Genomic DNA, 72,089 nt, shown 5'->3' on the forward strand with positions numbered 1-72,089 from the left:
TGGGATGCTTGCTAGGGCAATTGAGTGGGGACTGAAATTAGGAATAACAACTCAGAATGACATTTAAGGGTGGGGAAACCCATCACGTAAATTGTGGGGCCAGGAAATATTCCGGGTTGGTGATGGAGGGGATGAATGTGACAGGCCTGTGAACCGGACGGTCTGGTTTCTAGAGAGGCTGAGCCCAAACCTATGACTGATAGTCCTGGGGAATAAAGGTCCCTGGGACTTCCTTCGCTTGGTGACTGTAGCCTGTAAGCTCATGGTGGACAGGGAATGTGTCCGTTTATTGTTGCGTTGAACTGTCCCAAGTGCTCAGTACGGTGCTCTGCACACAGGAGGCGAGACTGTGAGCCTGTCATTGGGCGGGACTTGTCTCTATCTGTTGCCAAATTGTACATTCGAAGCGCCTAGTACAGTGCTCTGCACAGAGTAAGCGCTCAATAAATATGATTTAATGAATGACTAAATACGATCGAATGGACTGGGTTTCCCGGGTGGCCAATCTCAGCCTCAAAACCTTGCATTTTAGGAAATCCGTCTTCAGGCTGTTGCACAATGAGGATTGAGGACTTTCCAGATCCTAAAAGCCGGTCGGTCCAGTGTTCCAAACTAGGTGGAAACAGCCCAGGCTGGGGAGTCAGAGGTCATGGGTTCTAATCCTGGCTCCACCGCTTGTCTGCTCTGTGACCTTGGGCGAATCACTTCACCTCTCTGGGCCTCAGAGGCCTCACCTGTAAAACTGGGGATTAAAAAATGTGAGCCCCACGTGGGACAATCTGATTACCCTATATCTACCCGCAGCGCTTAGAACAGTGCTCTGCACATAGTAAGCGCTTAACAAATACCATCATTATTATTATTAGGGATTGTCTCTGTTGCTGAATTGGACATTCCAAGTGCTTAGTACAGTGCTCTGCACATAGTAAGCACTCAATAAATAGAGAAGCATCGTGGCTCAGTGGAAAGAGCCCGGGCTTGGGAGTCAGAGGTCATGGGTTCGAATCCCATCTCTGCCACTTCTCAGCTGTGTGACTGTGGGCAAGTCACTTGACTTCTCTGTGCCTCAGTTCCCTCATCTGTAAAATGGGGATGAAGACTGGGAGCCTCACGTGGGACAATTAGGTTACCCTGTATCTACCCCCAGTGCTTCGAACATAGTAAGCGCTTAACAAATACCAGCATTATTATTATTATTATTAGGGATTGTCTCTATCGGTGGCCGAAGTGGACATTCCAAACGCTTAGTACAGTGCTCTGCACAGAGTAAGTGCTTAACAAATACCATTATTATTATTATTATTATTAGGGATTGTCTCTGTTGCCGAAGTGGACATTCCAAACGTTCAGCCCAGTGCTCAGCACCTAGTAAGCGCTCAACAAATACCATCATCATTATTATTATTATTAGGAATTGCCTCTATCGGTTCCCGAAGTGGTCATTCCAAACGCTTAACCCGGTGCTCAGCACCCAGTAAGCGCTTAACAAATACCATCATCATCATTATTATTATTAGGGATTGTCTCTGTTGCTGAATTGGACATTCCAAACGCTTAGCCCAGTGCTCAGCACCTAGTAAGCGCTTAACAAATACCATCAATATTATTATTATTATTATTAGGGGTTGTCCCTGTTGCCCAAGTGGACATTCCAAACGCTTAGCCCGGTGCTCAGCACCTCGTAAGCGCTTAACAAATACCATCAATATTATTATCATTATTATTACTATTATTATTAGGGATTGTCCCTGTTGCCCAAGTGGACATTCCAAACGCTTAGCCCGGTGCTCAGCACCTCGTAAGCGCTTAACAAATACCATCAATATTATTATCATTATTATTACTATTATTATTAGGGATTGTCCCTGTTGCCCAAGTGGACATTCCAAACGCTTAGCCCGGTGCTCAGCACCTCGTAAGCGCTTAACAAATACCATCAATATCATTATTATCATTATTATTATTATTATTATTATTATTAGGGATTGTCTCTGTGTGCTGCCGAAGTGGACCGTCCACGCGCTTAGCCCAGCGCTCCGCACCGAGCAGGCGCTCCATCGGCAGGACTGAGCGAAGGAGCCCGGGGTCCCCCGACCCCCGCCGGGCGGCCCGTTGCCATGACGACCAGCGTCAGGCCGCGGAGCGGGGAACCCCCGCCCCTCCCCGCGCCCCAAACCCAACTGTTTCCCATCCCCTGTCCACATGGGCCGTCCGCCCTCCCATTGGCCGCCGCCCGACGCCGTTGCTGCCCGCCAGCCAATCGGCGTCCCGCGCACGTGCTCCCCCTCCCGTCCGCCCGCCGTCCCATTGGTCCATCCCCCGCGTCCACGCTCCGCGGAGGCCCCTCCCCCCGAGGGCGGGGCAGGAGGGAGGGCGGGAGCGGCCAATCGCGGCGCGGGCCGGCGGGCGCCGGCCAATCGGGAAGCGGCGGCGCGCCGGCCGCCGGCCAATGGGCGAGCGCCGAGGGCGGCTCCCGCCCGGCCGCGGGGGCCGGTTAAAGCGGCCGTCCCGGGCGGGGTGCGAGGCGCTGCGCGGTGCGGTGCGGTGCGGTGCGGTCCGTCCGTCCGCGGCCGAGGTCGGGGCGCGGGATGGCGGCCGAGGCGGTGAAAAGGCTGGGGCTGCTCTTCGAGGCCCAGCAGACGAGCGGCTACTCGGCCGGAGACCCGGTGGCCGGACGCGTCCTGCTGGAGGCCGCCCGGCCGCTGCTCTGCAAGGCGCTGCGCCTAGAGGCCGTCGGCGGGGCCCGGGCCCGGGCCGGGGAGCTCCGCTGTCTCGGCGTCCGCCGCAGCCTCGCGGAGCCCGCACCAGGTGAGCCCCGGCCCAGCCCGGAACCCTCCCTGGCCCTCTCCGTTGCTCAGTTGGACCGTCCAGGCGCTCAGCACAGTGCTCGGCGCAGAGTAGGCGCTCAGCCAGTAGGATTGAATGACTATTAAGCCAGACTGGGAGCCCCTCGTTGGGCAGGGATCGGCTCTGTTGCTGAACTGGACAGTCCAGGCGCTCAGCACAGTGCTCAGCGCAGAATAAGCGCTCAATAAATACTATTGAATGAATATTAAGCCACACTGGGAGCCCCTCGTTGGGCAGGGATCGGCTCTGTTGCTGAATTGGACCGTCCAGGCGCTCAGCACAGTGCTCAGCGCAGAATAAGCGCTCAATAAATACTATTGAATGAATATTAAGCCACACTGGGAGCCCCTCGTTGGGCAGGGATCGGCTCTGTTGCTGAATTGGACCGTCCAGGCGCTCAGCACAGTGCTCAGCGCAGAATAAGCGCTCAATAAATACTATTGAATGAATATTAAGCCAGACTGGGAGCCCCTCGTTGGGCAGGGATCGGCTCTGTTGCTGAACTGGACAGTCCAGGCGCTCAGCACAGTGCTCAGCGCAGAATAAGCGCTCAATAAATACTATTGAATGAATATTAAGCCACACTGGGAGCCCCTCGTTGGGCAGGGATCGGCTCTGTTGCTGAATTGGACCGTCCAGGCGCTCAGCACAGTGCTCAGCGCAGAATAAGCGCTCAATAAATACTATTGAATGAATATTAAGCCACACTGGGAGCCCCTCGTTGGGCAGGGATCGGCTCTGTTGCTGAATTGGACAGTCCAGGAGCTTAGCACAGTGTTCTGCGCAGAGTAAGCGCTCAATAAATAGTATGGAATGAGTGAATTGGGTAGGGTTCATCTCTATCCTTTGCCAAATTGGACTTTCCAAGCGCTTAGCACAGTGCTCTGCACAAAATAAGCGCTCAATAAATACGAAGGAATGACTATTAAGCCAGACCGTGAGCCCCTCGTTGGGCAGGGATCGGCTCTGTTGCTGAATTGGACATTCCAAGCGCTTAGCACAGTGCTCTGCGCAGAGTAAGCGCTCAGTAAGTACGATTGAATGAATATTAAGCCAGACTGTGAGCCCCTCGTTGGGCAGGGATCGGCTCTATCTGTTGACCGATTGGACATTCGAAGCGCTTAGCACAGTGCTCTGCACAGAGTAAGCGCTTAATAAATATTATTGAATGAATGAATATTAAGCAAGACTGTGAACCCGTCGTTGGGCAGGGATTGGCTCTGTTGCTGAATTGGACATTCCAAGCGCTTAGCACAGTGTTCTGCGCAGAGTAAGCGCTCAATAAATAGTATGGAATGAGTGAATTGGGTAGGGTTCATCTCTATCTGTTGCCGAATTGTACATTCCAAGCGCTTAGCACAGTGTTCTGCGCAGAGTAAGCGCTCAATCAATATTATTGAATGAATATTAAGCAAGACTGTAGGCCCATCGTTGGGCAGGGATTGGCTATATCTGTTGCCCGATTGGACATTCCAGGCGCTTACCACAGTTTTCTGCATAGAGTAAGCGCTCAATAAATACGATTGAATGAATGAATTGGGCAGGGCTCGTCTCTATTGGTTGCCGAATTGTACATTCCAAGTACTTAGTACAGTGCTCTGCGCATAGTAAGTGCTCAATAAATACTATTGAATTAATTGGGCAGGGCTCGACTTTATGGGTTGCCGAATTGCACATTCCAAAGCGCCTAGTACAGCGCTCTGCGCATAATAAGTGCTCAATAAATACTATGGAATGAATGACTGACTTGGGCAGGGCTCGACTCTATGGGTTGCCAAATTGCACATTCCAAGCGCTTAGCACAGTGCTCTTCTCATAGTAAGCAAGACTGTGAGCCCATCATTGGGCAGCGATTGGCTCTATCGGTTGCCGAATTGTACATTCCAAGCGCTTAGTACAGTGCTGTGCACAGAGTAACGCCTCAATAAATACTATTGAATGAATGAATATTAAGCAAGACTGTGAGCCCATCATTGGGCAGGGATTGTCGCTATCTGTTGCCAAATTGTACATTCCAAGTGCTTAGTACAGTGCTCTGCGCAGAGTAAGCGCTCAATAAATACTATTGAATGAATGGATCAAGAAGGAAAGAGCCTCAATATAGGTCGAGGGGTGCGGAGGCGGGGGAGTATGGGGCTGGGAGTAGGGGGAGGGGCCCGTTGGCTGCTGGTTCGCTTGGAGGTTATCATCCCAACTTGGACCATTTCCCTGGGGTAATGCGACAGGCAAAGAACCTGGACTGTAAACTCGTTGTAGGCAAGGAATGTTTCTGTTTACTCTTGTATTGAACTCTCCTAAGCGCTCAGTACAGTGCCCTGCAGATAGTAAATGCTCAATAAATACAATTGAATGAATGAGGGGGGTGAGTGTAATGTGGGGTTTTCTGGTTCTCTTCTGCCCTGAAAAGTGTTCTTCATCACAGAGTGGTTTGATCAAGGGTGTCTTGGGTTATGTACCAAGGCAGAGCGTGATGATTATTAATATCACTGTTGTCCTCCCCTCAAGACTGTAAGCTCATTGTGGGCAGGGAATGTATCTGTTCTTGTACTGAACTCTCCTAAGCGGTCAGTACAGTGCCCTGCACACAGTAAATGCTCGATAAATACAATTGAATGAATGAATGGGGTGGGTGTAATGCAGGGTTTTCTGGTTCTCTTCAGCCCTGAAAAGTGTTCTTCATCACAGAGTGGTTTGATCATGAGTCATTTGAGCAAGGGTGGCTTGGATTATGTACCAAGGCAGAGCATAATTATTCATATCCATGGCCATTGCCCCCTCTAGACTGTAAGTTCACTATGGGCAGGGAATGTCTGTTTATTCTTGTATTGAACTCTCCTAAGCGCTCAGTACAGTGCCCTGCACACAGTAAATGCTCAATAAATACAACTGAATGAATGAGGGGGGTGGGTGTAATGCAGGGTTTTCTGGTTCTCTTCTGCCCTGAAAAGTGTTCTTCATCACAGAGTGGTTTGATCAAGCGTGGCTTGGGTTAGGTACCAAGGCAGAACATGATTATTCATATCAATGTCCATCTCCCCCTCTAGACTGTAAGCTCGTGGTGGGCAGGGAATGTATCTGTTTATTCTTGTATTGAACTCTCCTAAGCGCTCAGTACAGTGCTCCGCCCAGAATAAATACAATTAAATGCTTGGATGGAGTGAATGTAATGCAGGATTTCTGGGTGTCTTCTGCCCTGAAAAGTGTTCTTCACCACGGAGCCTGCCTTGATTACGAGTGGTACATTCATTCGACAGCATTTACTGAGCGCTTAACTATGTGCAGAGCACTGTACTAAGCACTTGGAAAGTACAAATTTGGGGTTCTGTACCAAGACAGAGCATTATTTATTTCTTCAAATCAATGTCTCTCTCCCCCTCTAGACTGTAGGCTCTTTGTGGGCAGGGAATGTGTATGTTTATTGTTGTATTGTACTCTCCTGAGCACTTATTACAGTGCTCTGCACTCACTAAGCACTCAATAAATATAACTGAATGAATGGTTATAGGTGGTGTGAGATTTAATCCCAATTATGCTACTGGTTTGTGACCTTCCCTAAGTGACAACCTGCTCCCTCAGTTCCCTCACCTATAGATTGGAAAGGATAAATACTATGGTGCAGGACTATAGAAATCACAAGCTAGCTTTTACAATAAGTAGTTGTATGCTAAGTAAAAACAGTTTTAACTGAAGTAGCAGTTGTGATTTCCTGCAATTCTCTTTTGTTTTTCAGTCTCACTTACCAAATGGACCCAAGAGTAGTTCTTTTAGGGTAGAGGGTATAAGCTAAGCAGTAGTAATATTTTCTAATCTGGAGGTATTGTTAAAAAGTACAGGCAAATGTTTAAACTGGCCCTGGTAGTTCTGAGTGGTAATTTATGTAGTCAGTGAGCCAGTGTTAGAGAATAAGAGCATGTTGGATTTTACTGTGTTTGAGTTTTTCAACGATAAAACCCTTGAAGCATACAAATCACTGACATTCCAACCCTTAAATCAAAAGATAATTTGTTAGTAAAGATTGTAAGAGGACTGCTTTCTTATAGAGCCTCCTATCTGTAATTGCTTAATTATTTGAAATGAATTACTTGTTCCATATCATGGTGCTTTTGCACACTGGCCTAAAGTTTTTATGCAAAACTCTGTTTACTTTATAGTTCAGAGCAGCCTTTGTTTCCATCTTAAATGTAAACAAATTTCCAAAAGCAACGAGGATGTTTTGTGTTTATGTAATATGATCTTGATGTTTCTTTCAGAAGTAACAATAATAATTTTGGTATTTCAATGTTCACTATGCACCAGACTCTAGGCTGGATAAAATATAAACAGGTCAGACACAATACCTGTTCTATATGAGACTCACAGTCTAAGGGGGGAGTACATGTGTCTCACCCCCATTTTGCAGATCACAAAACTGAGGACAGAGAAGTTGAGTGATTTGCACAAAATCACAGAGCCAGGAATACAACCCAGGACTCCTAACTCTCGGGCCTGTGCTCTTTCCATTAGGCAACACCGCTTCTATAGTCCTAATACTTGAATCCACTAATGTATAGATAAAGTAATTTAGCCCTGTTTTTAAAAAAGTAAGCTTTTATTTCTACTCTTTGAATATGCAACTCATCATGATTCATGGACATACTTATCAATTTTAAAGTTTTTTATTTCATTAGATGTCTTTTGCAGCATGGTCTAATAGACCGTGGGACCATGAGACTGCTCTACCCCTCACCTACTGTCTGATCTTGGACAAGTCATTTTACTCCTCAGGGTGTCAGTTTTATCATCTTTAAAAGGGGGATGATAGATTTGTAGGGCAGGGACTGTCTGATCTCGTAAGTGGATCTACCCCAACAATTAAGCACTTAATAGCCTTTATGTATTTTATTATTACTATTATTATTTTGGGAAGGAGCTGTAATAGGGGATGAGTGGGTTAGAAAATATACCATTACTGTGTAGGCACTTGCTTCCAATTATAAATATAACTGGTATTTCATAACCATATTGATGAATTCTCCCAGCCCCTTAAGTTTGTGAGCTTTCCCTTTCCCTAGCTGGAGCCAAAATATCTTCCTAAGGAAATTACTACCAGTATATTTGTCCTATGGTAACCTATCATCGTTATCAAGTTTGTTTTTTCCTCAGTGAGTTCAAGCCCTTCTTTCCAACCACCCTTTTTGTTCTCTTGTGAAATGCCACCTGTGCACCCTAAGTATAATTTTTAAATAATGCTGAAGTTTATAAAATATGGCTCTCCAAGTTTATGTTCAAGACCACCTCCAAGTGAAGCTCACATTATGATTCTCGCAACAAGCCTGACCTTACGAACATGTGCACAACTGTTTTTTTCCAGAAATGCACTGGGTTTATCCAAATGTATGTCTGTTGTTGGAACAATGATCCAGGATATCACAGGACTCAGAATGAGTATTGAAAATGCCTGTTGTAAGAACTGACTCCATTGCATTTGGACCCTTGCTTGAGATTATTCATTGTTTCACCTTCGAATTTAATTTACCTCATTTTAATGCCACTTGTAGGGATGGAATAGCCATCTGAACATAGAGTGTGTATGTTAAAGTGCTGTGAGTTCAGTACTTATCATCCAGGCCTCCAACCAGTGCCAGGGTTGGAGGGTCATAGTTTGCAACATTAAAATCTCCCCTTCTATACTGTTCTCCCCCTGTTTTAGATTAAGTACTCCTTTTCCCAAATCCTCTCCCTTCTGAGTCATCTATGCATTTGGATCTATATTCTTTGGACATTTGGTGTTCACTCCACCCTCAGCCCCGTCATACTTATGTACATATCTGTGCCTCATTATATTCATGTCTGTCTTGCCCTCTATGTGTAAACTTTTTGTGGGCAGAGAACCAACTCTGTTTTGTACAGTGCTTTGTACAGTGTTCCACATACAGTAAGTGCTCAATAAATACCATTGATTGATAAACCGTTAACTCCTTGTTTTTATGGTATTTAAGTGCTTACTATGTTCCAGGCAACTTGAAGCAAAATGGCTTAGTGGAAAAAAGCATGGGCCTGGCAGTCAGAGGTCCTGGGAGTCAGAGCACCTGGGTTCTGATCCCGGCTCTGGCAGTTGCTCTGCCAATTGCTAGCTGTCTGACCCTGGGCAAGTCACTTAACTTCTCTGGGCCTCAGTTTCTTCAACTGTAAAATGAGGATTCAAAACCTATTTTCCTTCCCATGCAGGGCAGGGACTGTGTCCAACCTAAGTGACCTGTACCTGCCTCAGCATTTACAACAGTGTTTGACACATACTAAGTGCTTAACAAGTACCTTAAAACAAACAAAAGAAGGCACTGGAATAGATACAGGCTAATCAGGTTGGACACATCCGTGTCTCACATGGGGTTCACAGTCAGAGAACCCACCTACCAACTCCATTGCATTGTACTCTCCCAAGTGCTTAGTACAATGCTCTGCCTACAGCAAGAGCCCAGTAAATACCACCGATTGATTAATGAGACCCACCTGTTATCTTAAGTAAACATGTCCTGCTTTCCTATAACTAAAGGGTTTCATTCTCGGAAAGCCCGTGTTAAGGAAAATTTGCATTGTAGAATGCCACACTTAGACACAAACTGTTTCTTCCCCCATTGTATTACCCTACATCCGACAGGCTCACTATTTTGACTCTTTACAAAATATATTCTTTTCCCATGTTAACTTAAAGGTCATATTTTAAAAACTAATTCTAAACCTAATTGTTCTGAAAATGTTATTGAAACTTAATTGGCTAGCAAGCTGGTGCTTTTTTTTTCCTATTGTTCATAGAGCATTTAGACTAGAGGGAAAAGTGCTCAATTGAGCATTCAGGCTGAATACCAGGCGGGGCTGTGCCATTGATTTGTTTTATAGCTTTTAGGCAAATCACTAAACTTGTGGGCACATCTCTAAACTGGAGAGAAGACCCTCTGCTCTGCCCTAATGCCCCTTGATCTTTTTACCACTTTTGATAGTTACTTATAGTTATTTATTTATATTGATGCCTTTCTCTCCCTCTGGACAGTAAGCTGATTGTGGACAGGGAATGTGCCTGTTTATGTTGTACCTTCCCAAGCACTTAGTACAGGGCTCTGCACTCAGTAAATCCCATCGACTGACTGATCTGTCTTCTCCTTTGGAAGCACTCTTCAGCTTTGTTTATCTCTCTAAGTCCTGTACTCCCCAGGCTTTCATCTTGCATCTCCAACTGTCCAAGGCTGTAGTGAGGCTGTGAGCAATTGGGCATCTGCCCTAGACTCCAGCCCGCCTGTTGGGTGGTATTCCTCTCTACCCAAGTAGCATCAAAAGGGCAAGAGCTCTTGGGAGCAATATCACCAATCCTACAGCCCCAAATGGGGCAGTTTTCCCGAATCCCTGAAGAAGCAAGCCTCCTGGGGAGCAAGGCCCAGGACTCTTCCAATTCATAGTGAGCAACAGCAGAAAAGTGAGCACAGTGGGATAGCAGCAGAACAGGGTTGGTGCAAGAAGACGGTTGTCTGAAAAGCTCACCATCCCAATACTGAGTGAGTTGGCCAGAGTCCTGTACCATACCAGGGGCACTCCGTATTGACCAGTCCTCCTCAGTTTCCTTTACTGGCTTTTCTTCCTCTCACCATCCTTTCACAGTGGGTATCCCACAAGGTTCAGTTTGAGGTCCTTGATTCTTCTCATTTGTATTCTCAGGAGCTCATCTGTTCAGATCATTTCAGCCACCACCTCTTTATGAATGATTTCCAAAATCTACAGCTCTCCTGCTCTACCACCTCCTATTTTCTTCTGCTTTCAGGACAGCTCCATCTGGGTGATGTGCTGGCAAAGTAAATTTAATTTGCATAAAATTGAATTTCTTATCATTCCACATAACCTTGGTGCTTTCTGTGATTTCTCTCTCTCATTGTCTGTTTCTAATTATGACAGCTCTTCCCCTCCCACTCCATCCTCAAAACCACCATGAGGTAGATCTTCTCAATGCCCTCTGGCTGAACAACTATCATAGCTTCTCCTAACCTCTAGCTTTTGTCTTCAATCCATATCGCATACCTTTTCACCTGCCTTTTCACTGCCAAGATTGGAGTGCATTCCCCAATCCTCAACGATTACCCACGGCTCTGCATTGTTGTTCATACTAATGAAATTTCCCAATCGTTGGTTTTGAATTTCTTTGTTAATCAATTCACTCTTAGCCACCTGCTCTCTTCTCTCACTACACTCTACCTCATGCGGTCTTTTCTCTTCCTATGCAGCCTCTTAACTCTACCTCACTCTTAACTCACTTATCTCTGTTCTGTTATTCAAGACTGTGTCCCTGCTTTGACGGCCCTCCATACTCAGCTTTGCTAAACCTTGTCTCATTCTTCTTTCAAAGCTTTCCTAAGAAGTAATCTCCCAGAAGCATTCCCTGAATAATTAATCACATCTAACTTTCTCCTTTATGCCTTTAGCCAGCTCGGCACTCATTTGTCCGTGTTTATTATTTATTCACTTGTTTATGATTTATGTCCTTTCTCAATTACAGTATATTTGTCTGCTGTGTCTACTGTCTCCCCCATAGATGGTAGGTTTCTAGTCTGTAACTCCTTGAAGGTAGGGATCAAATGTTCTTTATTATGATCTCCCAAGTGTTTACTGCTGTGCCTGGGAAACAGTAAACACTCAAATATTATTGACTACTTGATTGGCAGGATTATGTTTTTACTACTTTTGTGTAGTTCCTGAAGTGTTTATCAATCAATTGTATTTACTGAGTGCCTACGTTGTGCAAAGCACTCTACAAAGCCCTTGGAGAAATACAATATAACAGTTGATAGACACGTTTCCTGCTCACAATGAGCTCGTAGTCTAGAGGGGTAGACAAACGTTATTATAAATAAATTACGGATATCTGTTGTGGGACTGAGGTGGGGTTTGGATAAAGGATATAAATCCAAGTGCTAGGATGACAGAAGGAAGTAGAAGAGGAAATGAGAGCTTGTCTGGGAAGACCTCTTGGAGAAGATGTGCTTTTAATGAGGCTTTGAAGTGGGGGAGAGTAACCATCTGACGGATATAAAGGGGCAGGCCATTCCAGGTTAGAGGCAGGACGTGAGTGAGAGGTCGGCAGTGAGACAGATGAGATTTGGTCTGGTTCTGATACTTGGTTCTGACACTGAAACCCCTGAATCCTTCAGAAACAAAGCATGGATCAAGTACCTGAAAAGGGTGCTTAGAAGCAGCATGGTCTAGTGGTTAAAGTATGTACCTGGGTTCTAATCCTGGCTCAGCCACATGTCTGCTCTGTGATCTTAGGCATATCACTTATACTTCTCTGTGCCTCAGTTATGTCATCTGTAAAATTGGAATTAAGACTGTGAGCCCTATGTGGGACAGGGACTGTGTCCACCCGACAATCCCTCTCGTGGCTCAGTGGAAAGAGCCCGGTCTTGGGAGTCAGAGGTTGTGGGTTCTAATCCTCGCTCCGCCTCTCCTCAGCTGTGTGACCACGGGCAAGTCACTTCACTTCTCTGGGCCTCAGTTACCTCATCCGTAAAATGGGGATTAAGAGTGTGAGCCCCACGTGGAACAACCCTGATTACCTTGTATCAACCCCAGCGCTTAGAACAGTGCTTGGCACATAGTAAGCAGTTAACAAATGCCATTATTATTATTAACGTGTATCTACCCCAGCACTTAGAAGAGTGCCTGGCACATAATAAATGCTTAACAAATACCATTAGGAAAAAAGGGGGGGGGAGTACAAGGTTATTGAATCAAAATCTCTGTTCTCACCCATCTTTTAGATGGTCAGTCCTGTGAGGACACACTGGAATAGAAACAATCGGACAAATTCACTCAAAAACAGTACTACAGTGACAACAAGAAAAGCAGCAGTATGTTTTTTCTGGGAGGGGCAATAATAGTCCTTGACTTCTCACTGTTCCAGTCAGGGATGTCCTTGGGTCTAAACAGCCCAACCCTCCCAATGTTCTATAGTTGGGAAGATTTGTTCCTGCTTTCACTTAGAGGGAAGAACAAGTCTTTTCTTCTCTTCTCACTGGATGGGGAAGTTGCATAGTCTTGGAGCCTTCCCATTCATTGACCTAGTAGGTCAGTAGTGTTTACTGAGCACCTGCTGTTTGCAGAGCGAGTGTTAAGAGCACAGTAGAGTTAGATATAATCCCCACATTCAAGGAGTTTACAGTCTAACAGGGGAGACAACTTACAGCTAGGGGGAAGAAGAAAAAGGGGAAATGTTTGAGAGTTCATATATAAGTAATCGTGTCTCCCAGGCCTCTTGGAAATTTGACCTTAGTAATGCTTTGAAGGATGGAAGAATGGTGGTCTGGCGTTTATGGAATGGGAAGGAGTTCCAGGCTAGGTGGGAGATGTGGGGGGGGGACGGTGACAATGTAGATGAGATCGAGAGCTCTACAGCCAATGGTAAGGAGTTTCTGTTTGATGTGAAGGTAGATGGGCAGCCATTGAAGGTTCTTGAAGAGTGGGGAGCTATGGACTGAATGTTTTTGTTGATAGATGATCCATGCAACAGCGTGAAGTATGGACTGGAGTGGGGAGAGACAGGAGATCAGCGAGGAGGCAGATGCCAATAGTCAAGGTGGGATGGTTTAAGTGTGGTGGCAGTTCAGATGAAGAGGAAAGGGTGGATTTTAGCAGTGTTGTGAAGGTAGAACCGATGGGATTTGGTGACAGATTGATTGTGGAATGAGAGAAATGTGTCCATGAGAACACCAAGGTTTCTGGCTTGTCAGGTAAGGAGAAAAGTGGTGTTGTCTACAGTGATGATAAAAACATGGGAGGACAGGGTATATGTGGGAAGATTAAGATAAAACATTCTTCTGCTGGACTAAAAATTAATTGCTTGAGGATGCAAAACTGTCTGTAAAAAGTCACGAGACAGATATACGTAGGATCTTCCCTGTCTTTAACCAACCGAAATCAATACTGGTGGAATTTATTTTAATAGCTCACTTACTGAAAGGGAGAATTGATGGGACTACTTAAAAAACTTGAAAAGTGCAAGTCTGAAGGATTATTAACATATGTGCATTGTGCACCTTGTGTTGCAATACCAAAAACAAAAACCACATTAAAAAAAAAACCCCACAGGCCTAAAATGGGGTTTAAAAGAAATCTTCTGACAAATATGCAGCCACAAATTCCTAGTGTTTACTTGGGTCTGCAATTTTCTAGGGAGACAAAACTTCTCTGTAGCTAAACTCTCTCCAATCCATACTCCGCTTTGCTGCACAGATCATTTATCAACTAAAAACTTATCGCTCCATGTCTTCCCTCTCTTGAAGAACTTCTAGTGGCTGCCTATCCACCTCCACATCAAAAAGAAGCCCCTTATCATGCTCCTTTTAAGAGCTCATTCAGCTTGCCCCATCCTATGTCACCTCACTGATCTCATTGTGAGAAGGGAATGGGTTTGTTCTACTTGTAGTCTCCCAAGTGCTTAGTACAGTGCTCTGCACCCAGTGCTCAATAAATACAATTGAGTGACTGAGCTCCTACTAAAATAAATATAATTGAGTGACAGAGCTCAGTCCACACATTCCTCTCCTCTGGTGCTAGTCTATTCACTGCGCCCCAATCCTGTGTATCTTGCCACCAACCCCTATCCCACATTGTCACCCTAGCTTGGAACTCCCTCCCCATCCATATACACCAGATTACCACCATTAAGGACACATCTTCTCCCAGTGGCCTTCCCTGATTAAGCCTTCTTTTCACCAGCTCCGTCCATGCCCTTGGATATGTGACCTTTGCACATTTGATATTTGCCCCACGCCCAACCCCACAGCACTTATGTACATATCTTTAAATTATGTATTATAAATTACTTATTCATATTAACATCTGTCTCCCTCTCTGGACTGTAAACTTGTTATGGGGCAGGGAATGAGTGTGCTAATTCTGTTGTATCGCATACTCTCCCAAGAGCTCTGCACACAGTAAGTGCTTAGTGAATACCATGGATTGATCTGAGGTGTAATGTTTAGGAAAAAAACATCTTCCGAGGGTCTGTGTCCTTAAAATTCAAACTGAAAATCCAATTAAAAGCCTGTATGTATTTGCGTTATGGTTTTGCCTCTTCACATAATTTTTCAAACATTAAAATAGGGATAGGAGAATGAAGTCTTGTATTGAGGGGGAAAAGATGTGGAAAGTTGGGGAGACAAGAGGACTGAGACAAATAAGAGGATACTTGAGACTCCCTCTTCTATTTCATCCTCCCCAGTGCTGCATACAACAGGCACTCATTGCATTTTCTCCCCCTCCCTTCCCTTCCTATTCTTCTATTTCTTCTCAAAAATTGGGCAGTTGTATTAAGGAGGTGATTATTTGGGCAGATACATTGTAGGTAAGAAAGGAGCACTGTTTTTCTCCTGTAGCTAGATTTACCTGTATTGCAAAACCAAAATGAATGAGGAAAATGGAAGTCTATATTTTTGGCTGTTTATTTTATTCGTCAGTGATTTCACAGTAGATCATGGCACCACTTAGATAACCCTATTTGTTACACAGCTCTGTGTCTTAATATTCAGAACACTTTTCCTCTTGTTCTCCTCTCCCCATCCATTTCTGCTGAAGAATTCAGTCTCATGAGAATAGCTCACAAAAACCCCTCCCAGTTTAATTGGTTATTCATAATCAAAGTAGCACCTCAAAACATTTTTATTCTCATTCATGTAATAAACTTTCTACAATCCCGGCTCCGCTGCTTGTCAGCTGTGTGACCTTGGGCAAGTCACTTAACTTCTCTGTGCCTCAGTTACCTCATCTGTAAAATGGGGATGAAAGACTGTGAGCCCTACGTGGAACAACCTGATTACCTTGTATCTACCCCAGTGCTTAGAACAGTGCTTGGCACATAGTAAGCACTTAACAAATACCAACATTTTTATTATTGTTACATACATCATAAATATGATTTAAACATATAAGCTTCTCCATTCTTTAAATTTTGGAGACTAGTATGAGTTAAAATATAACTTCCAATCTCTCTATTGTAGGTGAAGATGTCATTCTGTTGCAACCTGGAAAACATGAATTTCCGTTTAGTTTTCAACTTCCAGCTGAGTAAGTGAAACTATCTAATACGGGTATTTTAGTTTCTCCTCAAAATCTACTTATTCCACTAATTCTCATCTTGTGTCTAAGTATGCCTATCTTGAATATTTACTTTGGAAACTTGCATATCTACTGTCTTTTTGAACCCTAGATGTGCCTGTGTAATGTCAAATTTTCAATTGTGGTTGATTGTTTTCAAAATAAATGAATGTGTTGTCTTTTCAGGCCTTTAGTGACCTCATTCACGGGAAAGTACGGCAGTATTCAGTACTGGGTGAGAGCAATCTTGGAACGACCTTTGGCACCTGATCAGAGTGTAAAGCGAGAACTCCAGGTTGTCAACCATATCGATGTCAATACACCAGCATTAATAGTAAGTTCATGTGAAAACACTGAATAGGTGTTAAATCAGTTTAGATCCAGTTGTCAAGCAATGTGCAAGATGTCTGATTAATTGTCACTTGCTCCTTAAAAAGTATGATTGTCCAGTCTTTAAAGTTTCACTGATGGTCTCGGGCTAGGAATACGGAGAGCAGGGGGTGGGGGGCGGAGGGAGAGAAAATATGTCTGTGTTAATGCCATTGATTATATCCCTGCTGTTCAGGGTTTCTTTTGCCAAAAAGTTACGCAGGCTTAAAACGCATTAATAAGACTTAATAATAATAATGCACAAGCCTAAAGTACGTACTTTTAGCAGAACAACTACATTCATGGGGCTGCAATGTCCTAAACTCTTCAATAATAGCAGGTTGAGAAACAGTAATTATAGTAGAGTATTAATCATGCTCAGCCTGTTATTTAAGCTCAGGCCATTATGCTATGTATCCTTCCATTTTGCATGTCATTTTCTAACATTAAGTAAGTGCATGCAGCTGCTTCAGAGTCCTTTCAGTTATCATTTCCTTATGACAGATTTGGCCACATTAAAGCATTGAACTTCTAATAATCACTAGAAATACTGTAGAGTGGTAAGAAAGATCAGACTATAAGTAACAACAGAATAGGCAAGATGCGAGCTAATGAGCTAGATTCTTTTATCTAAACCCATATTATCAAAATAATGTAAAATTATACCTTGCACTTTCATGATAGCTACTAGGACCTAATGGTTCTACATTTAAATATAAATGAATGGTTTTTACTTCACAGAAAATGTCGAGATAATTTAAACTTTCCATCACAATACAATGTGTTTTAGATGTATTTTTCATACCAGAAGATTGTTTTTCCCACGAAGATTGTTTTTCCTGCTAGAAAAGTTGTAGGCTCCTGTATTCCAAAACTGAGCAATAGGATGCAAAATGACCTAAAATGTTTTTAAATCTAGTATCAGTACACACACCCATTATTTTATTAGCAATTCCTAAATAAATTGAATTTCTGAAGCATTTTTTGTTTCCAGATTGCTTTCACATCAATAATCTGATGAGAAGCAGTGGGGTATAATGGAAAGAGCACAGGCCTGGGAGTCAGAGGACCTAGATACTAATTCCACCTTTGCTACTTGCCTGCTGTGTGGCCATAGCAAGTCATTTAACTTCTCTGTGCCTTAGTTTCCTCTTTTGTAAAATGAGGATTAAATACCTGTTCTCCCTTGTTAGATTTCGAGCCCAAAGAGGTACAGTGATTGGGTCCAACCTGATTATTCTGTTTTCTATCCTGGGTCTTAATACGGTGCTTGGCACATTAATCAGTGATATTTATTTAGCACTTATGTGCAGAGCACTATACTAAGCTCCTGGGAGAGTATGATACAACAGATTTGGCAGACTCTTTCCCTACTCATAAGAAGTTTACAGTCTACACGGGGAAGAGTTTAACAAATGCCACTGTATCATTATTGAGATTGAGATAAGGAGATGAGAGCCTGTTGAGATAAGGAGACAATGTGATTATCCCAATTTACAGATAAGGAAATAGGTTCAGAAAGGTTAAGTAATTTGCATAAGATCACACAGCAAGTCAGTGGCAGAACCGGAACTAGAATCTAGGTCTGCCAACTGCTGGATTTATGGCCTTTCCTTTAAGATAGACTGCCTTGGGAATCAGTTAAGCCTCCCTGAACTAGGCCTGAACTTGTATTGTCAGTTTACCCTAGCCCTAGGGCAGGTACTTGGCTGATAATTCATTCCAGAACCTTATTGCAAAAATGAATAAATAGTTGAGGCCCACAGATATTTTAGGGAAGAAATTTTGCTCATACAGACCTAGATTTTGCATTTATTTTTGATTTGTATTTTTCACAGCATTCAGCACAGAATTCAGCACACAGGCAAATTTCAATTCTCCTTTTTAAAGATGGACTGCTCAGCTGTCATTTATGTCTTTCCCCATAAAGGAAAAATATATAAGAACTTTTGTTCTGGATTCAGTGACCCCTTAAAAATAGACAAAACAAAATCAGTTAGATGGTGGTAAGAGACATTTACCTTTTAAATGTCTTATCATATTAAGTGAATGGATATTCTTTATTATTCAGACCTATCTGAGAGTACTCCCTTATGTGATGTTCAAATTTGGGCACACATTGCTGTGTATAGCTCTTGTTTTATTTTCAATTCTAAGTCTTTTTGAAACCTAGATATGTTATTGCACAACTGATATCCCTAATTGAAAATGTCTTTTGATTTAGTTAATTGCAAGCCTGGCCCCAATATGAATGTGGACACTTAATTATGTTGTTTATGCCTGTTTTCATAGTCCCAGGTTAAGTCTGATGCTGCCAAAGAAACCATGTTTTGGACCTTGGTAGCTTATTTAAGTTTTAAGCCTTATCTCCTAGACTTGATATATCGACAAAGTCTAAGGTTTGGCTATTTTTGGTATTTTGAAATACTTCGTATGTGGGAATTATAAAGACAAGATTGTCAATTATATGCTTAGGACAATTCCCCCTATCGGGTGATCAATACAAGGCTAACTAGAACTCAGTATTTCAGTAAAGATGACTTGATGTTTCTTATGTAAGGCTATTTTGCAGGAGTTATATAGATTGAGACTTTATTGTGGTAGGCTAAAACAGTGTAATTTTTGTCATAAGCGACTTATTTCTTCTGTATTTTGAAATTGTCTAAGTTCAGTTTTGTAAAAATAGTATGGAATGAATATGATTTTTAAGCATGCAGGAGAACCCCATGATACAGTTGGGTTACGTTCCTTGAAAACATGGCTGTAACATGACAGACACTTATTCCAGCTTTACATGCAACTAGTTAGGTTCTGCAGAGCCCCACGGCTAAGTAAAGACCCCACTATAAAGCCTATCCCTTTCCCTTCCCTCATTTCCAGCCACCCCAAACCCAGGCCCGTCTCCTGTCTCCCCAATCCACCCACTACTCCCAGTGCTCCAGTGTTTGTTTTTTTGTCTGAATTTCAGTCCCTGCTACCAGTTATCGATTGCTGCAAATATGGTCACTGCCTCACCCTCCACCCCAACCCCCGTTTCCCTTCTTCTTCACTGGCTGAAGCCCTGAGGAAGGAAAAGGGGGAGTGGACACCCCTACCCCCATCCCCACCCCCAAACAAGTGATGTTGCCTCCTTTCGTGGCTGACTGAAGTAGTGAGGTGAGCCGGTTAGTGGGGGTAGCGCAATCTACAGGGCTTGAGTGTATTTCACTTTGGTTAGTTTTAATAAATAAAAGAAAAAATATATACAGGGACAGGGTTTGTGACAAGCCCTAACCAACTTACTGTGCATTTCAATTATTTTGTCCCAACATTGGGTGAGTTTCTTTTATATTCTGAAGTGTGTGAGTTTAAGTAAATGGAATTTGAAAAGCAGCTGTTAAGGTAGGTGGTAGTAATTCACATATTTTCATACCCAGGGTGATGGCCTCCCATAGTAAGTGCAACCCTATAGTATTTGGTGAGTTACCTCAAAGCTCGTGTGTTGCAAGAGGATTGAGAATTGACAGACATTAAGCACTATTCTCTCACTGCAAATACGGGGACCAAACAATGCACCATCCTCTACCAACTCTCCCATAATTTCCAATGGAATCAGACATGTCTGTGAGTTCTCAGAGATTAAATTCAGAGATGTCAGTCCTCTCTCTTAGGAACATATAAAGGAAGTGTTATTAAGAAAGGGGAACAGTAGTAAAATTTCTAGGAGCTTGTGGCCACCACCTTAACCCCTTATTAAGCATTCAGTGCAAGTGCCCATGGATTGGAACAGGCACTGTCCTTACAGGAACCTGTGGAGTTGGAGAGTCACCCTTCAGTTGTTCACAATAGACTAGGGTTCAATTTGTAAGATTAAGGTTCAACATACAAAATCATGTTTTAAAGTGTATAAATTTTACAGGAAAATAATGTAGAAATAATATTTCCTGAAGATTGCTTTATTATGCTATTCTTCTAGACCCCTATATCGAGGACTCAAGAGAAGATGGTGGGCTGTTGTTTTCTGGCTTCTGGACTAGTCTCTCTCAGTGCCAAAATTGATAGAAAGGGATATTGTAATGGTAAGCACATTTTTGTTTTATCTTGTAGAAATCTAAAAAAACATTTGACCAATCAATCTGAGGTATTTATTGGGTGCTGTGTGCAGAGCGCTTGGGAGAGTACAGTACAAGAGAAGTGGTAGACATGGTCCCTGCCCACAATGAACTTACAGTTTAGAGGCAGAAACAAACATTAATAACTAATTTAGATATGTATATAAGTGCTGTGGGTCTGAGGGTGGGGTGAATACCAAGTGCCCAAAGGGTAGAGATCCAAATGCATAGATGACACAGAAAGGAAGAGGAAGTTTGGGGAAAATAGGGTAAGGCTGCTTGGAAGAGATATGACCTTAAGGCTTTGAAGGTGGAGAGAGTGTTGGTATGGAACATATGGTGGGGGTGGTGATGGGCAGAGTGCAAGGACAGGGGAATAGGGTTAGTGGAGGGATAGACAAGATCAGGCTCGGGTTCATCAATGAGATGTAGGCTTGAGATTTTTGCAGAAGCCACTTGATACACTCTTAAAGATTGGTTTACTTTTATTTATGAATGTGTTCTTTATAAAAAGTAGATGGTTAGTAAATGTTAGCCTTTTGAAATTTCGTTGAAATATAGAATGGGATTTACTTTTATTTGAGTTTATTTGTTCAGTTCAAAATTTTTAGAGGTTCAAAGTGTCACTTTCCTTCCCTAGTAGCATAGAAAATGTATTGGTTGATCTGTAGAAAATCCAGTTCATAAGTCAAGACTTTCATCCTGAGCAACATCCATCTTGCCCTGTTCTATCCAAATTACTTCTCTTCCTGGAAGTTCAGTGGGCCCTCTCCTGCCTTTCATCATACTCCTTAGTACTTCCAAGCTCTTAGTACAGTGCTTTGCACACAGTAAGGGCTCAATAAATATAAATTGAATGAAGGAATCTGATAGGCCTTTAAATCACCCTAGACATAAAGGGTCATATGGAGGAACATTATAATAGAATGTCCCAAGCAGAATGTATAACACGGCATCATTATTAATATTGAAGTGCCTACAGTACATACCTGTAATGCTGCATGTGGCTTTTGAGAATGTAAATACATACAGGATTGAATAAAAGAGAGATCCTGTCCCTATGCAGCTCACAACCTGAGAGAGAGTGTAACATATTAAATATACAAGTGATTTAATATGATTTAAATAAGTTCTGCTCAGAGTTGTTTAGTGAGCTTCTTTTACCCAGCTCCCTCCCCCATTATGAGTCCAGAAAATAGAATGTTTCCAACATCTAAAATTTTTAATAAATTTGTGATTTCCATTTCTTCAGGGGCAGAGTGGTGGTAGCATGGTCATCAGCAGTTCCTTAGTATTTAAGGTGCCCTCTGCTCCAATTCTGTAGTAAAGAAAGCTAAAGACATGTGAAATGAAATTACTGTCTTATTAAATTGCCTTTCTAAACAAAAACTGTCATCTCTGTAGTCTACTCAGCTTCCTAAAATCTTCATCTGCTTCCTCTCATGCATTAGAACAGATTTATGTGTTTTGTCACACTATTTTTTGGACTTAAATAGTAATGCTGAAGACAAGACAGCTTGATTCTAGTTCTGTCTGTGTGGTCGTTTGAATCTGCACTTATCAAGTGAAGTGGAGTATTGAGAAATATCCAGTTCCTCTTTTGCATGTAGACAGCCTAATTAAGTCCACTTTGGGGACTCTGGATTATCTATTTCCCTTGGGCTGCATAGAGCCAAGTCTTGTCTTTGTAACCTTGGCCAAATAATTTATTCTTTCAATCCATAAAGTACATCATTTACAAAACGGGCCTCTTCCTGCATCTCAGGAATAGTCTGAGACAAGATGTATAACAAACTATTTCTCAGGGTCAGGGAAGCCACCATAAAATATTGCTCTTATTTGTACTACCTGTTATGTACTGCCTTAAATTACTAACTAAACAATCCAGAATTTTTTAAAAATGCTGCTACCCAGTAGCCTGGAAGTGGAAACAAAAAACTTCAGATCCATTTTTCTCCAGTGTGACACCCAACCTACAAGATTTCCAGGTGTACTTAAGAGCACTTCACTTATTTTAACACACAGCTTTAGCAGAATGTCCTTGGGAACTGCTACTGTAAAACTAATTGCTTTTCTCTATAAAATGCTTCATTCAAACCCATATCTTCTACCCAATTAACAACTGTATTTAGGTGCTTTTAATGTGCCAAGTACTATACTAAACACTGGGGTAGATCCATGATCATCAGGTTGAACACACTCCCTGTACCACTTGAGTTGAAGGGAGTTATCTAAGAGCCCCATCTTAGCTGTCAGTGGACCCATCTAACTTCAGTTCACAGTCTCGTTTTTAACTTTTTTTTAATTTCTTTTAAACAGCATCCTTATCATGGGGAAGAAGGCATCCAGTCTGTACTTGTACCGTCCTGGATTTACTTTATTCCATCAATTAGTGCCTCTGTTTCTTACTTTGCAAAAGTAGAAGAATTGTATCTATGGAACTAAATAATGAATTCTGTCCCATTTCCATAAACTGTATGTATGTTGACTTTTCTAATTCCATATTTGTAGGTGAGGCCATACCAATCTATGCAGAAATCGAAAATTGTTCCTCCCGACTAATTGTTCCAAAAGCTGCCATCATCCAAACACAGACGTACTTAGGCAGGGGAAAGACCAAGACCATCCGACAAATGGTTGCCAATGTGCGAGGAAACCACATTGCTTCTGGAAGTACTGATACTTGGAATGGCAAGACTTTGAAAATCCCACCTGTTTCTCCATCCATCCTTAACTGCTCTATTATCAGAGTGGATTACTTCTTAGCTGTGAGTTAAGCTTTTTTTTTTTTTTGAGAACCTCAACTATGAAACAGATGTGAGATACCAATAATTGCATGTAATGTAGTGAGCTACCAGGTAGATTAATGTCTCCCTACAGATTAGCCTTATGTTTAGGAAAAGATATTACATTTTTTAATTTGCAGTGTAAGAATGGAGTTGTTTTATATCTTTTATCAAAATTAACAAAAGGGTTTAACTGAAACCAAACCCTGTCCTCCCTATCACTGTAGACAATACCACTTTCCTCCCTCTATTCCAAGCCTGTAATCATAACATTTATCCTTGATTCATCTGTCTCAGCCCATTACCAAATGCTTTCAGAGCTCTGGGACTCTCTCGGCCGCTAGCCGCTTGACTTTGAGTCTGATCGGGTAGGGTTGGGTCGTCCCCCGACCCTGGTCATCACCTGCTTATTAACACTATTGTATTGTATCTTACTGTACCATGTTGCTATATTAGCGATTTCACTTATTGTTTATTGTCGTCAGTGTTGCCACCCACCTCTCTGGCCTCACCAGCCGCCTGACTTTGAGTTTGATCAGGTCGGCCCTTAATCGAGCCTACTCTCTCGGCCGCTAGCCGCTTGACTTTGAGTCTGATCGGGTAGGGTCGGGTCGTCCCCCGACCCTGGTCATCGCCCACTTATTAACACTACTGTATTGTATCATACTGTATCATGTTGCCATATTACCGATTTCGTTTGTTACTGTTTATTGTTGTCAGTGCTGCCACCCACCTCTCTGGCCTCACCTTGTCCCTCCTCCCCCCCCCCCGCCCCTTCCTATCCTCCCCTTCCCCTCTCTCACTCAGCTCTTTCCCGCTCTCTCCTCTGTCTCCTCCCCCCTCCCCTCCCCCGCCCTAGAACCCCACTTTACCAGCGCTACCCCTCTTCCCCCTCCCCCTACTCTCCCCCCAACCAAACCACCTCCTCACCCCCTCCCCCCTTCTCTTTTCCCCACCCATGCCCCATCACAGTCCTCCTGTCCTCTGCCCTCTCCTCCGCCAGGCAAAACTTCTCCTCCCTCATTGACATCCATGCCCGTCACCCCCGCCAATTGTTCCGGACCTTTAATTCTCTCCTTAGGCCCCCTGTTCCTCCCCCTCCCCCATCTCTCACCCCCAATGATCTGGCCACCTATTTCATCACAAAAATCAACACAATCAGGTCTGAGCTCCCCAAAGTCACCCCTCCGCCTCCCCCCTCCCCCCCACTAACCCTCTCCCCTACTTTTCCATCCTTCCCTGCAGTATCCTCAGAGGAGATCTCCTCCCTCCTCGCAAGTGCCACCCCTTCCACCTGCGCCTCGGACCCCATTCCCTCTCACCTTATTAAAACCATCACCCCTGCCCCCCTCCCTTCCTTAACTTCTATTTTTAACCACTTAGTCTCCAATGGCTCCTTCCCCTCTGCCTTCAAACATGCCCACGTCTCCCCCATCCTAAAAAAACCCCGCTCTTGACCCCACTTCCCCTCCAGTTATCGCCCTATCTCCCTACTACCCTTCCTTTCCAAAATCCTAGAACGAGTTGTCTACAATCGCTGCTTAGAATTCCTTAACTCCCATTCTCTCCTGGACCCCCTCCAATCTGGCTTCCGTCACCGCCACTCTACCGAGACTGCTCTCTCTAAGGTCACCCATGACCTCCTTCTTGCCAAATCCAATGGCTCCTACTCCATTCTAATCCTCCTTGACCTCTCTGCTGCCTTTGACACTGTCGACCATCCCCTCCTCCTCCATACCTTATCTCACCTTGGCTTCACGGACTCCATCCTCTCTTGGTTCTCCTCTTATCTCTCTGGCTGGTCATTCTTGGTCTCCTTCGCTGGCGCCTCCTCCCCCTCCCATCCTTTAACTGTTGGAGTTCCTCAAGGGTCAGTTCTTGGCCCTCTTTTGTTCTCCATTTACACTCACTCCCTCGGTGAACTCATTCGCTCTCACGGCTTTGACTACCATCTCTACACAGATGACACGCAGATCTACATCTCCGCCCCTGTCCTCTCCCCCTCCCTTCAGGCTCGCATCTCCTCCTGCCTCCGGGATGTCTCCACCTGGATGTCGGCCCGCCACCTAAAACTCAACATGAGCGAGACTGAGCTCCTCATCTGCCCTCCCAAACCCGGTCCTCTCCCAGACTTCCCTATCACCGTGGATGGCACAACCATCCTTCCCGTCTCTCGGGCCCGCAATCTCGGTGTCATCCTTGACTCGTCCCTCTCGTTCACCCCACACATCCTATCCGTTACCGAGACCTGCCGGTTTCACCTTTACAATATCGCCAAGATCCGCCCTTTCCTCTCCACCCAAATGGCTACCTTACTGCTACGGGCTCTCGTTATATCCCGGCTAGACTACTGTGTCAGCCTTCTCTCTGATCTCCCTTCCTCCTCTCTCGCCCCGCTCCAGTCTATTCTTCACTCCGCTGCCTGGCTCATCTTCCTGCAGAAACGATCTGGGCATGTCACTCCCCTTCTTAAACACCTCCAGTGGTTGCCTATCAACCTCCACGCCCAACAAAAACTCCTCACTCTAGGCTTCAAGGCTCTACATCACCTTGCCCCTTCCTACCTCTCCTCCCTTCTTTCTACCGCCCACCCCGCACGCTCCGCTCCTCTGCCACCCACCTCCTCACCGTCCCTCGGTCTCGCCTATCCCGCCATCGACCCCTGGGCCGCGTCCTCCCACGGTCTTGGAATGCCCTCCCTCCTCACCTCCACCAAACTAATTCTCTTCCCCTCTTCAAAACCCTACTTAAAAAACTTACCTCCTCCAAGAGGCCTTCCCATACTGAGCTCCCCTTCTCCCTCTACTCCCTCTACCGCCCCCCCTCACCTCTCCGCAGCTTAACCCTCTTTTCCCCCCATTTCCCTCTGTTCCTCCCCCTCTCCCTTCCCATCCCCTCAGCACTGTACTCGTCTGCTCGACTGTATATATTTTCATTACCCCATTTATTTTGTTAATGAAATGTACATCGCCTTGATTCTATTTAGTTGCCATTGTTTTTACAAGATGTTCTTCCCCTTGACTCTATTTATTGCCAACTCTATTGCCATTGTTCTTGTCTGTCTGTTTCCCCCGATTAGACTGTAAGCCCGTCAAAGGGCAGGGACTGTCTCTATCTGTTGCCGACTTGTTCATTCCAAGCGCTTAGTACAATGCTCTGCACATAGTGCTCAATAAATACTATTGAATGAATCACTAAAATCCACTCTTTTCTCTCCATCCAAACTGCTAACATGCTGATCCAAGCACTTATCATATCCCACCTTGATTACTGCATCAGTAGTCATTATTACTTCCCTGCTTTCGGTCTCTCCCCATTCCAAGCCACACTTCACTCTGCTGCCTGAAGCATATTTCTAAAAAAAATAAAAAATGTTTTGTTAACATCTCCCCATTCCTCAAGAACCTCCAGGGTTTGCCCATCCATCTTCACATCAAACAGATGTGCCATACCATTGGCTTTAAAGCACTCAAACTTGTTCCCTCCTACCTTACCTCACTGATTAACTACTGCAGCCCAGCCCATAAACTTTGTTCCTCTAGTGCCAGATTGCTCATTCTACCCCGATCTCCTCTATCTTGCCACTGATCCCTTTCCCACTGATCTGGAATTCCCTCCCCCCTGTATATGACCAATCACCACTCTCACCACCTTAAAAGCTTTATTAAAATCACATTTCCAAGAGGTCTTACTCAATTAAGTCCTCTTTTCCCTGGCTCAATCTTCCTTCTGTGTTGTCTATTCACTTAGATCTTTCCCCATTAAGCACTTGATATTCACTCTATCCTCAGCTCTACAGAATTTATGTATATAATGTAATATATTTATAAACTCTTAGATTCTTGTGGTCAGGGAATGTGTCTAACAACTCTATTATGGTGTACTCTGGTAGTCACTCAATACCATTGACTGACAACTTAGCTCATGTACTGGCTCCACTGTCCACCAATTTCGTACTTCCGAGGACTTGTTTGAGATTTTTTGAGGGCAGTAACAGAAACAAGGAGTTGCGGGTGGAAACAGATGAATTGCTATATGTTCAGTAGGTTGACTTGCTGATGGCAGAGTTTTCAAAGCAGGTTCAGAGAGGAGACTCAAATGTACCTATTTCCTTGAAATGAAAAATAAGTTAGTATTGTTTTGCCCAGAGTGGCTTTTATCAATATCTGTCCTTCTCTTGGAAATAGATGATGAAATATAGTTTGTGTCCTAACTAGCATCATTTCTAACTTGTATTTTTGTCTCTGATATAGGTGTACGTACATATACCTGGTGCTAAGAAGTTGAGGGTAGAGCTACCACTGGTGATTGGCACAATTCCATACCATGGATTTGGCAGCAGAAACTCTAGTGTTGCTAGTCAGTTCAGTATGGACATGAGTTGGTTGACGTTGACACTGCCAGAACATCCTGAAGGTAAAAATCAATAGTAATTATTGAACACTTGGGAGGAACAGAGCATTGTACTAAGCATTTGGTAGAGTACAATAGTTTAGTAGTCATGATTCCTGCCCACAAGGAGTTTACAACTAGCAGAGGAGACATACATTATAAGAAATTAGAGCTAGGAGGCAGCAATAGGGTTTAAAGATATGATGTTCATACGTTCAATGGGAAGGGGGGCAACCCAATTTAGGTTATGTGGAAGAAATGGACAGGGCAATAAGCCGAAGACAAGAGATTAATCAGGGAGGGCCTCGAAGATGAGAAGGGCACCTAGGGTGTGAGCATGAGGATGGCAGTGAAAGAGATTAGAATGAGTGAGAACTCAGAAAGTAGTTTGGTTTGAGAGCTGGGGTGAAGTGGGAGAGGAGTGAGGGAGGAAAGAGCTGATTAAAGCCTTAAAGCCAAAGGTCAACATTTGGAGGTTTCTGAGGAAGAAAAATATGTGCAGAATGATGTTGTAGGAAAATGGTATAGGCAGCAAAATGAAAAGGACATGAGAGGGAGGAGGGTATGGAGTAGTTAGTGTCAAACAGGTGCTTGGATGAGTGTGGTGGAAGTTTGGATGGAGAGGAAGGGGCTGATTTCTGGAAATGTTGTGGAGGAAGAACCAAAATGATTTGGTCACAGGCTGAATATGGGGCCTGAAAGAGAGGGAGGAATAGAGGATAATGCCAAAGTTGCATATTTAGAGACAGGAAGGTGATGGTGGTGGTAGTGTCATCTGCGTAGGGCAAGTTAGGAGGAAGAGAGGGTTTGGGAGGGATGATGAGGTGTTGTGGACATGTTGAGCTTGAGATGCAGGTGGGGCATTCATTTTAGAGAGGTCCTGGAGGAAGGTGAGAGGTCAGGGCTAGTTAGGTAGATTTTGGAGTAAACCACGTGGAGATAGTAGATGAAGTCATGAAAGAAGATGAAGTCCCTAAGGATATAGATTGAGAAGAGAAGGGAACATGGAATTGAACCTTGAGGGACGTCCTCCCTTCTCCCCACAGAGAGTGAGCAGTTGAAGATGGTAGAGGATTCTGAATTTTGAGTCCAATTTTGTATATCATTCTAGAATATGTACAATGGAATAATTTAGTTTTAGAAGTGAAATACTAAAGAGGAATATATAGTATTAAGGTAATTTCAGGTAGGGTGTTTTATACCTCATGGGCCATTGTTGACCCACAATTTCCTGAAGCACAGGGGAAACATCTCATAGTGTCCATGTGAAATGAAGGGATTGCTTTTCTTATTTCTGTCATCGAGGATCCAAAAGTTGCATGGAAAATGCTGATGTTTTTAGCATCATTAAGATCCTATTTTTTTCTCCACAGCACCGCCGAATTATGGAGATGTGGTATCAGAAGAAGAATACGCTAGACACATTCCTTCTTATCCTCAGCCATTGGACTGTGAAAGAGAAATGTGTTGCCCTATGTTGGCCTATATTCAGGAATTCCGGTTTCAGCCTCCACCTCTATATTCCGAGGTACCTCATGCTTCAGATTGTTCATTTGCAAATGGAAATAGTGAATTGCATGATTATTCCCATCCTACCTGAAATAATGTTGAAAAATCTCTCCCATAGGTTGATCCACATCCTAGTAACACTGAAGAGATTCAGCCCGTTTCATTCATACTCTGAAGTTGAAGTCACTGTGATCATGATCGAATTAAAATCATTGGCTTTTTCTTGCTACTCCTTTCTGGTGAAAAACTGCACGGATGAAGAATGGTGCAGGAAGGCAAATGGATGGAGATTCTGGAAAATGAATGGACTTCCGGGATAAAGCATTCCCCATAACTAGTTTGCCTGTTGCTCAGGATGCCGTTTAAATGGTGGGATGAAGATATGAGAAACACTGAATGGAGCTGCATCTTGAGCATGAAGAGGACTGGACCAGAAAGAAAGTAATCCCAAAACTAATGAAAACACTCAAAGCTCTAAGGGTTTTTAAAGGTGAACCCAATATCCTTTCAGCCTTCATGGAAAAAAACAGTATTCTTTATCTTTTCATAGTCTAGGACAAGGAAATGCCATAAAACAAGGGAACTAAATATAAATCTTACAAGAGAACCCCAGATGTCTTGGCCTTAATAGTTCCTAACTTAGTTATTGGAGTTGAAATCCTAACTAGTAGACTGTAACTCTTCTAGAAGACTGAGGTTTTAGAAGATTCTGAGCAAATCAATTTGATTCATGTCATGATGCAGTATTATCAAATAAATTGCACCCTGTAAAAGAGTTCAGGGTGATCTTGAGGATAGTTGATGCACTTTTTTCTTTTCAAAGGGATCTCCTGTGCTAATTAACATGCTAATGTTATTTTGGGTATAGGTTTTGATGTGTTTTGTGTTTTGCTCTTTTGAGGGGCCAATATCAGGAAATTCTGCTTAAAAAAACCTTGCAGTTATACATGCTTGGAAAAGAGAATGCTTAAAAAATATATTCCAAAAGTCTTAAGCCTACCTCGACTGAACGCGTTGCATACTTGTTTTGAGTCAGAAACCTAAGATGAAAATCCTTTGTAAAACAATGCTATTGAGAAATTATAAATTTACACACACCATTAAAAATGTACTTAATGGAGGTGAAAAACTATAGCCATATATCTAGGACAGAAACACTTATGCCATACATTCCCGAACCAAAAGACTAAAAGTCCTCTCTCTTAAACTTTATGATAGTTGGCTTGCTGATTGCCCCTTTGTTTCTCTCCCCATTGTTCAGTATACTGCCTTTTTTCTAAACTGTGATTGTGGTTCAGTGCAATATTTCCCTGTATCACCTTTCCTCAGGGCATTCAGAACAGCAAGATTGTTTTTGCTCATAAGGGGTGGGCAATGTCCTTTTGGGCTCCTCTAAAAGAAGATAGTTTGGGTTTTTTTCCCTGCAACTCACCTGCAAGGAATAATGGCACATTGGCTGTAAGCTGCAGAAAGATGGGATGTATCTTTCTGCTCCTTTTGTAATATACATTTGAGCTTTTGGATGACAAAGAATATTAGTTTCCCTAAATCGTTAAGATTTTGGCTATGGATTCTGGTCCTTCCCATAGCAGAACACATCTTCACTTGGGGAAAAAGGTTAGGGGTTATTTTAATCAGTAACTGAAGTCAAATAGTAAAACTTCATTAAGTTTAACTAACTTTATATTTAAAAGTTAAAGATTTAAGCAGCAGGGATTTTTCTATATCCATGCGTTCACTTTTTTTTTCCATTGAAAAAGTCTCTTAACTTGTTTAGAATTTTTAGCACTTTGTTCTTTTATAAGCAATTGTTTAAAGTCAATGTAAAACTTAGTTGTTAATTTATAGTAAATGTTATAAACATCTGATTTTTTTTTAAATGTACATCTCTTAGCAGACCCATCTGACAAAGGCAATTTTGACCAAATTGTATTACATCGTTCAGAAACATCTTCAAATATTATATTCCTTGTTTTTAAATGTTTCTAAAAAGTTGTAATTTACATGGCTTTAAAGATCTGGAGTGCCCACATTACCAATGCAGAGGTCTGTTTGCAGCACTTAGAATAGCCAAAAAAAGTATTTGCCTTATTGAACTGGTGGTGTGACTAATTGCACTGCCAGCCAAAAACTGTATACAGCATACCTGCTCAAAATTTAAAAATACATGCCTTCTGGAGAATATTGCCAGGTGCCTATTCTGGATTGTCATCTGAGGAGGTCATTGATAACACCTTTATGCAACCAAAGGTGTTTGTCAATGAAGAAAGAATAAATATACTGCTGCACTGTGCTTTAAAAACATGTTTTGCCTTTTGTTTTGGTTGCAAATAAACTGTGGCCTTAGACTTGTTTGCTGGGAAAAAAATTTGAAATGGAAAATGTGCATCTTTTGGAGAGTAAACTTAAATGTTTTTCTTTTTTTTGTTTTGTTGGGTTCATTTTTTTTTGCACAATAACAAGCTCAATATTCAGGAGTTTGTTTTTGATAAAGCTGTGAAATGGTTAAGAAATGTTTGAGTTAGTTCATTAACCCACAGGAAAAATTATTGTATTTTGTATTAATGGGTAAACCCCACGGGGTTCTTTTAATAAAACATTTAAATTATATTCCAGTGTGGTGTTTTGTCTTTTAAAGATAATAGGTTAATGTATCTGGGGACCCAAAAATGCTTGGGTAATGTTCTATATTCAGAACTCTAGTTGGAGGGAATAAGAGAGAATCTAGTGCTCGCTATAGCTCTGGTGCTAAGTGTGTCAGGACTGTGTGGTGATCAGAAAGCTGGGGAGTGAGAATTTCAAGTTTTCTAGCTTGACACCCTTTAAGTACTTTAGATCTTGTTCTCCAATGAGAGGGGACCTTAGCCTTAATGGCCAAAGTAAAACATCATTTCATCGATCTTGTCCCAGAACAGCCTTCATTTATTCTAAACCTATCAGTTCCGTGGCATGGGGGAAAGAGCCTGAGCTTGGGAGTCAGAGGTCATGGGTTCAAATCCCAGCTCTGCCACTAAGCTGTGTGACTTTGGGTAAGTCACTTGGCTTCTCTGGGCTTCAGGTCCCTCATCTGTAAAATGGGGATGAAGACTGTGAGCCCCACGAGGGACAACCCGATTACCTTGTATCTACCCCAGAACTTAGAACAGTGCTCGGCACATAGTAAGCGTTTAACAAATGCCATCATCATTATTATTATTTTTAACCATTTGATCTTTCTCACCTTCATACCTTTCCTGTTTACAAGAAAATGAGTGCCATGACTGGATCAGAAAAGTGGTACATTTAACCCTATATTCTGTCTACTCTGAAAGGGGCTACAGAACATTTGGAGAAAAGGTGAGATAGTCACCTTCGTGATCATTTAACATCCCTAATCATCTTGTAGTCCATTGTGGATCCTGCATAAATTTATAGGAAATATAAATTTAGCCAAACCTGAATTTATATTTTCAGCATGCCCATCTTCTGTGGTAACATTCTGTGAATTTCCTCTAGCTGGGTGAAGTGTTTCATTTTGTTTGTTTTAAGGACTGTCAGTTATTTTGGCCACTGAAGTCACTGACCACACCTGGTCTGCTGGCCAACTATGAAGAAATTAGGGGAGTGGGGGCTGAGGGACCTAAACCACTGATATTTCCCTGCTCTCCGTGGCGGCCCATTCATTCAATAGTATTTATTGAGTGCTTACTATGCGCAGAGCACTGTACTAAGCGCTTGGAATGTACAAATCGGTAACAGATAGAGACAGTCCCTGCCCTTTGACTGGCTTACAGTCTAATCGGGGGAGACAGACAGACAAGAACAATGGCAATAAATAGAATCAAGGTATAAATAGAATCAAGGCCCATAAAACTCCAAGTCAGACTTGGATCCAATTCAAAACCATCCCAAACTTAACCTTCATTCCAGACAAGTCTGGTTTGGATCCTGCCCCTCTTACTCTTGAAGCATTGGTCCCCTTGCCTTAATAGACAATTTCCACTCACTCTTTGGGGCTGCTGTTTCACACTGAACAGACAATTTAAAAAAGCCCTCAACAGTGCTCCCCTTGCTAAACTGTAAGTGTGTTGTGGGCAGGAAATGCGTCTGTTATTGTATTGGACTCTCAAGTGCTTAGTACAGTGATCTGCACACAGTAAGCACTCAAATACAATTGAATGAATAAAAATGACTCAGAGGTGATTATGATTGAATGAATGAAAATGACTCTGAGGTCTTTCCTGACTCGTGACTGATAGTATTGTTGTAATGTGGATTATGAACTGAGATAGGCTATTTACCCCCGAGGAACATTTCCTTGCCTATGCAAAGAAGCTTAATGGTAGGTTGGTGACACATTATCTTATTCTTACTAAGAATATCTTGACCACTGCCAAAGGTCTTTTCTTGATCTCTATGCATTAAATGCTGCCCATTGACAATTCACTGGTGACTCTGAATGCTACTGAAGATTACATTTTTTGAACAATCAAATGAGTTTAGCACAGGGTGGTAGATCAGGCTGAAGGAGATCAAGGTGTTTAGTTCACATACTTTCCAATTCTGGAAAAAAAAAAAAGCCAATCCTATTTGAGTGCTTACTGTTCTGCAGAACACTGTTCTAAGCACTTGGGAGTACAATATAACAGTTGGTAGACACCCTGCCCACAAGGATCTAACAGTGTAATTCCAGAGATGGACATTAATATAAATAAGCAATGAATACGTACATAAGTGCTGTAGGGAAAATGAAGGGTATAAATCTCAGTGTAAGGGTGAGACAGAGGAAGCAGAAGAGGAAATGAGGGCTTAGGGGGGATGATTTCTTGGAGATGTGATTTTAATAAGGCTTTGAAGGTAGAGTGGTTGTCAGATATGAAGGGAGTTCCAGGCCAGAGGCAGGAAAGGTCAGAGGTGATATAGAAAAATGGGTACAGTGAAGTGGAATTAGAGGAGCAAAGTGGGTGGGCTTGGTTATAATAGAAAATCAGAGAGGTAAGGTAAGGGGCAAAGTGACTGAGTGTTTTAAAGCCAATGGTAAGGAGTTTCCATTTGATGTGGATGAGCAACCATTGGAGGTTTATGAGGAGAGTGGGGAAATAGACTGAACAGGTTTGTATAAAAGTGATCTGGGCAGCAGAGTGAAGTATGGGCTTAAGTAGGGAGAGGCAGGTGGCAAGGAAGTCAGCAAGGAGGAGAATGCAGTAATCAAGGAGGGATAGAATGAGGGTTAGGAATAATATGCTAGTAGTTTGAATGGAGAGGAAAGGGAAAATTTTAGCAATGTTACAAAGATAGCCTCTTCAGGTTTTGGGGACAGTTTGACTATGTGGGTTACATGGAGAGATGAGTCGAGGATCATGCCAAGATTGTGGGCTTTTGAGTTGGAGGATGGTGGTGCTATCTAAAGTGATGGGAAAGTTGGGGCTGGGAGGGACAGGGTTTGGGTGCGAAGATAAATAGTGCTGTTTTGAACATGTTAAAATTTGAGGTTTTGGTGAGACATCCAAATAGAGATATCCTGAAGGCAGGAGGAAATATGAGCCTGTAGAGAGGGAGATAGATCAGGGCTGGAGATGTAGATTTAAGAATCAACCCCATAGAGATAGGAGCAAATGAGACATAAGGTGGAGATAAACCTTTTCTTGTTGATCCTAGGATAAAGTGAAAGATTTCACATGATTATTGGTAAATGTCTTGGGATTTTTCCAGAAGCCCCAGAAACGTATTTCTCTAGAAGAGGTGAATTCAGATGGTGGATTATATACAGGTCTAGTCCACTGAAAATGGAGATGAGGCATTTTCAAATCTAAACCACTGCGCCATATCACAGATGATGAATCTTCCATCACAAATGAAAGCCATACTGCAGGCAGATAACCAAGCCTGGGGATGAGAATTGTGTGAAGGAGTTGCTTATACTGCTAGTGACTTGCATAGCATGGCACCACTCTGTTCCCTTGAGCCTGCAAATAACGTTCTCAGTGGTATAGTGAATGTAACAAATGAGCAGTTGGACAAGGGCCTGTAAGCGACCTCTAGACTGTAAGCTCAATGTGGGTAGGGACTGTCTTTTCATTGTTATTCTCTCCCAAGCACTTAGCACAGTGCTCTGCACACCATAAGCACTCAATACACATGATTGAATGAATGAAAGCGCGTGCCAGCATATTAAGTACAACATCTAAAATGACCCCCGCATAGTTCTAATGCTGGGCTGCATTGCCCTAGACAACCTTCAACAGCCAACCTTTTTCATATTCCTGCCTTGCCTGTACATCTTCAGATTCCCTAGTTCAAAAACCTCATCCCACTGTTTAGCCCCAGTAAGCATTCCTCAAAGACTTGCTTCACTTCCTTCCCCCCACACCACTGTGTGGAACAGGTCGGACTTTGGAATCATTGCAGAATAGCCTTAGGCTCAGAAGACTTCAACTTATTTAGTTGCTGCCAGAGCTCAGACCTGCCAATGGTGTTTGGAGGCACCTCATTTTAACACAACACAAAAAACTAAAAATTTTTAAAACAGCTTAAAAATAGAGCATGGCTAAGAGGCTAAAATTGGACCATTTGTTTACAAAAGGCAGATTTCATTCACAGACATATACAGTGTGCTGGAGTCTATAGCAGCACAGCCAAACTGCAGTTTAGCTTCCGTCATCTGGCTATTTCATGTGAAAGTAAGGTTTTTGGGACCATTTGTGTATCATTATGACCAACCAGTAATTTTAGGCCTTAATCATCTGGTTACTGTACTAACGTACCTGACTAAAAACCTTGCAGCTGCAAGCACACAAAAGAAGGGTTTCTACTGGGTAACGGAGCTAAGCCAACAGAGGTGAGGAAGGTGGCACAGGACCCAAATGCCTCCCCACTCCGGGAATGCAGGTCAGACAGGTGCCTCTACCATTACCTTGGGAACATTTGTCAGGTGGTTGGCAGTTCATTCTCAGGAAGCTCTGCCAGGAGGAACCTGAGGAACCAAAGTCCATCCCTTCTAGTTAATAGAAATGTTAATTTTTGTTCTGTAAACTTCGGAACAAGATAATGCCATCTGACCAAAGCACTTTTCCATTTCTGAATCAATCAGTTGTTTTATTGAATGCTCATTAAGTGCAGAGCACTGAAGTAAGCACTTGAGGAAAGTACAATATATGATTCCTGCCCATAAGGAACTTTCAGTCTTCAGAGGGAGACAGACATTAAATTAGGTGAAATACTACAGTCTAAGGCTATGTAAATAAGTGCCCTTCTCATGGGCTTTGACTGTCTTGGGGCATGCCTCCCAACCCTTTACTATGGGGATCCCTCAAGGGTTGGTTTTGGCTCCCTTTCTATTCTCCATCTACACCCATCTGCCTGGATCACTTTGCTAAATGATCCTCAATGATCATATCCAATAGACTTCCACCTTCCCATCTTCAAACCTTTACTAAAATCAAATCTCTTCCAAGAAGCCTTCCTTAACTAAGCTCATCTCCTAATCCTATTTGTCCTCTCTCTCCTGTGCACCTGGGTCTGTACCCCCTAAATTCTTTGATACCCCACCCCCAGCCCCACAGCCCTTATGTACATATCCATATACTCTGCTGCTCCCCCAATCCATAATTTAACGACTGCATCTCCCACTACATTAAATGCCTTGTCTACCAACTCATTTGTATTGTACTCTCCTAAACAATTAGTACAGTACTCTGTACACGATAATTACTCAGTAAATACCATTGATTGATTTACTTCTGTAATGGTTGGAATATAGTTTCCATGTTAGTAGGCTTTCTATATTTTATAGAGCCTCATCTTTTCTAAAAGAAAAGGTGTTTGTTTAGGAGACTATTTAAATGCTGTTGCCATCTTCACTTGTTGTAAACATTTTCTAAATCTGGTTGGGTAAGCAGCTGATCTTGTATTGTGTAGGAAGGAGAAATTGGATGGGAACAAATGTGGTCTCAATCTACTTTTCTGTGTGCTTTTTGGGAAAGCCAATTGGAGAATTAAGGAAATGAACAAAAAAAGCCAGGGGAGGAGGGAGTGTATAATTCCTTATCACAGGATAAAAGCAAGCATATGTGATTATTGGAAAACCTCTTGGGGGTAGCCCTTCCCACTAAAGCCAAAAATAAATCCTTCAATTTCTCCATCACTGAACCATCTGTCCATTCTTTCTAGCTTCAGGTACTTCAGGTAAAACAATTGATGCCCACAGAGATAACAAAACAGCTGAAAACCAAACCTGAAATTCCCATGCTGTTGACGGGTGCCACATTTTTCTAATCTAAAGTTTCAAAGCTGCAACAGCTGGTTAACTAGGTTAAAGACTTTTAGAATCAGATAAGTACAGTATTCATCTTTTTTCTAAGTTCATTTCTATCCAAGGATGATTTGCTATATGGAACTAGAATTGAGCTGAGTTCTGTTATCCCATATCAGTTTTCCTTGCACACTGTTTAGAGGATAGCTCTTTTTTTTAATGGTATTTATTAAACACTGACTATTTCTCAGGAACTGTACCAAGCACTAGGGAAGATACAAGCTAATCAGGTTTATACATTCCCTGACCCACATGAGGCTCACAGTCTTAATCTCTATTTTACAGATGAGGTAACTGAGGCCCTGAGAAGTTAAGTAACTTGCCTAAGGCCTCACAGCAGACAAGTGATAGAGCTAGTGTTAGAACCAAGGTCCTTTTGACTCCCAGGTCTGTGGTTTATCCAGTAGGCCATGCTGCTCTTTGATAGTTCCTTTCTCCACTGATTAAATCTGTACAATACTTTTTCTCCACAAGCTCTTCATACCAGAATTTCATTTGGCTATAAGAAGAGATGAACAGAAACAGAACTAAATAATGCAATACAAACCTTTTGATTGGCAACCAGAAATATTTGGGAACAGCATGGCCTAGTGGGAGGAACACAGGCCTGAGAGACAGAAGGACCTGAGTTCTAATCCCGGCTCTTCCAATTGCTTACTGTGTGACTTTGGGCAAATCACAATTTCTCTGTGCCTCAGTTTCCTCAGCTGTGAAATAGGGATATCTGTTCTCCCTCCTACTTAGACTGTAAGCCTCGTGCAGGACAGGGACTTTGTCTGACCTAATTAACTTGAACCTACCACAACACTTAGCACAGCATTTAACACAGAATAAGCACTCAACAAATACCATTTAAAAAAAAAACAACGAAAGAACTCAACTTCTTGAGAGCTTTTGATTGTCTGTGAGGAGTCCCAGTCTCTCCCACAGAAGTTGAAGCTGGGTAGATCACTTGAAGTCACTGAGCCACTGGTACTCTTTAATGACCATAATGATTGCCATGCTTGTTAGGCACTTACTATTTGCATTGTGAGCGCTGTACTAGAGGCCCACTCTGTGCCATATGGGGCTTACAATTTAATGCCCCTTAAGGGGGAAAGCCCAGAACTAAACCCTGAGCAGAATTAATATCAATCTGGAATTTAGTAAACATTTACTGTGTGTAGAGCATAAATGCATGAGGGATCATTTTTTCCTCCACAACATTTTCAGGATCAGACTCTTCCTGTAAGATTGTGAGCACTCTGAATGAAAGGAACTGTGTCTAATTCTCTTCCCTGTATTCTTTCCCAGCACTGAGTTCAGTGCTCTATACCCAATTAAGCACTTAATAAATCCTATTATTTATTCTCTATTTCTCTCCATCCAAAGGCCACCACACTGATCCAGGCACTTGCATATATCTGTTTGACTATTGCATCAACCTGCCCTCAAGGAATTTTCAATCCAGCAGTGAGACAGATATTAAAATATTTTACAGACAGGAGAAAGAAGGAAAAGGGGGATATGTATGTTAATCTTTAAGGAATAGGATAAGTAATGTGTGTATATCGGTGCTTGGATGTTGCATAAGGGCTTAAGTGGCAGTTGGGATACAAAGTAGAAATTAAAAGTGAACTGAGGAAGGTCTCTGTAGGTGAAGTGATTTCAGAAGGGCTTTGAAGATAAGGAGAGCTTTGGTCTTATGGATTTGAAGGAGGAGGGAATGTCAGTTAGGGAGGAAGGGTGTGATGAAGAGGTTGGTGGTGGGAAAGATGAGAAAAAGGCACAGAGGATAGTTTGAGTCGAATGAAGAGTGTGAACTGGGGTGCAGTCAGAGAAGAGAGTGGATAAGTGGATGAGAAGGGAATGTACCTACTGACTCTGTTGTATTACACTCTCCTTAGTGCTTTGTACAGTGCTCTGCATACACTAAGGGCTCACTAAATATCATTGATTGATTGATGGAAAGACAGCTGATTGATTATGCCTTAAAAGCCACTGGTTAGGAGTTTCTCCTTGGTGTGGAGAATCATTTGAAGTTTGTATAGAGTGAGGTATGTCCTGGAGAGTAATGAAGCTGGAAGACCAGTGAGGTGAAGTGGCTGATTCAGTTGTCAAACTGGGATATGACAAGTGTCTGGGCAGCTATGGTGGCCTTTTGGATGGAGAAGGGGTGAGTTCTGGAAATGTTGGGGAGGAAATATGATCTTCATTAACAAAGCAGGTGTGCATGTATACATATGCCCAGTTCTCCTATGATGTTGTGTTGCTTTCTTGTAGAACCCTGTATTTAAGGAAAAAGCCTGCTGAAGGTTCAGATCTCAGCAGATTCTATTCAGTGCTTGTCCTGTAATGAGCATTTAATTAATACTATTATATATTGCCACCAAACCAGCCTCAGCCCCAAACCAGGATAGCAGTTTCCCAGATGTTTAGCATTTGGGTAATTTGTTAAGTATTTACAATGTGCTGAACGCTAGGGAGATGAAGAGAAAGAGGCAGGGACTGGGGAGAGAGTGAGGATGAAATTGAAGGGAAAGGTAAACCCAGGAGTCATGGAAGGAGGTTGGATACAAATGTTAATAGAAAAGGACTTCATAATCAGGAACCACACCCCAAGACCTAATTTGGGAAGAAAAATAGACCCTATCTGTTTGACCTTGACCTTCCATGCTGAACTGAGGCAAATATCTCACGTAGCAAATGTCTCTATTACTGACAAGTCAATGAGACAGGTTTATGGTCATTGTAGGTGGACAATTTTACCCTCTGCAGATTTGACCCCTGGCTAAATTTTGAAGCAGTTAGCCTCCCAATGATCCAAGCTTGGGAATAGATCTTTTTCAGGAATATTTGCAATTCCAGCTGCATTTTCAGGTTTCTAACCTTTTCCTTTCAGTCTTTTTGTAGTCCCCTCTCCCATTTCTAACTTATCTTTTAAAGACCCTTTTTGATCCTTGAATAGGAAATCTGAAAAAGAGGACTTTTCATATTTATTACAACTGAAAGGAATATTGGAATCATTCCGTACGTTTCCATTAACACAGACTGACAATTAATGTGCTTGGTTCAAAACCATTAAAACATTTATACAACCATTTACACATTTTAAATTGCTCACTATAGCAGTCAAGCAGGTGGTTAACTATATGTATATTAAATTCATAGAGAAACTGGTAATTTTCAATGTAATTGTCAATTCACAGTTTACATGATACAATTTTTAAAAATAAGGACATTAACTAATGTGGGGAGCCAGGGTTTTTTGTTTTTTAATGTCACAGTTTAGTTGCTTATTCTTTTTATACCTTATATAAAGAGAAGGTTTTCACATAAATTAATCAATATTTACTTTTCTATTTATTCTGCCATAAATCCAAATTTAATATGGAATGAAATATTTTGTTTTCTTAAACAGCTGTTGGAATAATATTTTCTTTTGTTCTCTTTAGTATATATTATCACTCAGATAATGCTTGAACAATTTTATTCATGTGCAGCTAGTCACATTATTTTGGGGAAAATAAAGCTACAGCTGAATAATCAGAGTTCAGATAAATTTAAAAATGTCTTGTGCATGCTTGATGATACTTTTTGGGGATACCAACTTCCAAGGTCAGAAAAGCCTAGTCTATTTTTTTCCAATGGTGTTTCAAAGTAAAGTCCTAAAATATGTTTCCTGCTGATGCCAGGAGATTAGACCTGCTCATCCATCATCATGTGAACCACCAGGGAGTGGAAACAAAGGTCATCCTGGGGTCTGAAATACCAAAGCTGCCTAAATTTCCTATGCACATGCTCTCACCTCAGTCTTTATGGGAGTGGCCTATCCTGCAGTCTTTGGGGACATGAACCCACCACATAACTGCAGATAGACCTTTTGTTCCAAAGACTAAACCCTCCTCAATCAATTATTCGTATTCGTTGAGCACTTACTATGTGCAAAATGCTATACTAAGCACTTGGGAGAGTACAACAGAATTAGCAGACACATTTAAAGCTTACAGTCTAGAGGAGGAGACAGACATTAACAGGAGTAAATAATTAATTATATATAATGATATGTACATAAGTGCTGTGGGTTGGGGGTGGAGTGAATATCAAGTGTCCAAAGGTGACAGATTGAAGTCCATAGATGACACAGAAGGGAGAGCAAGCCAGGGAAAAGAAGGCTTATTTGGGGAAGGCCTCTTGCATCTTAGGACTTTAGCAATGGTTTTAAGTTTGAGAGTTCCTTCTCCCTGGGATTTGAGCCCACCACCTAGGTAGTATGGTCCAAGGATTCTATCCTTAGCCATACTGGCCTACTCCCTCCTTGGGTACATGATTTACTCTCTTTGCTGAAATAGGATCCCAGAATGGAGCTGTGGATAGAGCATGGTTCAGAAAGTAATGGTTCTAATCCCAACTCTGCCACTTGTCTGCTATGTGACCAAGGGCAAGTAACTTCACTTTTTCTGTACTTCAGTTACCTCATCTCTAAAATGGGGATTGACAATGTGAGCCCCATATGGGACAGGGACTGTGTACAACCAAATTGATTCCATCTCAGTGCTTAGTAAAGTGCCTAGCATGTAGTAAGTTCTTAATAAATACCATTACTATTATTATATCTCTTCTGCCTTCCAAGGATGAGCAGAGGAGCAACTGGAGGAGTCTTTCAGGTAAGTCTAGAATTTACTGCTTCAGGTATTGCATTTGCATTTATCTAGCCCACTTCTGTCACTTTTTCCCAGAGTTCTCTTGCCTAAAGGTGATGGTATAGGGATTTATTTTAATGACTAGCCTCAAACCCGCAGTTTACAGTAGAGTCCGAAACTTGTTGAGGAACAGGAAGGAATTATCAGCTGGCATAGCCATTTGGGTTATACTGGGATCACAGTATTTTTGCCTACTATGATGTATAAGGAATGTTCTCAGGCCAATCAGTAAACATTATCCCAAATCATTTGGGCTGAGTCAAAATCTCTGGGGCTTCAGTGAACCTCCTGAAGCCAGTTTTGCAGCCATCTTGGTACTATTCAGTTTGAATCATGTCCAAAAAAGCTTTTGTCTCCAGCAACAGTATATTTCAAAATATCTCCTCCTACAGGTCTGATAGGGTGACCACAGAAAGCACTCGTGGACTGCAGACATCCTTTTTCTACTCTGGAAGGTAACTGTCACAGACATTATGCAAGTTCCTTGAAGAAGTGTGATGACACCTTTTAGGGAAATCCACAGAACCTAGCGTGTGACTCCCCAAAGAGACACCTGGCATATTCCTTTTTTTCTATGGTATTTGTTAATTGCTTACTAGGTTCCAGGCCCTGGGATAGATACAAGGTAAATACTTGTCCCACATCGGACTCACAGTTTTAATCCCCATTTTACAGATGTGATAATTGAGGCACAGAGAAGTGAAATGACTTACCCAAGGTCACACAGCAGCCAAGCAGTAGACCTGGGATTAGAACCTAGTCCTTCTGACTCCCAGGCCCATGCTCTTACCCTCTTGGTTTCCTGTAAATACTTCTGAGCCACAGGACTTGAGGGCAGTTGCTGAGATGGAAGGGGTGGCTAGGCACTTAAATATATATATATCAGACCCCAGAGCATCTGGTGCCATGTCAGCACAGGACAGGAGACAGGCCTGCTGAAAGCTGGATGTTCCGATATGGTACTGACAAGCTGTCTGGTTAGGCTCGAATCCCTGAACACAGAGAAGATGGCCTTGGATGCTCTTCCATAGTGTAGCCTCCTGCATCCATAAGAGGTGTTAGAAAGACCCATTAATGCCAAGTGGACTCATGGGGCCCACCACATTCTTTCCTTAATTCTTGGCTCCACTTTGGCCTGACATGGGGGCTTGGGAGCACCGGTTTGGCCAATGGGAAGGATGGAGGACAAAACTTCTCGCTCTTCCAGAATCTTAATCTGGCTCTGCTATTAACCTCATACTAGTTTAGATATTTATCTTCTTTTCTGAAAAAGAGTACCCTTTTCTCGGGTTTCAACTTGCCTGGGTCTCCAATCAATCAATAAATCAGCTGTATTTACTGAGTGCTTACTGTGTGCAGAGCACTGTGCTAAATTCTTGGGAGAGTACAATCCAACAGAATCCTATCCATAATAAACTTACAGTCTAGAGGGTACATTCAGAGATGGCTTCTTATTGGGACATTGTGAAAATGGGGCCCCAAATGGCCACCACTCTGGGCAGCATCAGTGTGGGGAGGGGGTGGCTGTAGGCAGGGACTGTAGGTCGTTTCCCTCTCCTCTCCAACACTACAATATAACTGGTACATTCCCTGCCCACAACAAGTTTACAATCTGTAGCTTTAATGTGGTGATGTGCTGAACAGCATGAAAGGGAAAGCTCAAAAGTTGTCAAATTCCCAGACCTGATAACTTAGTGAACTATCATAGATTCATTTAGAAGGGAGACAATCTTAGACAGGAAGGGGTCCCTTCTGCTTGGTGTGATTTTTCCCGAGATTAACTCTCATTCTCATGGGTGCAGTGTGTTAATATAGAAGAACTGGGTGGAAATGACAGTAGGGATTCAGGACTAATCAGTGGTATTTACTGAGTGCTTACTGTGTGCAAAGCACAACAATTATAATGATAATAATAATATAATGATATTTGTTTAGCATGTACAATGTGTCAAGCACTGTTCTAAGCAATGGCATAGATACAAATTAATTTGGTTGGACAGAGTCTTTGTCCCACATGGGGGGTCACAGTTTAAGAGGGAGAATGGCTATTGAATCCTCTTATTACAGATGAGGAAACAAGTACAGAGAAGTTAAATAATTTGCCCAAGGTCACACAGTAGGCAAGTAGAGGAGCTAGCATTAAAACCCAGGTCCTCTGACTCCCAGGCCTGTGCTTTTCCCAGTAGGTCTTGCTGATTCAGGAAAATTAGAGAATTAAATTAGAAAATAAGAGAAATAGCTAATGCTCTGAACTCTTAAGTTGGGGGTGGGATAGAAAGAGGGGTAAGAGAGAGAGCAAGGTAAGGGAATCAGCTAATTGCCTCCAGCTCTGAATCTGTCAAGCACTGATTGATCCCTTCTATCTAGAATAGGCTGTTAGCTCTTGGGGTGCATAGCTCATGCTTTCTAACTCTATTCTGCTCTTCGGAGTCCCGAGTACAGTTCTCTGCACACAATAAGTGCTCAATAAATACCACTGACAGATTGATCAACTGCTGACCCCACTATACCAATATCAGTTTGGTAGCCTTTTATATCCAATAAAATGTCTTAAAAATAAGAAATATCATTCAAATCCCTCTCATTCAGATGCCAGCCAAAATGGCTCTTACAATTCCTTCTGCTGACACCCCAAATAGCACCAGACACAAGAATCAACTTCCTGGACTGGATCTCTCTCATCATCCAGAATCATGCCTCTGGCCGTGTTGAAGCAGAAATCTAAACTGCAGCCACTTTTCAATACTGATAATAATGACAATAGTGACAACAATAGTCTGTTAAACACTTACTATTTTCCAAGCATTATTAGGGTTGGGACAACATAATCAGATTGGAGATAGTCCTTACCCCACCTGGTTCTCACCATTTAAGTAAGACAGAGAATGCAGAACATACTACAAGCAGCAGTGTTCCCTAGTAGATAGAGCACAGGCCTGGGAATCAGAAGGACATGGGTTCTAATCCCAGCTCCACCACTTGTCTGTTGTGTGACCTTGGAGAAGTCACTTAGCTTCTCCATGCCTCAGTTACCTCATCTGTAAAATGGGGATTAAGACTTTGAGCCCTATGTGGGACATGGACTATGTATGTCCAACCTGATTAGCTTGCACTTACCCCAGTGCTTAGTACAGTGCCTGGCACATAGTAAGCATTTAACAAATATCAACAAACTCCCCCCCAGATATTTCATCCCCATTTTATAGATGAGGAAACTGAGGTACAGAGAAGTTAAGAGATTTGTGCAAGGCCACACAGCAGACAGGTGGCAGAGCTGGGATTAGAACCAGGTCTCCCAACTCCCAGGCTTGCATTCTTTAGACTAGGCTAAACTGCTTATCAGGATTAAATGTTAAAGAGTAGAAAGCAGGTTAAATCAGGTTAAAATGCTGACATCGAATAACAATACCAGTGATGTTTCCTAGGCCTCAGTGTATTTTTATCCTCCTTTAGTGCCTAGATTATAATTATAGAAGATAAAGAAACCATTTAAAATTGTCTACACAGTACAGAAAGAGGAACATTTGGAACTTAAATTATTAGATTGATGGAAGTAGCCACATTAACTAACTCAGGCCCCAAAGTTAGCTGTTTTTTGCCTGAATTATTCAGTATTATAATCAAGGTAACCAATTCTCAAATCTCCACTCCACTTACTGCTATTGTACATTGGCCATTTATCACTGTCAAATATCTCTTTTTAATTTAGGGGAGAAAAATCTATATTAAAGTCCAAATTATCCAGTGTGGATGGAATTAGCCATGAAATTGTCTATGCAGTACAGAGTGGCTGAGTGCAAGTTGAGTGTGAATACCAACAAACTGCAGCTAATGCAGGGAAATAAATTACACTTTGACCTCAATTATTCAAATATTTTAGGTAAAAGTGAGTAGTTTGGGGCAACAGTTATCCAGATCAATCCTGGATTTCTTCATTTTTTTATGGTATTTGTTAAGGACTTACTATGTGCCAGGCGCTGTTTTAAGTGCTGGTGTAGATCAGTCATATTTATAGAGGGCTACTATGTGCAGTGCCCTGCACTAAGCTCTTGGGAGAGTGCAGTACAACAGAATTAGCAGACGTGTTACCTGCCCATCATGACCTTACAGTCTAGAGAATATAAGTAAATTAAGTTGGGCACAGTCCATGACCTACTTAGGGTTCAAAGTCTTATTCCCCATTTTACAGATGAGGTAACAAGCACAGAGAAGGGAAGTGACTTGCCCAGGGTCACACAATGGACAGGTTGTGGAGCCAGGATTAGAAACTAGGTCCTTCTGACTCCCAGGCCCATGCTCTATCCACTAAGCCATGCTGATTCTCATTTGATTTAGATAAAAGTAGACATAAATAAAATAATGGGTTACACCTCAGCCTATCAGATTGTCTGTCAGATTTAATCTACAAAGATTAATATCTTTTTCATTATCCCCTGCTCTGGTCAGAAAAAGGAAACTTAAAACTGAGCATTTCAAAACTCGGCATGGTATCTGGTGAGGAGCAGAGTTGGAAATACTGAAATGGAGTCCAAGAGGCTTATTGCCCAATATTTCAAAAACAAGAAGCAGAAGTACTGACAAATCTCTAGGGAAACTGTTCTGTGAATTTCCAGGCCAATTCTGAAGACTCCAGAGATCTAGCTGATCAAGACAGGCTTCCAAGAAAGTAGAATGTTCTAAGGTCCTTATTAGAATGAAATTTAATGCCGGAAATTACCAGAATTTTAATAATCCTAAGCACCACATATTTTCCAAGATCATCTTCCTTTCTTTTAAAAATAAATTTGTCCCCTTAACTGTATTCATTATATGAAGGAGTGGGAGAAAATAATGGTAGTAGGTATAGAGGATGATGAATTCACTTAAAAACATTGTTGAATTCAAGTCATAACATTTGTTAGAGTTTCCTTTGAAGATCTCTGAATAATTAAGCTTCTATTACCACCACTCCTCTCAATATCAGGTTGCACACAGTTTCTAGGAATCCACACTAAATTTAGGTTTGCCTTTTCTTCTCTGAATTTGGGTCCTTTACTAACAATCAGAATCTAGAACAATGAAGTACATTTGGCTTTATCTAATTATCTCTAGAAGCTAACACTACATCTGAAACCTGGTTTCTAGTCTGCTTTTCTAGTCAACAGTCTGCCCAGTTGAAACAAGGATGACTTTTGTGCTGCAGACATGGGGGCTCCACCACTAGGTTTGCACAAGATGTAGGTTAACTTGGGCCTGATTGTTTTTCCACACAGGATCTGTTGACTAAACACTCCCTGTTAGGCAGAGTTTAGCTCAAACAAAGCATGAATTGAAATGAAAGTCTAAGCACTGCTGAGGTAAAGGATTATAAAACTGCTAGTAAAAATAGTTCTTCTTGTTATCTAATCAAGTGGGTCCTACTGATGAGAGACATTTCACATCTTTGTGCTAGGGGGGATTTCAGCCATTTGAACCAATAATAATCTATGAATTGCCCTCTGTACCCAGAAGCCTCTTACACAGAATCTTCTTTGCCAGAATTCCATCGCAGTTTGAACTTTGTTTTATTATTTCTCCAAGCTTTCACTGTTCTCACACTGCTCCTCTGTCAGGAGCCAAAATGAGCCAGAACACCAGATGATGGGCTGTTCTCATGGTAATTTCCAGCTCAACCAGAAGCAGAAAGACCGAGCCACCTAAAATACAGCACCATATTAATGGTAATATCCTTCTTTCGAGCCACTCAGCGCTCTTTGTGAACACTGTCTAAGTCATCTATAAGATTCCTCAGCAGGGTTCCAAGGTGGGTAAGAGTTGGACAGTGCTCTGGTTAATTTCATCCTATAGACAGCCACACTGATCATTCAGGCTTCAATTTGAGGCCCAAGTGATCCAATCAGGCTGGCTCACTGATGATCACCGATTCCCCTCTACACATTGTCCTAAGCTCCGGGAAATGATTTTATCTGATCACCTCCTACAGGATTGGGCCTGTTCATTCATCAGGTCTTTCTGAACTTGAAAGGAAGGAAAATTTTCCCTCCACCATCCAAGCCTCTCTTGGGCTAGATGCTTTCACAGTGGTTTTTGCTTCAAGGGAGAGATGAAAATTACAGAGAGTATATCAGAATCCTTGTCTCTTTGGGGTTAGCAGCTGTCCAGGACCTGCTCCATTGCAGGGCTATGACCTGAGGTCAAGCCTGCAGAACCTGGCCCCTGTAGTTGCTTTTAGAGCCTGGGGAAAAGGGGTTTGGAAAATTTAGGGGGGTAGGAAATTGGTGATCCTCACGAGCAAAGTCAGGCACTATTCTGGTACTGTTTTCAGAAATGCTTCTTTCATTCCATTGTATTTCTTGAAGTTTATTATGTGCAATCACTGTACTAAGCACTTCTTCCACTACATTTCCAGCCCCAATCCCATGTTTCTAGGATGCCTGAAAAATTTTCAGAAAAAAAAATAGAATGGAACTGATTTTTCTACTGTAGTTAGATCTGGATAGATACAAGACAATCAGATTGGACACAGGATATGTTCCACATGAGGCTCACAGGTCTTAATCCCCATTTTACAGTTGAAGTAACTGGGGCAGAGAAGTTAAGAGACTTCCCCAAGGTCACACGGCATACAAGTGGCAGGATCGGGATTATAACCCAAGTCCTTCGGGCTCTTAGGCCCATGCTCTATCCACTAGGCAATGCTGTTTCTCACTGATTTCCATTACATTTAGCTTGTTTGAAAATCCAAGCTACAGATTTGCTAGTGGAGATTCCCAGGTGGGCCCTAGAAGATGCTAGTGTCCTAGAAGATGCTAGAGCAGGTATTTCGTGGCCAACAAGGGGACAAAGGCTCTTCTGCACCACCACCACCCCGGTGAAGGCCAGTAGCCTGAGAAGGGCCATGAAGAGTTGCACTTAACTCTGCCTTGCCTTGGATTTCCCCTGACTCATACAGAACTTGATCCCTCTCAGGACTGGGCATCCTGTACCAGAGACTGTTGAAAACTGGGACAATGGCATATTCTCCAGCTTGAACATCTTGCCTACCATTCTGGACAACCAGAATTGGAGAAGGGATCAGGATGAAGCGGTGTGAAAGCACTGTAGCATTCTGAGACATCTAGGCTCAAAGGTCCCTTAATTATGAAGGTCCCAAACTGGGCAGGCCAGTTGCCCTGAGCATGCCTATCCCGGATGCAAAGACCCACATATTTCAATTCAACCAGGGCAACCAAGCTCTGAGGCATGGTAAACTAGGCCAGTTTAGCCTTGAGAGTACTTGTGTGGGGACATTGATACGTTTTTCAAAAATTTCTACAAAACTCCTTGACTGTACCAGTTAAACCATACTGAGGATCAGGTGAACTAGACACTCCTAGGAGGAACATTCAATTAATTTTCTATTGAACAGTCCAGTTTCTGGCTGGACTGTCTCTTGTCAATCAGGATATTTATTTAGCACATGTGCAGAGCACTGTACTAAGCCCTTGGGAAAGTACAATTCAATAGAGTTGGCAGGTATGTTTCCTGCCCACAAGGAGCTTATAGTCTAGAGGTAATCAAGCCATTTATTATTTATAGCTTTCACTTTTAACTAGGGTTCACTCATCGGTTTATATCTACTGCTTCTGCTATTAGATTGGTAGCTCCTTCAGGCCTGGCATAGTCTCCCTTTATTTCTTTAATATGACATCCAAGGGACTATTAGTATAGTGTTCGGCACACCATAGATGCTCAGTAAGTGGTTTCAAAATTAATCCTTGAGACTGGTATATAAAGAGGTCATTTTTATGTAAGGACTTATCATCCAGTTACTGAGAAGAATGACCTATTGGAAAGAACATGGCCTGGGAGACAGAGGACCTGGATTTTAAACCCGGCTCTACCAATTGTTTGCTGTGTGACCATGAACAAGTCACTTAACTTCTCTGTGCTTCAATTCTCCTGTTCTTACTCCTAGACTGTGTGCCACATAAGAGACATTGGGCACACAGTCCAACCTAATTAACTAGTATCTACCTTAGTGCTTAGAACAGTGTTTGACACATAGTAAGTACTTAACAAATACCAATAAAAAAAAAGAGATGTGTGGAAAGGGCACGGAGAGCAGTAAAGAGAGAAAGAAAGAGGTCTTCCTGACTCTAAACTCAATCCAAATCGAGATCAGATTGGGTACTAGGTGAGTTGTTTCTTTCTTAGGAAGGCAGCACGTGATCTCCACCTCCTACCCTTCCCCTTTCCAACAGCGGCACCTCTTCCAAGAAGTAGTTTCATAGTCTCCTCCCAGAGCAAGGGATGAGGCCAAGGAGATATTATTGGAAAGATAGAAAACTCACATCTTCCTTCCCATTCTCAATACCACTGCTCTCTGGCCGGGGATCCCAAGGCCCACCCTGAACTGTTTTGGTCTTAGTGACAAGAAGAAGAGTATATTTACAGCTTCCAGAAGCAGTACCCTGGGGGCAAACTTAGTCACTTCTGCCCTTTGCCCTATTTCTAGATTTTCCTGGATTCCTGTCGTCCACAGAGTTGACCTACACCTTAGTCTTAGGATGAGGGTTGAAGGTTAAAAGAAATTCCTAACCAGAACACAGGCTACTCCCCATATAATCTGACCCCCTCCCCACCCTGGAAGGTGAGTGGGTTTCTTTGGGGAGGGTGGGGGTAGAGGGTGGTGGGAGAGGGAAATCCAGCCAGCCACTGAATCAAACGCTAGGCACAACAACACTGGGCCCTAGGATGGAGTAAAATGAGACTTGTGGGAGGAGGGAGAGCAACTGCAGGCATCCAGCGACAGTAGACAACAGGAGCGGAAGCAGCATGAGAAGCCATGCGACCTAGTGGAAAGAGCTCATGCTCTGGTTCTAAACCTGGTTCCACGACTTGTCTGCTGTGTGACCTTGGTCAAGTCACTTAACTTCCCTGTGCCTCAGTTACATCATCTATAAAATTGGGATTAAGACTGTGAGCCCCATGTGGGACAGGGACTGCGTCGGCCTGATTAGCTTGTATCTACCCTAGGGTTTTGTACAGTGCCTGGAACATAGTAATAATAATAACTGTGTATTTCTTAAGCACTTACTATGTTTCAGACACTGATGCTGGGTAATTAGAGGTAGCTGAATATGCAGGGGAGATACAAGTTTATCAGGTTGGACTCAGTCCCTGTCCCACATAAAGCTCAGAGTCTCAATCCCCATTTTACAGATGTGGTAACTGAGATCCAAAGAATCAAGTGACTTACCCAAGGACATACAGCAGATAAGTGGTATAGCTGTGATTAGAACCCATGACCATAGTAAGAGCTTAACAAATACCACAAAAAAGCAAAGCCAGGCTGAGGGCTGGGCCAGTCAGGGTAGTCCCTTCTTGGCATGGTCTCCCCAAATCCTCCTGCCCCTCCCCTTCCACAACCTTATCACCCCCTCAAAAAGATTGTTTCTTCTCAGCAGTAAACGAAACAAGCCCAGGGTTGTCAGATTCTTTTCAAGATTGAGGGAAGAGATTTGCTCATCCTCCACGTGCTTCTACTTTTGTTGGTCCCTTGAAAAATCAAATTTATGGGAGCACGCCACAGATTCTGGCAGAAGCCAGAGCCTTTGGAAGGCTGAGTAAAAGAAAGTTTAGACACTAGGTGAGGCATTAGACTTTCCCCAGCCCAGACCAGCAGAGATAATACTGAAAAAAAAATTCTAACCCTGCTGAGAATCAATGGCAGGGAGCTAGAAACAGACAGAGCCAGAGTGAGGGGCACTAATATTTTTTTAGTTTTAGAGTCCAGTCTCTTCTGTGTATTGCCCACTTGCCCAATGCTGATCCCATCCAGCTACCTCTAATTACCCAGCATTAGACCACCTCCATTTCCCTGTTCACCGAGGCTGAAGCAGCTGCTATGAGGAAGAAAAATGACCTGTGCAAAGTGCCAATTAACAAAAAAAGGTTGACTGCTTACATAGGTAATAATAATATTGAGGCTTTTTGTTCTGCCCAAAACCTGCAAATTTGCTCCTCTTTCCAGGGTGATTATGTTTCCTTTCCAGAGTTAGTTTTAAAGGTAGAATTTGGGTTTTAAGTACCACACTTTGTCATGACTTTTTCCAAAAAGTCCCAAAGGCCTTTCTCAACTAAGCCCCCATTTCCCCTATTCACTCTCCCTTCTATGTTACCTATGCACTTGGATATGAACCATTTAAGCAGCTTATAATAATAATAATGGCATTTGTTAAGCACTTACTATGTGCAAAGCACTGTTTTAAGCGCTGGGGAGGATACAAGGTGATCAGGTTGTCCCATGTGGGGCTCACAGTCTTAAGCCCTTTTTACAGATGAGAAACTGAGGCACAGAGAAGTTAAGTGATTTGCCCTCAGCCCCACAACATTTACTGTACATATTCACATTTAATGTCTGTCTCCTCCTCTAGACTGTAATTCCTTGTGCATCCACCAACTCTGTTATAGTGTACTCCCCCCAACCCCAAGTGCTTATTACTATGTTCTCTGCATAAGGTAAGCCCTCAATAAATTCCACTGATTGATTAATGGATTGAAAGTCTTTTGAGCTTTAGTAAAGTCCAGAGGTTAAAATATTCAGCTTTCCCCCCAAGAGATCACCACCTATCCTACTCCAGACTATCCATCACAAATATCACCCCTAGATCCTCAACCCTAAAGAAGGCCAACTAGACTTACAGAAACCTGCATCCTTGGTAACACCTTGCTCTTTTTCACCTTTCACCTTCATTCTGTCGCTGAATCCCGTCAGTTTGTCCACTTCGTTTCCCAGATCCACACCCTTCTGTATCCAAATGCCACCACTGTAATCCAGTTTACTATATCCTAACTGGACTCCTGTATCAGTCCCTTCACTGGTCTCCCTGCTCCAGTTATTCCCCTCTCCAGTCCATAATCCACTCCACTGTCTGGATCATTTATCTCAAATGTCATTCAGCACACACTTCATATTCCTCCAAAATCCCTCTTGATTAACCATTTCTTCTCGCATCATTGAGTACCTTAAAGCCAATCAGCTGCCTCACTTATCCACTTTCCTCTCTCACCACTCCCCAGCTTGCACTCTTCATTTCATTCACACTTTTATCCTCATTGGAACTTGCCCTCAAACAATCACTCAATCAACGGTATTTATTGAGTGTCTGTGGTGTGCAAAGCACTGTAAACACTTGAGGGGAGTGGCGGTGCAATAGAATAAAAGTGGTAGACATAAACCCTTTCTACAAGGAGCTTACTTTCCCGATTTCTGACTCCCAGCTTACACCCTTCCTCCTGCCTGGAACCCTTTATCCCTTTAAATTCCACTGACCTCCCCCTTTGCAGAGTCTTTATGAAACCCTACCTTCTCCAGGAGACCTTCCCTGATGATTTTTTCTTCTCCTTCCAACAACCTCTTCAACTCCTTTGCATTCCTGCCACACTTATGAACTCACACTGTAGCACTTCTGTCACAGATTTACATGCCCTATTGTTTATGCATTTATTCAGTCATATTAATTGAGCACTTACTGTGTACAGGGCACTGTGCTAAGCACGTGGGAAAGTACACTATAAAAGAGTTGATAGATATATTCCTCCACACATCCATTTGTCCATTTCTTTTTCCTCTATCCTGTAATTACTAGATTGTAAGCTTCATGATGGATCATATAATATCAATATTATCATTAATAATAATAACTATAACATATACATGGTGGTATTTGTTAACGTCACTCTATGTGTCAAACACTGTACTATTAGAGTAGATACAAGAAAAGCAGATCATTGTCCCAACCCTCGCCGAGCTCCGAAGTAGGAGGGAGAACAGTTTTTGAATGCCAGTTATACAGATGAGGAGATCGAGGCACAGAGAAATTAACGACTTGGGCCAGGTTCTGATTCCCAGGCCAGTGCTCTTTCCACTAGGCCATGCTGTTCCTCATTCATAACTGTACTGTGTTTCGCAAGTGCTAAATAGAGTGCTCTTCATTCAGTATGTGCTCATCAAATGCTATTGACTTATTGTTCTCCTTACCATCTCCTGTCATTGCTGCTTCCTTCTAAACTGAGGTCTTCCCTCAGATGGGAGCAATAGGCATGTCTGGTGGCCAATGACAGCACTAAAGAATTCTAAATACTCCTTTGCTGATTCTCCCTCACCCCATATGCATTTTTATATTTTAAAGGCAACTAACAAAAATATAAAAATATAAAAACCATTGATTATTTATCTTACCATTCCCAACACCCACAAGATTGTTTTATTTTTATTTTTGAAATTTATAGGCTGAATGTATTAGACAGAGACCTCTTTATGTTAAGCTTGTTCAAAGAGAAGCAGCGTGGCTCAGTGGAAAGAGCACGGGCTTTGGAGTCAGAGGTCATGGGTTCAAATTCCAGCTCGGCCACTTGTCAGCTGTGTGTCTTTGGGCAAGTCACTTCACTTCTTGGTGCCTCAGTTACCTCATCTGTAAAATGGGGATTAAGACTGGGAGCCCCAAGTGGGACAACCTGATTCCCCTGTGTCTACCCCAGCGCTTAGAACAGTGCTCGGCACATAGTAAGCGCTTAAAAAATACCAACATTATTAAGTAAGAGTGACAATGAAGTCACATATGAAAGTTTCTTTATAGAAGCTCATGGAACCTATATAACTGTGGTCTGTGCCAAAGGGAGAGCCCTTGACTTCCTTCATGGCCCTAGAAAGAGTCCGAGCACTTAGTACAGGGGTCTGCACATAGTAAGCACTTAATATATATCAATGATTGGTTGATTGACCTGGGTCCTAATCCCAGCTCTGCCACATGTGGGCTGTGTGACTTTGTGAAAGTCACAACTTCTCTAGGCCTCAGTTTCCTCAACTGTAAAATCAATATCAAGTACCTGTTCTCCCTCCTGTTTAGACTGGGACAGGGACCATGTCTGACCTGAATATCTTGTATCTATCCCATTGCTTGGCACATAGTAAGGGCTTAACAAATCCCCACTTATGATTATTCCAGGTCTCAGAGAACACATGTAAGGCTTCTGAGCCATGCAGGGATCAGTGAGAGGAGTCAAGGTGGAGAGAGATTTGGTGCTAAAAATACAATCACCCAGACATAAAGTCATCCAGTCCCATATCTGACCACCTGAAAAAAGTGCTGCAAATCTGACACCTTAAATTTCAATGTGGTGGTGTATCCACTCATAAGGGAAGCCTTGAAGGCTAGAGAAGCAGTGTGACCTAGTGCTAGGTAGACAGAGGTCGTGGGTTCTAATCTACACTCTGCCATTTGCCTACTGTTGTGACCTTGTGCAAGTCACAACTTCTCTGGACCCCAGTTTCTTTTAAAATGGGGGTTTGACACCTGTTTTTTCTCCTATTAGCGGGATAGGGACTGTGTCCAACCTAATTAATGCTGGGCTTGGCACAATCTATACCAACATAATATTATTAATATTTTTATTATTATGAGTGGATGTGTGATTATGGGTATGTGAGCATGGGAGTTCCTAATCCTCTGCTTTCCTTTCCTGCCTTCTCCCCATGTTTTCCATTCTACACTAGAACCATTGCCCTTTGAAGCTGTGAGAGAAACAGCTGATCCTCAAGTTTAATTAATATTAGTCCTCATATACTTATTTTTTAAAATTACATTGTCAAAAACCCTGGCCAGAATGAAGACAGAGCTGAACGAATTAGGGGGCCTGAACGAAGACAGAGCAGAGACAGATTAGTCATGGAGCAGTTCACATTATCATCACTGTGATTACTGTGGTTAAGTGATTTGGTTTTACATATACTTCAACTTTGACCCAACTTTTCAACAGCTCAATGAACTGCCTCTCCCAAGGACAATGCCAGACTGTATTTTGGAGGCCTGAGAACATGAGAGTTTTGGAGTTCAAAGCACCTATTTTGAAGAATCTAATATTAGAGAGGCATTTTTGCACAAGTAAAATTTTTTTTAATATGAATGTCTGGATAAAATTGCATCCTTCTTCTCTGCCAGCCTTCTCGGGATAAGGCAGCCACTGACAAGGTACCAAGGATCCCAACTGATCCACAAGGAAATTACTCATCTTGTTCTCCCAATCCATCTTTCTCCTTTAAAGAGAGAGAGAGAGAGTAAAATAACTATCAAACCCCCAACAAACAATTTCTGCCATGACTAATCTGTCTCTGCTCTGTCTTCATTCAGGCCCCCTAATTCGTTCAGCTCTGTCTTCATTCTGGCCAGGGTTTTTGACAATGTAATTTTAAAAAATAAGTATACGAGGACTAATATTAATTAAACTTGAGGATCAGCTGTTTGGAGAATGGTGACCTCCGGTCCTGGGCATCAGAAGGGTTCTAACCCTGGCTCCACTTGGCTGCTGTATGTCCTTCTGCAAATCCCCTTCAGTTCTCTGTGCCTCAGAGAAATCATCTGCAAAATGAGGATTAAGACTGTAAGCCCCATGTGGGACATGGATTGTGTCCAATCTGATTCGTTTAGAATGTGAGCTCGTCATTGGGCAGGGATTGTCTCTATCTGTTGCCAAATTGTACATTCCAAGAGCTTAGTACAGTGCTCATTCAATAGTATGATTCGCTTGTATCTACCCCAGAATTAAGTACACTTCCTGGCACATAATAAGTGCTTAACAAATATCATAACCCTGTAACCATAAGATCCATGCATCTGTAAAGTTTCTAGTAACTTTCCCTGCACAGGTAAGGAACATCCACTTCCTTCAGAGTTGATCAAGTGGGAGTTGCTAAATTGTCACCTAAGCTCCAGCAGTATCATTTCCTGATTGCCAAAAGCACCTAGGATATGCAAATTCATTCTGAGCTTTACTGGTACTTCCTAGATGTATTTCTGTTCGTGGGGTGGAGGGAAATGAGGAGTGGAGGAAAATGATACTTGGAACTGTACTTACTTTCAGCTATAGCTCAAGGCTTTCGGGCTTTAATTGGTTTTAAAACATTGTGCCCACATTCCTTTCCCACACCCAGGTACAGTACATTTCTCAGCTGATATTCCTTATGCCAGATCTAATGAGAAAAATCTGCCAAACTGAGCTGTGACCTAATTCTAGTTCTGACCCTTCTAACTGGAGGGATTTTTTTATGGTATTTGTTAAGCACTGTACTAAGTGCTGTGGCAGATACAGGCGAGTCAGGTTGGACACAGTCCCTATCCCCAATGGAGTTAACAGTCTTTATTCCCACTTTATAGATGAGGTAACTGAAGGACAGAGAAGTGAAGTGAATTGCTCAAGATCAAACAGCAGTCAAGTGGTAGAGCTGGAATTGGAACACAGGCCCTTTTGATTCCCCGGCCTGTGCCTAAGGGTTGTGGAACTAATTTCTTGACTGACTTAAAAACCAAGACCTCTGAGACCAACTTCTTAAAAAGTCCAACTGGGATGATTTGCAGTTCCCTCTAGACTGTAAGCTCCTTGTGGGCAGGGACATACCAACTCTGCTATACTGTGCTCTCCCAAGCGTTTAGTATAGTGCTCTTCATAGAGTAAATACTTGAGAACTATGAGTGACTGATTGATCGATTCCCATGGGCCATTACTTGCTGTTAATTAGGTTCCTTCTGGATCTGGATCAGGGTGACAAACCATGGGGACTCCAGATGAATCACTGTCAGAAATAGGAATAGAAACTCATCAGCCTGGTTCCAGGAGAAGGGCTGCACCCCTTTTTGATCCTCCTCCAGATCATGAATTTCTGGGGCACAACCCACACACACTGCTCCTCCAATGCCAAACTACTTTCGGTCCCACAGCACTGCACTAAATGCTCTGGAGAGCACCTCAGAATTAGCAGATACATTCCCTGCCCATAAGGAATTTACAATGTAGAGGGGGAGAGAGATATGAATGTTACTAAGTAGAAATATGCACATAATACATAGGGAACCTTGCATTGACTTTTAGTACTGCAATAAGGTAAGGATCCTCCTTCTACCCCCTCAACGGGGCATGGGTGGATTTAATTCCTATTTATTTCTCCCTTTTCTCCAAATCTGACCTTTGAGTTTCTGTCCTGCGATCTCCTGGGTCTTTAACTTTCTGGTAGATATATCTATTTAGAGTCATGTCCACTGACATCTCCATACTGTAAATAGTTTTGCTTCCATTAATGCCTGAGCTTTTTGCGGGGGGGTGGGAGGAAAACATTTAGCAACAAAACTAGGCTACAAAGTGGAGCTCCAAAACATGGTTAACATCAAACTACAAAAATGTACTGAAGGTTGGTGATTTTTAAAATTCAGTCAACTTATGGATTTCTACTCTCTCACTGACCAAGCCATAGTCTTTCACCCATTCCCCACTTTCTCTGAAATTCCTACCCATAGTTTCCCTCACTCATACTCTCTCTCCCAAATGGTTCTTTCCTCTACTGTTTCTTGTTTCTCATTTCTCTTTTCATCTTTCCTTTCCTTTTCATATTTATGGGTGGCCCACTTCCCTCATCCGTGAGACTTACTTTCTGGATATTTCATGCTACCTCTTTTTCCCATTTGATTCCCCCCTTATTTTCCTAGTTAATTGCCATTTTATTTTTATTTTTCCATAAACCGCTCTTCCATTATCAGACTTGTACACAATCTCTTTCCCTTCTTACCCCATTTTTCAATTTACAGAAAACACTGAGACCCAGAGGATTTTAATAGAATATCCAGTTGGACCCAGAAGATGACTTTTCTCTTTAAAGCCTCCCAGGACCCAAGACTTTTTGCTTACTCTAGCTTCTGTTTCTAGTCCTCACTAAAACTAGATACAGAATTCATAAACCAGAATCTTTAATAATTCAAGCCAGAGCATTCACTGAGCATGCTCAATTTACAGGGACAGGTTTAGTCTCTAGGGGAAATCTTCTGCTCTGGATTTTGAATGTTGCACTGGAGATCTGGGCTTTCTGAACACTGTCCCCAACCCCCACTGCCTGTTCCTAATCTTAGGCTCCTACTGTTTCTTTTCATGATTCCCACTACCAGACTTCTTCCTCTCATTTCTTCATTTTTTCCAGTTAGTGCATATGAGTCCTCTCTAAAGGAATCCATTCTTTAATTTGTCATTTCTTCACTTGTGAGGAGAAGCACATAGCCCTTTTCCTCTACAGAGCTCGAGATACAGTACATGAGCCTTTAAAACCACGTTCACTAACTCAACTACTCTTGTAAGGCAAGGAATGATGTATTAATGGAGAAGGGGAAGGTTTGATGAGGGACAAGGACTGGTTCTGGGGAAGGAAAAGTGGGATGGAGAAAACAAGAAGAGGCACATTCAGATGGAATCAGACCAAGAAGCAGCCCATTAACTAGTTCCTATCATGGCTCAGCAAAGGGCCCAAGACTTCGGAGGAGCAACATGGCCTTAGTGGAAATAGCATGGGTTTGGGAGTGAGATGATCTGGGTTCTAGTTTCATCTTTGTCACTTGCCTGCTGTGTGACCTTGGGTACATCACAACTTCTCTGTGCCTCAATTTCCTCATCTGTAAAACAAGGTTCAATACCTGTCTCCCTCCTAACTAGAATGTGACCCTCATGTGCCCCAGGGACTGTTTCTGTCCTAATTAACTTCTCTATCCCAGCACTTAGAACACTGCTTGACACACAGTAAGCTCTTAACAAATACCACTATATAACATGGACAATGCCACATCTCCTACCTTACAGGCCTTCTAACTCACTTGCCTTCATCCATCAAAATCTATCTGCCTATTAGATAACCTCTAGGAAGGCTTATACTGATTCTTTCCTCAAGAACTTTAGAAATATTGATGTCCAAAGCAGAAGGAGCATGGTGTAGTGTACTGAACATAGGACTGGGAGTCAGAAGGTCATGGATTCTAATTTTGGCTCTGTCACTTGTCTGCTGTGTGACCTCGGTCAAGTCGCTTCACTTCTCCGTACCTCAGTTATCTCACCTGTAAAAGGGGGATTGAGACTGTGAGCCCTACATGGGACACGGACTGTGTCCAACCTGATTAGCTTGTATCCACCCCAGGTCTTTGTACAATGCCTGGCACTTAGTAAACACTTAATACCACAATTATTATCATTATTATTACATCCACATACAATAACTTCACCACTGCTGAAATGCTCCCTAATCCCACTTATCTTTCTCTCATGGGATCGCCAGCAAATGGCCCACATCTACATGTGCAGATTACTGCAAATTCCCAGGAGATGGGCTTGAAAACTCAGCCTATATGGATAATTCAGGACAAAAAAAAAATAATTTTCCTCAGCCCAAAGCACATTTTGGGACCTGAATTATTTGAGAAATTTACTGAAATGGATATACAATTCTCCCATTCTATTTACTCATTACACTTGGGTTTACACTGAAAAAGGCAACTTATCAAGCAGAGCACAGAGAGCTTTAAGAAAGAAGCTAGAAGTTGATTTGAATATCTCCAGCCCAGTGTAGAGTGGAATACTTTCCAATAGCACAAATAATGCATTTTCTTCCTCGGCGATTGGCGCCTATCTATTTAAGCTGAGAGCAATGTGTCACAGTGTGTGGAGTGCCTGGTTTTAAAGAGTAGATTCATCACCTCCGTTCTGGTTCAACCTGATGTCCACATTCCTCGGGTGCTAGACCAGGAGGTAACTCCCTGCTCCCTCACACAAACCCCAAGACTGAGAGAGGCCTAGTGGAAAGAGCATGGGCCTGGGAAGACCTGGCTCAATGGACACATGGAAGCATGCCAGTGGGTAAGACAAACATGGTTGGGAGGAACCCCAGGCATTTCTATGCTGCAGGAAACCAGCACATGGTCCCAAAAGACACATCAGTGGAAAAATAATGAAACTTGGATGCTCTTCTTTTGACACTGGAAATGTCATTTCCTCTGGTCCAACCGGTTAGAATTGCACAATAGCATGTGAGGCTTCAACAAGGTTAATTAAATGAAACAATGTGGAACTTGGGATTCCATTCTGCACTGTGGGAATTTTCCCAACCTTAAAAAACTAGGTGATGGTAGAACACTCATTTCAAAGACCGTGTGTGGTTTTAAATGGAAAGATGTGATTGTGTGATGAAGGATCAAGACTATTTTTGCCGTTTGGGTATAAGAAAATTCCTGGTTCACTGTAGTGTTGGCTAGATCGACAATTAGCCTCTATTAAATCATTTGTCCACCTGGACCAGGTAGGAGCCCAGACCACAGTATTCACATGCTCTATACAACAATCAGCATGCTGAGGTTTCTCATTAAATATTAAATCACAACAGTGTTGGCAATGATGACTATGTCAGTGATAACAATTAGCAGATCACACGCTTCCCACTTTGTCTCCGTCAGGGAGAACTGTATCAACATACATATTGGCCCACATTTATGGAAGGGGTAGCGTCTATTCATTCATTCATTTCTATTGAGTGCTTACTGTGTGCAGAGCACTGTCTTATGTGCTTGGGAGAATATAACACATTCCCTGCCCAAAATAATAATGTTGGTATTTGTTAAGCACTTACTATGTGCCGAGCACTGTACTAAGTGCTGGAGTAGATACGGGATAATCAGGTCGTCCCACGTGAGGCTCACAGTTAATCCCCATTTTACAGATGAGGGAGCTGAGGCACAGAGAAGTTAAGTGACTCGCCCACAGTCACACAGCTGACAAGTGGCAGAGCTGGGATTCGAACTCATGACCTCTGACTCCCAAGCCCGGGATCTTTCCACTGAGCCACGCTGCTTCTCTATGAGATTATAATCTACAGGCCCACCAGATCTTCCCCCTGCTTCCAGGCCTATGTGGTTGGGCACCTTCCCTGGCACCAGAAGGGTGGTTGCAGCAGTGGGGATGGCCTACACTGAGCCATACCTACTCTCTCACTTGATGCTCCCATGCCCAGTAAACCACACTAGGGATGGGTGTGCCGCTCTGAACTTCATCTTCAGATACCAGTGTAGCATAGTGGATATGGCACAGGCCTGGGAGTCAGAAGGTCATGGGATCTAATCCCAGCTCTGCCACTTCTCTGCTGTGTGATGTTGGGCAAATCACTTAGTTTTTCTGTGCCTCAGTTACCTCATCTGTAAAATGGGTATTGAGACTGTGAGCCCCATGTGGGACAGGGACTGTGTCCAATCCGATTAGCTTGTGTCCATCCCAATACAGAACAGTGACTGCCACATAGTTAAGCACTTAAATACTACAGTTATTATACCAGGACCATTCAAGGAGCTGGACAGGAGGATGACTACCGGGAGGAGGGGGAGGGAAAAGAAGGGTGAGATTAGATTCTGGATTCAATTCGATACTAGATTAGACTGTCTAAACTGCAGTCTAGAGTTTAATCCTCTAGACTGTAAGCTTGTTGTGGGAGGTGAATGTATCTGCTAACTCTGTCATTTTGAACTCTCCCCAGCGCTTAGTACAGTTCTCTGCTCAGAATAAGCACTCAATAAATGCAATTCTAGACTTCTAGACTGTGAGCCCATTACTGGGTAGAGATCGTCTCTGTCTGTTGCCACATTGTATTTTCCATGCGCTAAGTACAGTGCTCTGCACAGAGTAAGCTCTTAATAAATACAATTGAATGAATGAATGGATTGATGAATTGATTGATTGGAACCACCACAATGCTGGCTTTGAAAATTCAGAAACAGAAACTTGGTGGGTTTTTAGGTGGCTAACAGCAGGAGCAGTGGTTTGAGTGCAGATCAAGGCTGCCCTTAAAGCAGATCACCAATGGCTATATGGTGGGGGGGTTAGGGGGAAGAGGATCCTTCTTTAGTCACCCATCAAAGTCAGCTTTTGATACCTTATTCATTCATTCAATAGTATTTATTGAGCGCTTACTATGTGCAGAGCACTGTACTAAGCGCTTGGAATGTACAAATCGGTAACAGATAGAGACAGTCCCTGCCCTTTGATGGGCTTACAGTCTAATCGGGGGAATGTTGGTATTTGTTAAGCACTTATTATGTGCAGAGCACCGTTCTAAGTGCTGGGGTAGATAGAGGGTAATCAGGTTGTCCCATGTGAGGCTCACAGGTAATCCCCATTTTACAGATGAGGTAACTGAGGCACAGAGAAGTGAAGTGACTTGCCCACAGTCACACAGTCGACAAGTGGCAGAGCCAGGAGTCAAACCCACGACCTCTGACTCCGAAGCCCAGGCTCTTTCCACTGAGCCACGCTGCTTCCCTACAGCCTCTGAAATTATGCATTAGGCCCCTTTTCAACTGAGCTCCATGAACCTAACCTCGCCCCCACCCATCTTGTTCTGGTATATGCCCTAGGTCTTCCATCTCTGATTTCAGCTCCTTTCCAACCCACAGAGCCCCCCCATGCTCCTTCTTCTTCAATCCTCTCCTTTCCCTTCCCTCCACAGCTCTAACAAGGGAGAATCTCCTGCTACTGTAGAACTTGCCACTTACCACAGGCTTCCCTTGATCTATCTATCCAAGTAGATTGTAAGCTCGCTGTGGACAGGGAAAGTGTTTACCAACACTGTTACATTGTACTTTCCCAAGCGCTTAGTATAGTATGCTGCACACAGTAAGTGCTCAATTTCATTGATTGATGGAATAATAATGAAAGTCCAACAGGGACCAATAGAGCCTTCTGGAGTGTGACTCCCTACCTCACCTCACCGCCCTCCCAATGACCACCACACCTCCTCCTCACAGTGCAGGCCTTAGGCTCTTCACTGCAAAGACCATTCCATTTCTACCACTTTAATCAGATTGCAAGGACTGAAAATCTGTTGAGAAGAAATGAGCTGCACTTCACAATCAAAAATAATCACATTACCTAACAGACAGGAAAAACAGACAACACTGAATAGATAGTGCTTAAAAATGACCTCCAGGCAGGCTCTTAGCCTGAATTTCTGAAAGTTTCCATAAGAAAGCAAGCATCTCACTAAGAGCTCAGGGTGGCCTGAATTTCAGGGGTCCAAACCAACCTACCACCTGCCAGTCTGATGCTAGCCTGAGTCAGCCAGCAGAGAAAAAATCAGGGTACATCTACCCAAACCCCAATACAATTTCCTGTGAATCTTGGCCAGGATTTAAATGCCTCTTTAGTGCTGTGATTGAGCCCAAGTCTGTACGTGTCAGAAGAGAAGATAAAATCATTATTCTCGGTATTGTTTGAGCATGTATTATTAATTATAATAATAATGATTGTGGCATTTGTTAAACCCTTTTTTATACTTGTTAAGCACTTACTATGTGCCAGGATTGGTCTTAGCTGGGATAGATACAAGGTAATCAAGTTGGACACAGTCCATGTCCCAAATAGGGATGATAGTCTTAATCCCCATTTTTCATATGAGGTAACCAAGGCACAGAGAAGTCAAGTGACTTGCTCAAGGTCACACAATAGACAAGTGACAGAGCTGGGATTAGAACCCAGCTCATTCTAACTCCCAGGCCCATGCTCTATCCACTACACTAAACTGCTTCCCCTTATAGCTTACTTGTAGCTCTTATTATATGCCAAATACTTTACTAAGGACTGGAGTAGATGCTCATATGTTAAACCCCTGTACTAAACACTTAAGAAGATAGAGCAGAGGAAAAAACAGAGTCCCACCTTTATAATATTATTATTATGGCATTTTTTAAGTGCTTACTATGTGCCAGGCACTGTACTAAGCACTGAGATGGATACAAGCAAATTGGGTTGGTCACAGTCCCTGTCCCATGTGGGGCTCACAGTTTCAATCTCCACTATGCAGATGAGATAACTGAGGCACAGGGAAGTGGAGTTATTTGCCCAAGGTCACAAGGCAGACAAGTGGAGAAGCCGAGATTAGAACAATCTTCTGGCTCTCAGACCTGTGTTCTATCCATTATGCCATAATAGGAAAGACAAGCAGCACAAATTGACAATCATACAATAGGCTAAAGAGAAAGGGTATAAATTCAAATGATTAAGCCCAAAAGTAATTAAATAAAAACTAAATATCAGATGAACAAATAGATATTCAGGTGATTGCTAAGGTAGATGATGGAGTGTCATGAACAGGAAGATTTGGGAAGAAGGGTAGCCTTGGGGAAAGAACACAGGCCGAAGTATAGCCCTGTGGAAAGAATAAAGGTCCGAGAGTCAGAGGACCTGGGTTCTAATCCTGATTCTGCCACTAGTCTTCTGTGTGACGTTGGACACGTCATTTAATTTCTCTATGCTTCAATTTCCTCATCTGTAAAATGAGAATTAAATCTCCCTCCTAATGTGGGACAGGGACTCATATCTCATAGCTATCTCATGTCTACCCCAGCACTAAGTATAGTTGTTGGCATCTAATAACTGCTGAAAGTACCATAATTATTATTATCATTTCATTAATTCCCCTTGGAGAATGTGGTTTTTAAAGGGGGAATTTGAAGAGGTGGACACCCATGAATTGGAGAAGGGAAGGTTTCATAGAGAAAGCATGGCATGAACAGCATTTGATACAAGAGAGTTAGAAGCAAGGTCCAGTTAAAAAAACCTTACGGGGGAGTGATAAATGCATGCTGAGCCATAAACCAGAGAAGAAAAAGGATAGTTTAAGGAGAGACAGCTCGTGAGAAACTTTGGAATTCACAGTTAAGAGCGTTTGTTCATGTGAAAAGGAACTGGGAGACACTGGAGCTTTTTGAGGAGGGGACGGATGCATTCCAACAGGTGTTTTAAAAAGAGAAGATGTTTGCAGTTGTACACAGGGTAGTCTGTGTTGCCTGGGCAACGGATGTGCGCCGAGAACTAAGCAGAGAGGATGTGAGGAACCAATCAGTAGGGGAATAGCCTAAGGTAGTTGAAATAATCAAGGATCATTAATCAAAAGATCTGGCCCAAAGACCAAAAGAGGCCATTAGATGCCCATTTGGTTTCCTTCATAACTAGGATAGTGCAGTTCAACATCATCATTACTATCATTATGGTATTTGTTAAGCGCTTACTATGTGCCAAGCACTGTTCTAAGCACTGGAGTAGATACAAGGTAATCAGGTTGGACACAGTCCCTGTTTCACATGGGGCTCACCATCTTAATCCCCATTTTACAAATGAGGTAACTGAGCCCCAGAGAAGTGAAGTGACTTGCCTAAGGTTACACAGCAGACAAGTGGCAGAGCCAGGATTAGAACCCATGACCTTCTGACTCCCAGGCCTGTGCTCTATCTGCTTGGATACACTGCTTCTGGCAAATGTGGCAGTTGAGTAGGGTATGCAGAGGATGATGCACTGTATGTTTTCAAGCACTTAATGCAGCACTCTGCACAGAGGAAATACTCAATAAGTATCAATAATAATTATGGCACTTGTTAAGTGCTCACTAGTTGTCAAACGGTGTTCTTAGCATTGGGGTATAGACAAGTTATGAGGTTGGACATAGTCCCTTTCCCACATGGGGCTCACAGGCTAAAAAGGAGGGAAAAGGATTTAATCCCCATATACAGATGAGGCCTGTATTCCTTCTTCTAGGCCATGCTGCTTGTCAATTAATTGATTGATTAATGATTAATTGATTTAAGTGAAGGAGGAGGAGCTACGGAGGCTGGCTCAGCCAACCCCCTGAGCTGAATATATATAGGTGTCCTATATATATATGCATTTTATATATAGGAAATAAACAGAATTGAACCACTGCCCTGCATGCAAGTTTGGCCTACCCAAATAGGGTTAAAATAGAATTAAAAACTCCCCATGTGACATTGTGTTCCTCGCTCTCCCTGGGTGGTTCAGTATCTGACTGAAGAAGGAATAATGTAAATGTCATTTTTTTTCTGCTAGTCTTTAGCCAAGAACCAAGATATTTCAGGTCACTTCCTTCAATCAATCAATGGTATTTACTGAGTACTTACTGGATGCAGAGCACTTAACTTCAATCCCTGCCCTCGAAGAGAAGCCGTGTGGCCTAGTGAAAAGAGCACAGGCTTAGGAGTTAGAAGACTTAATGTTAATGTTGGTATTTGTTAAGCGCTTACTATGTGCCGAGCACTGTTCTAAGCGCTGGGGTAGACATAGGGGAATCAGGTTGTCCCACGTGGGGCTCACAGTCTTAAATCCCATTTTACAGATGAGGGAACTGAGGCACAGAGAAGTTAAGTGACTTGTCCACAGTCACACAGCCGACAAGTGGCAGAGCTGGGATTCGAACTCATGAGCCCTGACTCCAAAGCCCGTGCTCTTTCCACTGCGCCACCGTTCTTATCCCGGCTCTGCCAATTGTTTGCTGTGTGACCTTGGGCAAGTCACTTCACTCCCCTTTGCCTCAGTTTCCTCAACTGCAAAATGGGGATTTAATACCTGTTTTCCCTTTTACTTAGATTGTGAGCCCCATGCAGGACAGGATCAGTGTCTAACCTAATTAACTTGTATTTACCCCAGTGCTTAGAATTGTGTTTGACACCTAGTAAGCACTTGACCAATACCATAAAAAGGGTGGGGGTCCGCGAGGAAGGCAAACAATCCACTCTCTCATAAATGGGTGACACAGGCCAAGTCTGGACTAAACTTACCTGGGTTCAGTTTGGATGCCGACTCGACCCAGACCTAGTGTCAGGCACCACAGACCTTGAGACCTGGGGGATGCCTCTACCCACACCCCCCACCCCCACCCCAGAGCTCTCACACACCCCAGAAAGCTAGGTTCACTATAACATGGCTTAATGGATAGAAGACAGGCCTGGGAGTCAGAAGGACCTGGGTTCTAATCTCAACTCTGCCACATATCTGCTGTGTAACCTTGGGCAAGTCACTTAATAATAATAATAATGTTGGTATTTGTTAAGCACTTACTATGTACCGAGCACTGTTCTAAGCACTGAGGTAGATACAGGGTAATCAGGTTGTCCCACGTGAGGCTCACAGTCTTAATCCCCATTTTACAGATGAGGTAACTGAGGCACAGAGAAGTTAATTGACTTGCCCACAGTCACACAGCTGACAAGTGGCAGAACCGGAATTTGAACCCATGACCTCTGACTCCCAAGCCCATGCTTTTTCCATTGAGCTGCTTAACTTCTCTGGGCCTCAGTTACCTCATCTGTAAAATGAGGGATTAAGTGTGATCCCCATGGGTGAGAGGGACTGCTGTGTCAAACCTGATTGATTTCATTCACTCAGTCTTATTTACTGAGTGTTTACTGTGTTCGGAGGACTGTACTAAGTGCTTGGGAGACTACAATACAACTCTCTGCATGCAACCAGCTTACAATCTAGAAGAGGAGACAGGCATTAATGTAAATGAATGAATTACAGATATGTACATAAGTGCTGTGGGGTTGGGAGGGGGAAGAACAAAGGGAGCAAGTCAGGGTGTACAGAATGGAGTGGGAGAAGAGGAAAAGGGGGGCTTAGGGAAAGTCTCTTCGAGATGTGCCTTCAATAAGTCTTTGAATGGGGGGAGAGTAACTGTCTGTTGGATTTGAGGGGGAAGGGTGTTCCAGGCCAGAAGCAGGATGTGGGTGAGGGATCAGCATTGAGACAGAAGAGAACGGAGCAAAGTGAGAAGGTTAGCATTAGAGTGTTTGGAACAAAGCACTTAAGTATCATAATTATTATTATTGTTATTATGAGGACCACAGTGCACACTGAGGAGGGTTCTCTGCTGGTTTACACAGGGGAAGGAAATCTTTCCCTTTGCAGAGCAAAGGACATCATGCAATGACCCCAGAAACCAGCAAAAACCCCTGTTGCCACTGTGGGAAGACAGAGCTGGAACGTTTAAGAAGAACAGATGTTAAAGTACTGCGTTTCCTTGGCAATTTGTCCAGGAGCATAGAGGCAACCGCTGTTTGACCCTTGGGATAATTGCCATAAGGGTCTCTATGAGAAGAGTTAAGAAGAAAAACGGTAGCAGACACGGTGGCCAAAAGGACGGTGAGTATCCCCCATTTACGCCAAGAATACAGGACTTCCACTTTGATCAGTTCTGGTATTCCCTGTAGTGACACATATTCAGGAGCAGTAAATTTTGGCACTGCTCATGCCAGTGGGAACTGTACACCTAGTACACACTGCCATTCAAGGAGAGTCCCATTCTAAACTCCCATTCTACTCCCTTTCTACATTTTCATGTTAGCCAGGGCAAGATAGTGTCTCATTGTCCCATAGGAAGTAAAGTCAGAAGTTAGCCCCTGGAATGGAAAGGGGGTGATCTTTTGGCTGGTCCTGAAAGGCCACTGTTATGCTCTGGAAGTAAGGGCAAGCAGAATTAATTTTTGTATGTATTAGTCCTAATAGTGTTTATTTAATACCTATCAAGTATCCTTAGACCGTGAGTGCCTTCAGGGAAAATGACTGTGTCTGAGCGCTTACTGTGTGCAGAGCGCTATACTAAGTGCTTGAATCTTGTATCTTGTATTATCTTGTATCTACTGCAACGTTTTGTACAGTGCTTGTCAATTGATCAATCAGTGGTATTTATTGAGTGTTTGCTGTGTGCGGAGCACAGTACTAAGAACTTGGGAGAGTACATCATGACAAGAGTTGATAACACATTGTCTTTGCACTAAGAACTTACAGTCTAGAGGGGGAAACAGATATTAAAATGAACTATGGATATGTACGTAAGTTCTGAGGGGCTGATGGTTTGTTGAATATAAAATGTTTAAAGGGTACAAATCCAAGTTCATAGTCGATATAGAATGGAGCGGAGGAGAAATTAAGGCTTACTCAGGGAAGGCTTCTTGGAGGAGATGCAATTTTAATAAGGCTTAGAAGGGGAAGAGTGTGTTAGTCTGTTACTTATGAAAGAGAAGAGAGTTCTAGGCCAGAAGAAGGATGTGGGCAAGGAGTCAGCAGCAAATTAGATGAGATTGAAGTACACTTGAATATAGGTTGGCATTGGAAGAGTGAAGTTTGCAGGCTGAATTGTAGTAGGAAATCAGCAAGATCAGATAGGATGGGGAGGGCTAATTGCATGCATTGAAGCCATTGGTAAGGAGTTTCTGTTTGACGCAGAGGTGGATGGACAAGCATTGGAGGGTTTAGAGTAAAGAGATTGTGAAACTTTTTTTTTCCTTTAGAAAAATTATCCAAGTAGGAGAGTGAAGTGAAGATTGGATTGGGAAAGAGATGGGAGGCAGGGAAGTCAAATAGAAATCTAATGTAGTAGTCAAGGCAGGATATGATAAGTGTTTGGCTCATTCATTCATTCAATCGTATTTATTGAGCACTTACTATGTGCAGAGCACTATACTAAGCACTTGGAATGTACAATTTGGCAATAGATAGAGACAATCCCTGCCCAACCATGGGCTCTCAGTCTAAATGACTGTAGAAACAGCTTGAATGGAAAGGAAAGGGTGGATTTTAGCAATATTGTGAAGATAAAACTGACAGGATTTGATGACAGATTGAATTTGTGTATTGAATGAGAGAAATGAGTCAAGGATAATGCCTAGGTTATGGGCTTGTGTGCAAGGGAGGAAAATGGTGTTGTCTTCAGTGATAGGAAAGACAAGGGGAGGATAAGGTTTTGGTGGGGAGAAGGAGTGTGTGTCTAGGATGTGTTTGGTTTGTTGATGTTAACGGTTTATCCAAGTAGAGATGGCTCGTTGTGGGCAGGAATGGTGTCGGTTATACTGTACTCCACCAAGTGCTTAGTACAGTGCTCTGCATACAGTAAGTGCTCAATAAATATGATTAACTGACTGACAGCAGGAGGAAATGTGAGACTGCAGAGGAAGATATTTCTTTTCAAATGTCACAATTATCACTACTGAGTGTAATGCACTGCAGTAAACTTTCGAAATACTCTCTAGAAAATAATTCCAGACATCTTCTTTAGCATTCATTTGATTCACAGGGCTTTAAAAAAAAGTGTTTGAGTGCCTGCTCCAAATTCCTTAGAATTTTAGGATCAGTTGTAACTGAGTTGTGAAGTGTTCTCTGAATAAAATGTAATTTGAGGCTATATTTTAGAAATGATGACTTTAGACAAATGCAGTGCACTCTCCTCACCCTTTAGCTTCTTTGCATTGCCAGGGTCCCCAGTTACTCTGGGAATTAGGAAACCTAGGCTCCAATCACATCTCTGCATCAATCAATTGACTTTATTGAACATTTTCTATGTAGAGAGCACTGTGCTAAGTGCTTGAGAGAATACACTACTAAACTGTTGGTAGATAGGATCCCTGCCCAAAAGGAGAAGCAGCCTGGATTAGTGGAAAGTCCAAGGTCCTGGGATTCAGAGGACCTGGGTTCTAATCCCTGCTTTGCCAGTTTTCTGCTGTATGACTTTGGGTAAATCACTTCACTTTTCTGTGCCTCAACTTCCTCAACTGCAAAATGGGGATTCAAAACCCGTTCTTTCTCCTGCTTAGACAGTGAGACCCATAGGGTATGGGGACAACATCTGATCTGATTAACTTGTATCTACCGCAGTACTTAGAACAGTGCTTAAAACATAGTAAGTGCTTAAATGACATAAAAAAAGACCTTACAGTCCAGAGGACTCTGCATCAGTGGTGAAGACCTCTGCCTGAAGAACAATCTAAGTCAATTCACTGAGTGGACAGACCAAATATATAAAAATTCTTTTTATGCCCTGTGGGCTGAACCAACCTCCCCGCTCCTTGCACAGACTAGCCCAGGGCCGAAAGAGTGTAAGTGGCCTTATAAGACACTATCACTAACTCCTCTGGTCAAGTTCTCAGTCCCAAAGTCTTTTCCACAGGGGTCTCCGGCACCCTCATCTGGGACAATCTAAACCTAAGTCAGTGAAAGGATTCTATGCATCAAGCAAGGGGAAAACAATATTTCATTGAAAATGGTATTTGAACATCTGGCTTTCAAAGGTTGCTGGAGATTTTCTCCCAAGTTTCCAAACTGCTCTTGACTGAGGAAAGGCTTTGAAAAATGAACCTCCCCTTACACAAATTATTCAAGCTGTCATATCAACCATGTCCACAAGTATGCTAATAGCTGGCAATGAATACTTAAGTTGGAAAATGAAAATTCATACCATAAAGCCAAGCAAACATCAAACAAAGGGTGGTAGGAGACCAGATCCTGGGAGAAAATGAACCAGACAGCTCTGCCTGCAGAAGTCCTCTTATCTACAGGGTTAAAGAAAGTCTGGTTTTCTTGC

The 72,089-nt window shown here is 42.6% G+C and overlaps 1 protein-coding gene across 1 annotated transcript; it reads left to right on the forward strand.

Moving 5' to 3' along the window:
* The first annotated feature begins 2,534 nt into the window (after positions 1 to 2,534).
* ARRDC4 (arrestin domain containing 4) lies at positions 2,535 to 31,717 on the forward strand. The gene is made up of 8 exons (XM_029066483.2): positions 2,535 to 2,808; positions 15,864 to 15,930; positions 16,147 to 16,294; positions 20,285 to 20,387; positions 22,932 to 23,188; positions 27,460 to 27,622; positions 28,972 to 29,126; positions 29,226 to 31,717. The coding sequence occupies exons 1-8, from the start codon at positions 2,589 to 2,591 to the stop codon at positions 29,280 to 29,282; spliced, it is 1,170 nt and encodes a 389-aa protein (XP_028922316.1). The 5' UTR covers positions 2,535 to 2,588; the 3' UTR covers positions 29,283 to 31,717.
* Positions 31,718 to 72,089: the final 40,372 nt, after the last annotated feature.

The sequence above is a fragment of the Ornithorhynchus anatinus genome, chromosome 5, assembly GCF_004115215.2.
Source record: "Ornithorhynchus anatinus isolate Pmale09 chromosome 5, mOrnAna1.pri.v4, whole genome shotgun sequence".
NCBI lineage: Eukaryota > Metazoa > Chordata > Mammalia > Monotremata > Ornithorhynchidae > Ornithorhynchus > Ornithorhynchus anatinus.

Excerpts from the sequence above, each read along its gene's own strand:
- ARRDC4 (XM_029066483.2), top strand. The coding sequence starts at position 2,589 with ATGGCGGCCGAGGCGGTGAAAAGGCTGGGGCTGCTCTTCGAGGCCCAG. Across the intron at positions 15,931-16,146 it reads AGTTTTCAACTTCCAGCTGA|GCCTTTAGTGACCTCATTCA; the intron begins GTAAGTGAAACT and ends TTGTCTTTTCAG. Across the intron at positions 27,623-28,971 it reads ACTGCCAGAACATCCTGAAG|CACCGCCGAATTATGGAGAT; the intron begins GTAAAAATCAAT and ends TTTTCTCCACAG.